General features: G+C 34.3%; 2 protein-coding genes, 2 long non-coding RNA genes and 1 other non-coding gene across 5 annotated transcripts; 1 reads left to right on the top strand and 4 right to left on the bottom strand.

Moving 5' to 3' along the window:
• Positions 1–25,627: 25,627 nt before the first annotated feature.
• LOC146922393 (acyl-acyl carrier protein thioesterase ATL3, chloroplastic-like) lies at positions 25,628–30,075 on the bottom strand. The gene is made up of 5 exons (XM_085715359.1): positions 29,608–30,075; positions 27,585–27,685; positions 26,601–26,710; positions 26,360–26,455; positions 25,628–26,277 (listed from the first exon to the last, which is right to left on the bottom strand). Exons 1-5 carry the CDS (start codon positions 29,820–29,822, stop codon positions 26,161–26,163), a joined length of 639 nt encoding a protein of 212 aa, XP_085571485.1. The 5' UTR covers positions 29,823–30,075; the 3' UTR covers positions 25,628–26,160.
• A 7,199-nt stretch (positions 30,076–37,274) lies between these two features.
• Positions 37,275–40,512, top strand: LOC146922392 (uncharacterized). Its single transcript, XR_015012452.1, has 3 exons — positions 37,275–37,406; positions 37,510–39,540; positions 40,041–40,512. It is a non-coding gene; the product is annotated as an uncharacterized LOC146922392 (long non-coding RNA).
• Positions 40,513–50,476: 9,964 nt separating this feature from the next.
• On the bottom strand, positions 50,477–50,582 carry LOC146922391 (small nucleolar RNA R71). The gene has a single exon (XR_015013058.1). It is a non-coding gene; the product is annotated as a small nucleolar RNA R71 (small nucleolar RNA).
• An 11,063-nt stretch (positions 50,583–61,645) lies between these two features.
• LOC146922390 (uncharacterized) lies at positions 61,646–64,302 on the bottom strand. The gene is made up of 5 exons (XR_015012451.1): positions 64,012–64,302; positions 63,491–63,823; positions 62,997–63,268; positions 62,275–62,368; positions 61,646–61,893 (listed from the first exon to the last, which is right to left on the bottom strand). It is a non-coding gene; the product is annotated as an uncharacterized LOC146922390 (long non-coding RNA).
• A 4,214-nt stretch (positions 64,303–68,516) lies between these two features.
• LOC146922389 (acyl-acyl carrier protein thioesterase ATL3, chloroplastic-like) lies at positions 68,517–70,513 on the bottom strand. Its single transcript, XM_085715358.1, has 3 exons — positions 70,054–70,513; positions 68,879–68,979; positions 68,517–68,707 (listed from the first exon to the last, which is right to left on the bottom strand). Exons 1-3 carry the CDS (start codon positions 70,266–70,268, stop codon positions 68,559–68,561), a joined length of 465 nt encoding a protein of 154 aa, XP_085571484.1. The 5' UTR covers positions 70,269–70,513; the 3' UTR covers positions 68,517–68,558.
• Between the last annotated feature and the right edge of the window lie 1,576 nt (positions 70,514–72,089).

Below are 72,089 nucleotides of genomic sequence, written 5' to 3'. Positions count from 1 at the left end.
TTCTTGCAAGTTTTTGTTACGTTTTGGCATGATCTTGTGTCCAATTGATGCATGTGCTTGTTGTGTAATATTGTGATGTGCTTGTCACTAATTTGCATCTTTGTATTTACTGTTTGTGAATGGGATTTGTCAATACCTTGTTTTGCAAGTAGTGATAGTATTCTTGTGAAAATGAAGTGTAAAATATGCCTAAAGTGTGCTACAAGGCTTGGCTTGATATTTCCTCATAATTCTTGTGTTGAAAACTGAACTAAAATACTTTGTAAAGTGGTCAAGATGTGAGGATGATAGGTCATGTGTTTGCCTTGTTATTGTGGTGAATTTTTAGGCATATTTTACTACTTGTTTTGCTAGGTTTTGCCACTTTGTTAGTGCCATCTACTTACCTATATCTCTATCTCTTTATGCCTTATATTACTAACAATTTCCTCTATTATATTTCATACATCATGAGCATTTCATCTTCCATCTCACATCTTCATCCTTTTATTTTATTTTTTTTTACACTTTAAAGTTCATGCAAAAAAGTAGAATGTAAAACTTAGGAATTTTGTAATATTTTTCTTATGCCTTTAAATTCTTGCAAGACCATAGAATGTAAACTAGGGCATGATGTAATAAGGACAATGGACTCTAATGATGTACACCGACACAAGCACCGACACATGCACACACCTCACTTTAGATGTATGGCTAGGATATGCATGTTTAGATGTATGTTTAGGATTGTATGTTTAGATGAATGTTTAGGTTTTACACTTAGAAAAAAATCAATTTTCCAAAAAATGTGAACAACTTCACTCAAATATTCTTCTTAATAAACCTTGGGATCAAAATCCCATTGAATTTTCCTTTTATTTTCTTAATCAAAATTTCAATGAACTTTAATCAAACTTTGACTTCCTTTCTCAAAATAACTAATCAAACCCCACTTTTTCTTAAATCTCATGCCTTTGAGGCCTCTCAATCTCCATTCTTCAAACTCTAATTTTCAAACTTAAATCAACCAACAAAAACAAAAACATTTTTGGAAGAGAACTACGGTGGATTTGATCCCTTAAAAGGGTACGTAGGCAAGGAATCAAAATTCCTTCAATTCAAATAAAATAAAAATTCAAACACATTCTTCTCCCTCCAATTCTTCACTTAGAAACTCTTAGGTTTAAATAAACACTTTCAAATAGCATTTAAAAATAAAGCGCGCGCGTAGAAATTAAAGACGGTTCCTATATGATACTATAGTCGTTATGGGTGCCTAACACCTTCCCGTAGCGAAAACAACTCCCGGACCTCGATTCTCAAGGGTTTTGCTTATTTTTTCCCTTCCCAAGAAAAATGAGATATCACCGGTTAAAAAGGTTCAAACGTAATCAATGTTTGACACCCGAAAACAAAGATAAAACAACCGTCGTAACTGTAAAGCCGCAAAGAAACACTACGGAGTAATATGATACACTACCTTAACATCTTCTCCTCCCAAACCCACAACTGTCTCCGCCACCTCCACGCCGCTCTACCCTCCTCCCACCCGAGAGTCGACATAAGCAAAACAGTGCAAGACCTGTCATCCGCTAACTCAAACAAACGACTAAACCGCACGCTCAAAGAAACTCCTCCTAACCATGGATCATGCCGTAAAGCAGGTATCGACACCGTCGCCCACCTTCCTCGTGACATTTTCTTGAAACCATTCTCCAGAAATAGTTATATGCTTGAGACACGTGGTTCAGTCTCTATTGATATCATTTTCTCCTCCTCTAATAAATAAAGACTCCTCCTTAAAAAAAACTATCATTCGTTAATAAAAAAAAAGGTAACTATTTGGAAAACATTGTTTTATCCACGTTTTATTTTTCTGATCGAAGTTTTTTTTTTTTTTTTTTTTTATCGAAGTTGTGTCAACATATTTGGTAGACTTTCAACAGAAAATTATTTTAGTCTAAATTGGCTAGGAGACTACAATAAGCGCATTAATGTATGTCATGGACCATTTGTTTTTACTAGAACGACTATCTTATTTGAGAAATCAAAAGTACTTGATGATTAAACTAAAGTACTTGATGATTAAACTATGTTTGCTGGTCACGATAAAAAAAATGTTTGTCGGAGTAGAAATCATATAGAATGACTAACCGATATAGATTAGGTTGATATATTTATCTAAATATAAATATTATTAAAAAATATTAATCATTGCTATCTTAATATTTGCAAGTTGCATATCATTTTAAATGAGTCAATGTTTAAGAAGTTACATTTGTATCTGTACCGTTGGTGGTGTGAATATATTTATTTATTCTTTTTTCGTAAGCTAAAATTTTATATAAAAAAATAAAAATAAAACAGGGAGACATATAGACCGAAACCAGAAGAGAAAATATAAATAAAAAAATAATAATAAAATAAAAAACTTCTTATATTACGTGAGTTTTCTAATCTTTTAGTGAGTATTATTATGTAACCGAGTTTCCCTCGATAATTTTTGTTGTCTTAGAGATTACTTTACTAACATAAAAGACTATTCACTTGTGGTAGAACGATTCTTTGAATATTTAGTTGTCTATTTCTCTACCTCATTTGTATATATCATCTGCTTGGTTTCTCCCTCATTTTAATCTTTCAAATTCTTCATTATCATATAGTCATGAGCAACATTGAAATTCATAAAAATGAGAGCAACATTGAAATTCTTTAATAAATTTAAAAAATGACTTGTAATACTTTTTAAATGGTAAAACCTAAGAGAGGTGATAGCTAGAGAGAGACGACGGCCATAGGTTCCACCTACGGCAACCGCGTCGGACTTCATTTTCGCCGGTTGTGAGATCCAATGGGAGAGGGGTCTCCAGCCAATAGTTAGCCTACATTTTTTAATGTTTGTTTTCGGCAGGAAGTTTGTTAAGTCAAAAGGAAGTTTCTTCGAATATGTTAAATGCAATTGAATTTGCCAAGACTCTTGGGAAGATTTCGACCAGTTTTAAGTTCGATTGGAAAGGATTCAAATCCTCTCTGAAGAGACAAGATCAAAGGTCCAAAATACGTGGAGGCAGAAGCCAAGTCTGTTGAAAGGATATAGTTTAGGAATGTTGGTCTGTTGGTTATTTTTCTCATGTATATTTAGTAATTTTTCATAGGAAAAATGGGTCACAAATCATTAAGCAAAAGTTGTTCAAACTCTAAGTACCAAACATAGAGAGAAACGAGTAACAAAATTTATGTAATAATGATTTGCTGAACAATTTACTTAAATGCAAAAGTTCTTCAAACTCTTAAGTACCCAACATAGAGAGAAATGAGTAACACTACAGACCTCAAACAATAAGTGGAGCTTTAAATTTGAAAATGCTTGGTGTGTTGAACCATGTATTCAGGAGGTAGTATATAAAAGTTGCTTTTCCAGTGTAGGTCAACCCGTTGTTGATAAGCTTGAGATGTACACTTCTGATCTTTGCTCATGGAACAAGGCAAACTGTAACGATATAAAGAAATATATTGAGGAGTGCAGGCAAGACCTGATTAGTAGTCGTAACCAAGGTTCAACAACAAATCCAACCCATCGGACAAGTCTCAGGAAAAGAATGACACAAATGATGATGATACAAGGGGATATGTGCTTCAGACAGAGAGCCAAGACACATTGGTATCGCGATGGTGACCTCAATACAAAAAAATTCCATGCTTCTGCCACTTCTCCAATAAAAGGTAAATTGTATGGTTGCTTTAGAAAATGATGCCAACATTAGGATTTCTGATGAGAACGGTATGTGTCAAGTTGCGAAAGGGAGCTTTGAAGAATTATTTTTAGAGAAAGATAGTACACGAGTGCGTTGTTGTTGATGCACTGACAGCAATAGTAACATATAATGATAATAATTTTCTTACTGCTCTCTTTCAGTTATATGAATTTATGGAGGCTGATAATGGAATAACCGTTTACCTGTGATTTTGGTAAACAGAATGCTAGTTTGAAAAGGTTACTTGTAGGATCAAACTAGAAATCATAGGACATGGTGTGCAATATTTTTTTAGAAATTGTTTGAGTGTTCATAACGTTCATGAGTTTTAATGTAAAAAGATGAAGATCACGATCTTGTTTGACAGAAATCAAAGAAGTTTTCAGAATTTAAGGTGAACAAAACTTTAAAGATAAAAGTACAGAATATTTAAGAGAAAGTAAATGCATTGCATTAAGTAAATGGTTCATCAAATCATGTTACATTCATTATGTTACTCTTTTCTCTCTACGCCGGATAGTTCAAGTATGAGAATTCTTGCTAATGATTTATGACCATTTTTTTCCTATGAAAAACTACTATATATACAAAAGACAATAACTGAAAATACAACGGCCCTAAGCTATACGACTTCAACAAGCTTGACTTCTCGCTTCCACGTGTCTTAGACCTTTGATCTTGCCTCTTCAAAGATGATTTGAATTTCCATTTAAACAAATTCAAAAGACTTGGAACTACTCACATATTGAATCTCGTCGAATGCAATTGTTCCTTAACTTGTACTTGAATAACTTCTTCTTCGACTACAACTTTACCTGCCGAAAATAAACACTTGAAAATACGGACTAACAATAACATGTGATTTTTTTTAGCTTTGTTTTAAAGTTATTTTCTTTGCATTTGAAGGAAAATTAGAAGTCAATTAGAGGAGCTGTCAATGGTTTGAAGAACTTTGTGTATTGTATTCATTCGAGTCATTATAATTCACTTATATATTAAATTATGCAACTCCATAAATATTTTGAGTCTTTTAGTGAGAAATCAAGTAAATCGGCAAAACAAGACATTAAATGAATGATCAAGGATATGAAAATTGAAGTTCAATGGTTCTTATAAGGTATTTGAAGACAATACAAAGTGAAAAAAAAATCATTTGAAGTTTCAAGGTATCGCAAGACAAGAACGCATGAAAAAGGGTCGAAAACTTCGAATTCGTCCAGAGGAGATTCCTCACGCACCCCTACACATGAAGCCATGCGCCCCTGCTCATGGGACATCAACCATCACTGCCCCATGAGCCCCTATGCACCAAACCATGCGCCCCGCGCATGGACATGGGCATGAGGTGTTGCTTTCTTGTTTTCCAAGTCGTTTTTGGTAGAAAAACCTTGTTTTCACTCACTTAACCACTAAGTAATCATGCACTATAAATAGAGACCCTTGGACACTCTTTTATTAATTCGTAAAGCTAGCAAGTACAAGGCAAGGGTTAAGCATCGGGAGCTTCAAGGCGGAGGATATCCATCCTTCTCTTGTTCTCTTTATGGTATGTTTTTCTATTGTTTTGTAATGATGTTGGTTGTCATGAGTAATTAAACCTCTTTTATTGGGGTTCCACAATGAACCCCTTCTTATTTGTTGGATTCTATTAATAAATTTTTTATTCAGTTTAAAATCTAAAGTCCGATTTAATTTGTATATGCCCGTGTTTACACCGTATCTTAGATGAAGCAATATGATTGACGACCCTTATTCCATTTGAACAATGCATTTCGAACCGCTTAGTTTCTAAAATAATTGAATCTAAGAATGAATTTAGGGCTATAACTCATCTTAAGGGACTCCCACAATTGTAAATGGTTGAATAACGGGGATATTAAAATAAACATCAACTGATTCATCACGGGGTTATGTTATACTTTCTTAAATCCAAATATAGGACAAGTTATAAACTAATGATTTCTCGATTTAATTTCCAACAAAGACGAATGGGGAATTCAAGGATTCCTTAATCGCCGTTAAACTTCTAAATCAACAAAACATAATCTTTCATTGGACATGACAATTAAAACCATGCAACCACCTTCGAATCTCTTTTCTTTTATTTTATTTTTAAATAGATTCTGCTAATTACCTAGTTGATACGATGTGGTGCACTTGCCAATCCATCGAATACACCATTAGAGGCCATGTTCTCCATGCACCCGGATAAGTGTCCTGGACCAAACGGGTTCAATCCTGAATTTTTACAGCATTTTTAGTCTGTTTGTAGCCTTGATATTTTTCAGGAATGTTTCTTGTGGCTCAATAACAATCAATTCCCTCCCTATTTAAATTATACAAATATTCCTTTGATACCTAAGGGGTCGGAACTGAAGTCAATGAAGGACTGGCAGAAAATTGCATTGTGTAATGTCCTTTATAAATTACTTGCCAGAGTTCTTGTGAATCAGCTTAAGCATGATCTCCACAAATGCAAATCTGACAACCAATCAAATTTCGTACGAGGACATTTAATCCTTGATAATGCCATGGTTGATATGGAGGTAGTTCATCACATGAAGGTTAGTAAACGTATTAAAGATATGAACGTCGCTCTTAAGTTGGATATAAGAAAGGCCTATGATCGCATTGACTGGTTGTACCTCAAAGATTTAATGTTAAAATGGGGTTTTCTTCTCAATGGGTGTGATGGATCCTAATGTGTATAGAATTTGTTGATTACATTGTTATAGTGAAGAATAAGTTGGTGGGGCTCATCATACCTGGTAGGGGATGAGGCAGGGAGATCCTCTATGGCCATATTTATTTATCTTATGTGCAAAAGGTTTATCTGTGCTTATTCCGCAAGCTGAGCGGCGAGGGAAACTTCATGAAATCAGTATATGATATGTAATGATGCTTCCGTGATTTGTCACATGTTATTTGCAGATGATTGTTTTCTTATCTTCAAGGCAGAGGAGTGTGAAGCAAAGGTGATGAAGAATATCTTAACTACTTACGAAGTCTATTCTGGTCAAGCAATAAGTTGACCAAAAACCGAGGTGTATTATAGCTCCAACGTTCAAATACCTTTGCAAAATGCCATTACTAATATTCTAGGGGTCAAAGCTGTCATGGGAATCAAAAAGTAACTTGGACTTTCGTCGATGGTTGGTCGAAGAAAAGTAGCAAATTATAGCTTTATTAAGGATTGAATCTGGCATAAAAGCAACACATAAAGTAGTAAATGTCTCTCAAAATAAGGGGTCAGATGACACATTGTAACTGGCGCAAACATACCTCTATTTGGTGAACCATGGCTCAAACAGGATTTGTTCCAATCAACTGACAGTCCTGTATATGCACCTTTGGCTCATGCGAAAAGGATGGATATTATAGACTAAGCTAACACGGTATTGAAGACTCCTTTAATTTATAATTTATTTGATCAACATACTCCCCAATTAATCATGAATACCCCTTTCACCCCTCAATCACAGAGGATAGATTGGTTTGGAAGGCTAAGAAAAATGGTAGATATTTTGTGCATAGTACTTACATAATTTGTATGAATAACATTGTTGTCAATTCTCATCTTCTCAAAATGTCCAAGAGATGAAGAAGGTGATTTTGTAATTGCAAAAATTGTATGGTTCTCCTCACTTTGTGACATTGAAGTGGGTGGAGCGATCGATTTCTATACGACACTTGACTATGTGGCAAACCTTCAGTTCGATAATGTTGACTTTATTTTAGATTCTAAAAAGTTTGCCGGTTATTTTTAGGACATGTATAGATGACAACACTGAGTCTGGTTGTATAATGTATGCTTGTAAGTAATTGTTTCAAAACAGTTTTCAAAACTTTCATGTAAAGCTTAGTTGGAGGTAAGTTAACGGGGTCACTCATGAATCGGCAAAGACAGCCCCATGTAATGCTAGCTCCCACCTTTGTATTGATGTACTGTCATGTATTTGGTTCATGATTGATAATAAAATGAATTGAGTTTGTTTCCTTAAAAAAAAATCTTTAAGACATTTATTAACATTTTTTTTGAAATGTATTTGATTTAAAATTTAGAAAAAGTAAATTTGATATGTTAGATCTATTTTGTTTATGGTTTGTTATAGAGAGTACATTTATGTTTGTTATAGAGATTACATTTATTTATGTTTGAGTATTAGTAAGTTATGTTTTATATATAGTTGTGTTTTTTTTTTTTTTTATCAAGTGTTGATGTGTTTTTTAAACCGCAAACAATTTACTAAGAAATTAATAAGGGTGTGGTATGACGGGTGTTGTGTTCCTTCGACTAATGTTAGTAATACTACTTCTTTAACTTTTTTCATAAAGCCACATCTTATGATACATGATTTATTCTGTGAAGGCACTAAAAGTTGGGATGAGTATGCAATGCAATCAATAGCAATTATGTCATTAATATGGTTAAAAAAAATAAAAAATTTCTGTTAGATTCGGTCAAAAAAGATAACTTATTTTGGTGGTCAAATGCAAGAGGTATGTTTACAGTCAAATCCACTTATAAGTTAGCCATTAATAACTTAACTGATTGTTCTAAGTTACATGGAATTGGTGATTGATATTTAGTATGGAATTTGGAGGCACCATTCGCGGTAGGAAATTTCATTTGGAGATTATTACAAGAGACTATTTTTTTTTGACAAAATTACAAGAGACTACTTGAGAATCATAGCAAAGTTTGTCACCAAAAAGTTACTTTGTCCCCAAAATTGTACTCGTGGTTCTTATGGTGATAACTTTTGGCATCTTTTTGTTACATGTCATGTTGGTATAGTAACTTAAAAATCTCTTCAAATATTTGATATGATAGAACCACATATTTTACATTCCGATTGAATTGTTGACTTATTTTTTAAGGTTGCCCAAGATATTTTTAAGGTAAGACGTAACCTATCGTGCACAACTATGTGAAGTTTATGGAAAAGCCGAAATCTAAAAATTGTGAGATGAAGTGGACGAAAATTTAATAACAATATATCATCACCATGTCGCTTCCTTCCTCGGTCAATGGCATTTGGAAGATTTACAACAAAGTCCAAACTCAAGTGCAACCTATACGATTCATTGGAAGAAGCCTCTCTTAGGTATGTTGAAATGTAACGTGGATGTGGTTTTTTGCATAACAAAGTTTGTATTGGTATGTGCATTAGAGATTATGAAGGGAATTTTATCAAGGATAAAACTATTTATTTTCCTTGATCTCTTCAAACCAAAGAGCAAGAGGCCTTTGGTCTAGTGATGGATAGGTGAGTTGGGGCTAAACAATGTTATATTTGAGCTTGATTCTAAAGCAATGGTGGATAGTATTAACAATTTATGTTCAGATTTGTCTCTATATGGTTTCATCATCAGAGATTGTTTTTTTTTTCATTTCTCAAATTTATGTTCAAACCCTTTGGTTGAGTTATCTAGGAGGCAAACCAATATGGTAGCCCAAAAATTAGCTAGGGCGGCTTTATATACGGCTAATCCTCAAGCTTTTGATTTGTTTACACATTTTATTGCTACTGTTTTGATTAAAGAAATGAGTTTAATTTGTTACCATAAAAAAATAAGAAAAAAGTACAAACAAAAATATTAATAGAATAACATAACAAGTATTGACCACAACTTAAATGAGTTGTGATTTCATGACACCACAACCACTAATTAATCACAAAATCACGTCAATGCAACTTAATTAGGCTTTGTTTGGTAAAAATAATAAATAGTTAATATGTTGAAAACTTGTAGTAAGATGATATAATATGATATTCTTAATTCATAATGAAATGTATATCAATTAATATTTAAATATTTAAAGTATTGTAACTTCAATTTATTTTATATTTATTTTCATTTTAGTATTTATATTGTATAAAAAAAAATTAAAGTTACATAAAATATACTCAATATGGAATAAATTATAAAGGATAAAATTGTGATATTTCATATCTCATTTTTATTACAAATTCATATCTCTGCATTTTTATTTTTATTTTTGAGTAAATCTCTGCATTTCTTACGAGCTTATTTTATTATAAATTATAATAATTTAAATCATATGATTGGAATCAAGTGATTAAAAACTCCACTATATGATGAATTGTTTGAAGGTGAGAAAAACACAAGAAATATGGGGTTTGACGTTTTTGTAACTTTTTTTAAAACAACAGATAACAATGGAAAGTAAAGAGAAAAGAGGAAGAGACAACATATGGATTTTATCCTGGTTCACCCCACAAACCGGGATTACTTTGAGTCCCCTTGCACTTCCAAGAGAGTTTATCATTATAATCAAATTTTTATTACAACAATAACACTAAGACAACCTTCCAGAGATACGACAACAAGTTGTTTTACAAAAAAGACATTGTTTACACAAATTATAGGAGTAGTAAACATATATGAAGCTCAGTACACTTAAAGTGGAGCCTTATAGATGTTTCTTTTCTTTTTCTAAACAATGTGTATACCATGAACAAGTATGTATATAATTACAAGTATATATGAACAAGTTAGCCTTAGGTATGTAAGCTTGAATGCAGTATTGCATCATAACCTTCTTCAATCAAACTTGGTCCTTTATATAACATAGAAGTAGATGATTATTGATAAAAAGATCCTTGTCTTTGAATGCATGAATGAATGTTGAGATACCTTGAAGATTTGGAGGCTAGCACTTCAATCATTCAATTCCATCAATGATGAACACAAAGGAGTTTTATTCTTTTGCGTGAGTCAGAATAAACTTTCCTTCTCTAAGATAATGCGCATCAATGATGATTCTCATAAGTCATATGTTTGGTACAGAGGATCCTACTCAAGAGGATTGTACATCAGCATTACCTTCCACAGTTAACCTTATTCTCGGTGCAGAGCTTTGCCTTTATCTACAACTCTAAGCTCAACAAGGTCCAGATCTTCTAAAATACTTGGTGCTTGAAGCAGCACTTTAATCTAGAGCTTTGACCGGGTGCAGAGATTTGATTTCACGTCCAGACTTTTGACTTGGTCCAGAGCTTTGACTTGGTGCAGGGGAAGTACTTCACTTGTACTTAGAATTTCCTGCACACTTCAAGCACATACTAGAGAATCCTAATTGTTCTCAATTATGCTTCGTAACCTTAAGGACTTTGTTCTATTAACCAAATTTGGTCTAACATCGTTCAATAGAACCCGAGTTTGATTCCTTAATGCAACCATTCTTAGGCAGTACAATATTTACCTCATGGCCAAACTCGGGATTACCAATGCCTCCTTCCTTGAGAACTAGAGGGTTAAGACACAAAAATATTATAATAATTTATTAATGGGAATAATGGCATTTACATAAAATTATAAGGGTAAAGATGACAAAAAGAATGGTAAGTTATAAACTCAAACACTATTTAAAATAACTTCTAAAAAGTAAGTTATAAACTAGTGAAATAAATTATAAGCTCGTGATGAAAAGATAATTATCAAAAAAAAAAAAATTATTCATCAAAAGATTGCAATGATTACTTTTTTTTTCTAATACATTTATAAAAATATATCAACCTAAGATAATTTATTCGCCTATTCAAAGAGACCCTCATAAACGGACAGGGAATATCTCCCATGAGAAATCCACTGCAGATCGTACGTTGTTAATCCATACCGTTCATTAATTTTTAATAATGTGACCTACATGGTTTAAATATAAATTGAGTGGGGGATATTCTACTAGATGGAAATTTCATTGGAGACAATCTCATCCTCTCATAATCCCCTAAACATTCGATTGACTGAGGATTTCATCAATTAAACACATAAGCAAAACTTTTTACCTTACATTCATGTTAAAATTGAGTTTTATGTTGTCAATGATGCGACTAATGGCATGCTTCTAAAAAATATGTATTTTTGAAGACATGATTGAGCCTCCACCAAACACATAATTCAAGATCACATTTGGGTTTGGATCCTCTCCATTTCTAATTTTTGTGTTGCTTAAATGCAATTTTGATCCCCCTATTTTTAAAATTAACTTTTTGGTCCCTCTATTAGGAAAGAAAATGAAATATTTTATTCCCTCACCAATTTAAGTAATGTGGCGTCCTCATTAATGACGTAACACCGAGTTGGCGATAGCAAGTTGGATGTAATGATTTCCATGTCATTATTATGATTATTTATTTTATTATCAATTTTATTAATATATTAAACTACTAAAAATCAATTAAACTACTTCTACATCGTCATCAACACTCATCATCAACATTCACCCACGACAACCCCCCTAATTTCACTATTCCTCCTATCCCATTTTCTGTTTTCCCTACACAACTTGTAAATCACCACCATCCATATCCTCCTTCATTTCTTAATCTTCACCATCTCATCCTAATTCATGTGCTCACAATCAAGAAATCAAAATCAATCTTGATACAAAACCTAAAAATTTTAACATCAATATCATAATTCTCATGATAATGATAGGTGAAGGATACAAACTAAGAGAAAAGAAAATACAAAATAGACAGAGAAAAAGAAAATGGTGAGGTTTTATGGATCTGGAGCTACACCCTTGAAGCTGTTAATTACGAATCTGGAATGTGGGGTGTTATGTCAACAATATTTTTGTATTGGACACCTTCATGTTCTCCATCCATAACGAATAAAAATAGGAATCCATCCAAAATCCAAATTAGAAAAAGAAAACGATTTCTTAAGTGATTTTGTGGAATTTTGTGTCAATCAGGTGGAATTGGGTAAAAAAAAACTATAAGCTTTATCTTATATAGTGCCAAGGTGTAAACCCTTATATATGGGTTTTGACGATGGTAGAACATAAGATGACGAAGAAACACGTAAATCTGGGTTTTGACCATGCCATAATGTTTATGATGATGAAGTTCATAATTTTGATTTGTTAATTAATTGAATTAATTTTGTTTTATGGTGACTATCTTGATTTGGGGAAAAGGAAAGACTTTCAGATAGTGGAATTTACCCATTTCAGATTTTTTTTTTATCAAGGGAAAAACAATAAAAAAAAGCTAAGCGATTCACTGTCTAAATACCCCAAAGGTATCCACTCGGCCGAGTTGAGGAGGAGGAGACATCCACATCTTTGAGCAATCTTCATTTTTAGCATCAAACTTGGCCAACCAACAAGACATTCATTGCTTTCTCTCGAGTATGTTAAAAGAGACCTCCCAAGGAAAATAATAGAGCTTCCTAATGAGAGAAAGCAAGTTTCCATGAGGATGAAAGTCATTCGATTAGTATCCGAATAAGATCCAAAGCTGTCCGAGAGTCGCATTCCATGATGATAGATCGATACCCAAGGTCCCATGCGATTTGAAGTCCTTTCTAAATAGCTAAAAGTTCAACTAGTAAATTAGAAGCTCGCCACAAGAACCGAGAAAATCCTTGAATCCAAATTCCCATATCGTTTCTCAAGAGACTTCCAAAACTTGCATTACCGTGATTTCCAAAAGAATAACCATCTACATTGATCTTAATATAGCCTTCGGGAGGGAGATTTCAAAGAACCCGACGGACCACATGATGTTTACTAGTGGTACCAAGAGCATAAACCATAGAGGCATGATAAGAGATTATGTTGTTGACGAATTCCAAGTGTCTTTCTCGCACATTTTGGAAAATCTGTTCATTTATATTTCTCCAAATTTCAAAACAAGTTACTATGAACTTAGTACGTACCGCCTCCATTGTAGCATTTTAAACCAAAGCCGACAATCCCGCATGTAATAATTGTTAGGATAGGTAGGATAAACATACATCCAAATAGACATTGCTCTAGGGTAGTCCCGTAGAGTATGCAAATCGTTGTCAACAACAACACCACATCTATGACAAGAAGTATTGAAGGTGAGGTGACGTGATACTCTAAATGAATTGGTATGAAGATTACTATGCATCACTAACCAACAAAAATGTTGTAAATTTTTTATAATTGGTAGCCGCTAAATCCAACTCCGTGTAGTATTCGGCACCACTTGTTGATTTAAATTTTGATCCAACCATCTATAACCCCGACCGGCCGAATATATACCCATTTCGTATTTTGATAATTGTGTTTTTATTTTGATGATTTTTTTACGGTGTAGATGAACTTATTTTTTATTTACAAAAAATTATTGTTTTAAGTTAAACAAAATAAATTATTTAAATAAAAAATAAAATAAATCACTACATTAATGACATGGCTGAAATATTTTTCAGGTCGTTTTTTTCAACTTAGCGTTTCGTCATTAATGAGGACGCCATATCATTTTGTGGCTTTCGCACCGGTTTCCGACCCATCAAAGGTGGACGACTAATCCGGATCATGCATGGAGGCATGCACACCGGCCAAGCGTTGTTCCCCCGTGAATCGAACCCGATATTCCCCGAATACGTCCTTGGTAGGAGCTCCTTGCCACCGGACACCATATCATTTAAATGAGTGGGGGAGCAAACAATTTTGTTGACTTCCTTAATGGAGGGATTAAAATATTGGTTTTAAAATAAGGGGGATTAAAAGTTCAAAAATATGTAAATAACGGGATCAAAATTGCATTTAAGCCTTTGTTTTCTTTCATTTCTTCCATTTGGACATAGATACACACAAAAAATTTGAAAAAATAAAATAAAATAATTAATCATGATGAAATCTACTAAATGATAGATTCACCACATACTTTTTGTGTCTAAATCTTTTTTTTTGGGTTAAATATGTTTTTGATCTCTATAAATATGTCAACTTTTCATTTTAGTCCCTCTAAAAAATTCTTCAACTTTTAGTCCCTCAAAAAATTTCGTCTTCATTTTTGTTCCTCCTTTAAAGTAAACTTATATGTAGAATTCATATTTTAAAATAAAATTTTGCAGAAAAATTAATAATATTATAAGAATCTATCCAAAAAAAAGAAGAATTTTTTAACAAAACATGAATTTAATATGAATTTTTATATTTGTGACGGTTAAAAATTCATATTTAATTTATGTTTTGTTGAAAAATTCTAATTTTTTTTGGGAATTTTTTTTACAATATTCTACACATTTCAGCACAATTTAATTAAAAAATACAAAAATTAACTTAAAAATAAGGATCAAAAGTAGTGATTGAAAATTTTATAGGGACTAAAAGTTGATGAAAAATTTTAGAGGGACTAAAACGAAAAATTGGTATATATATAGAGACCAAAAACATATTTAACCCTATTTTTTTAAAGAACAAAGCATCGGGGATTTGTACAAATTTTGTATTTAGGGACAATGATTATTTTTTCTTCGAAATATACTTATATCTAGTTAGGTATTCTAGTGTGTCCTGGAAGATTTTATTAAAAAAATAATGTCCCAAAATGAGTAGTATAGGAGTTTGGGTCATGACAAAGAAATAGTTGTATGCATGAGATATGTGGTTCAGTCTCTATTGTCTTATTATGTGTTGTTCCTTGATGACTTCACCCATTTTTTATGGACTTTTCCAATCTCAAACAAATCACAACTACATTTCATTTTCTCACAATTTTGTGTTCACATTAAAACGTAATTCGAACATGAAACAAAATGTTTTCAACGTGACAACAATAAAGAATACGATAATTCTCTCTTTCGAAAATTTTGTGAACTAAAATCGAACTTTAATTTTATTGATCTATTAGTTGGTAGTCTATTTAAACTTAAATCACATTTCTCGTGAAGTTTAGGCTCGGTTGGTATAGACAACGCATAAAATATGCAGTTCGGGGTTCGAACCCCGCCACTATCAAAAAAACCTTAAATCACATTACTTATTTAAAAATGTCTATATGAGTTAATCTTTTTTGTTTTTGTTTTGAAGAAGCATATGAATTGGATTCTTAAACAGTAGGCTTTATCAAACTTTCAAAATGTCGATTCATACCTAAAAAGTAAGCCAATGACATGTTGCAGGCCAACTTGAACCTTAATATTTTGAAAATTGTTGTTCACACTTATAAGATGGCTAAAAAACACAAGTAAAAGACCGAAATGCCCCTCGGCTAGCTAATCGCCGCCGACATTACATCCCTCGGCGGTTTGATGTCGCAGCTTTCTTCGAGCTTGATGCCGCCGGATCCATCGGCAGCTAACCGATGATGCATTCGCTTATGCGTACAACAGTGCTACGCATAATAGTTTTCAAGCCATTTTTGGCCTATTTATTATTTGTAATTCAACCACACCAATTCTAGAGGCAATACAACTCATACACCATTTTGGAACAGTCATAAACAAGAACAATACATAATCTTTTACAATTGACCAAAATTAAATCAATCCGACATTTCGTTAAAATTACACGAACGGTTGAAATTCATCAAAACATTAAAGAGTGTTTGAAATTAAACAACACATTACATATCATTAAATAAAATCTCTATTGACATTCTACGCACATGCGAGATGGAACGAACACAAAAATATAATATATTATCTTCAACCATATTCCTAAACATAAATTCTATGTCTTTATCGTCACGAATAAGTCAAAACACATAGATCGCCGTTTTCCACATGTCTTCATCTTTATCCGCTCTCGAGTCCATGCAAGGCATCTGAGCAAATATGTGACATGTATACTAATTTTCACCAAGATACTCAAATTATTTGTTAAGTTGTGCCTTCAAATCATCAATAGTGTTGGTTGGAGTTATGATAACCTTAATCTGTCTTTTTCAAACACCGCTTTCAATTTGTGAAACCTCAAAAATAAACAGATTAAGATTGTGGAAAAAAATTGGATTTGAGGGTATAGATTGAAGAGGTATGAAAAGTTGATGATGAAATAGTGAGTACGAAGAGTAGCTTGTCGTTATCGCCCGATCTAACAACGTATCGGCGCTAAGTGCCGAGGATTTCAAAACCGACGACAATTACCGCCGATGAATAGGAAACCATCGACAGTTAACTACCGAGGAGCATTTTAGTCATTTTGTAGTGTGTTTTAGTCTTATGACAAATGTGAACAACAATTTTCTAATATTTTTGACATGTCAAGCCCAGACCCTACGAACCTCTTTTTGCGCCAAGTCTCATCAGGATGGTGTGTCATTTCAATTTCAACAAATCGTTGTAGATATTTTCTATTCCTAATTAGTTTTTTAATAAATTCAATTTATTTACCTTTTTACAAATACGCATGCAATGTATGGCAAAGATGATAAATTTCTGGCTGTTTTTGCACCGTAAACTCGGCACATAAAAGGGCAGCAGGATCATAAACAATTAGGAAGACATTCACGCATAGCCATTTAGTATTACAGAAACCAAACCATAGCTAATATTTCACATACATACATACATACATACATACATACATATATATAGGGGGCTGCTAACTTACTCCCACCCAAAAACATGAAGGAGTAAGTTAGCAAGCCTACTCCCACTTAGTTTTTACTAAAAAACCATCTTTTTGTTCCAAAACAACTTTAAGTAATGGGTAAAATTGTAATTGACATTGAATTTCATTTATTTTATTTTTAAATAAATCATCTTTCTCGCTGTTTGCCAAAGTTATACCTTTTTTTAACCAAGAAAATTGACATTAATTCAATAGATCAGTAACATACAAATTGTTGATGGAATTAGGAACATTTTCCATCCAGACCATGGTTCGACACACTATAGCATAGCAATTTTCTTAAGGTTTTATATCACTAATTTTTATTCTTGTTTTTTAGAGATTCAACAAGGAAAAATTCATTCCACCAAAAAAATTAAAACAAGGACAAAATCGTTAGGATATATGAAGGAGGATGCACGGTGACAATGTGCCTCGTTATAAAATGCTTCAGTTCTTGTGATTTATTAGCACGTCATGGTTAACGATGGAACAAAGCTACAAATTGGCTATGAAGTTTCACAAAACTTAGAAAACAAAACAGTTAGAGATGTTTTTAAAGCAAATTTACATAATTAACCTTTAGTTAATATTATTTCAAAATAGTAGATAATGGGTTTTTAGTAAAAATCAAGTGGGAGTAGGCTTGCTAACTTACTCCTTCATGTTTTTGGGTGGTATATATATATATATATATATATATATATATATATATATATATATATATATATATATAACGTGTATTGATTAATTTATAAGCATTTTTTCTCGTAAAAAAACTAAAAAACAAAAAATTGATATATCTTTCTAAATCATAAGTCTAAGTCTAAACTATGGTGGTAGTCGGGGTTTGAACCCCGGACGTTAAATATATTATGCATTATCCATACCAATGGAGTTAAGCTACAATCATAAGTCTAAACTAAAAACCAACCAAATTGTGCGAATAACATAAAATCAACCCAATAATACGAATAAAATAAAATCAACCAAATAATTATTTTTATCATACTACAATAACTTTATTTGAATTAATTAAATCGACATATAGCATAATAAATTAAAACTTTAACTTAACCAAAGGGAAAACAACCTTACAACATCTAGAGCTTAAGTGATAAATCCAATGTATTAACATCTGGGTTATCATCATCATTATTGACCAAATCAATGAAATCAATTTTCTTGATAGGTTTCTCAAGTTGCTTGATATATGCCTTAGTACCATCATTTGAAGATTCTCCTTCTAGGTGCTTCGATTGGTAAGCATTTGGTGGAAGTTGCATTTGCCGATAACCAACATGGCCGAAAAAAGGGTTTCTGCTTGGCTGAGGCCGAATCACCGTTGGTTTTGGTTGAAAAATCTGGCCATCATGTGGTGGCAAACATTGAGGAGGAAATTGTCTTTTAGGGTTGATACGCTCCGTTGAATAAAGCTTTCGATTGTGGCCTCTTCGTACTCCATGTGAGACTCGATGTGAATTACGAGTGTTTGAGTGTTTGTGAAAAAGCGGTTGCAATATTTACACCCTACCAAGTTTGACACATCATGCCTAATATTACTAAACTCACCAGCCATGGTGATGATGTTGCATACAAAAAGAAAAGGAAAAATAGAACAAATGAGGAGGAACAAGAATTCCTAGAACCCTAGGTGAAACCAATTAGTGAGCACTTTGGAAATTCCATATGTTGGCTTTTATTTATAGATGAAAAATGTATATTTTGCATTTACTTGCATGCAAATATATATGGTATGTCGCGTATATGGTTATTTTGCCAGCGAATTATAGTACTTTTGGAAAATATTTATGGCATTCTAAAACGAAAAAAGAGCCTGATTCATTTAATCACGCTATATTAATCATTGAGGCTATTAATGGAAAGTGGGGAAAATAAAGCATTCATTGTATATTAATTCTAGAGGCCACTAATGGAAAGTAGTAAAATAAAGCATTTATGATATATCAAGGGTCATAAACTTTTGACCAAAATTATTTTACCGGATCATGTAGAGAACTTTTATGGAAAGTTCATAATAGGTTATATCATAAACTTCCCAAAATGTACCGAACTTTTATGGAGTATAATTTTAAGTTTGGAAATAAGTCCCTTATTACAAGCACACGCGGTAACACACACAATTTGCGTATTCAATTATAGAAATAATTTAAATTTTTTATTATAAAGGGTTACTTTCTTTCTTTTTTTTTTTTTTTTTTAAGGAAGAGGGCTACATTTTGGAAATAATTATTTTAGGAAAATGCTAATAAGTGCCCCAACTTGTTTAGAAGTCCAAAGAATTTTTCTTTTTTTATGAGTTGTGTATTCAACACATTGACACTTCAAAAAAAACTTTTATATTATTTTGAGGCAAATTTGAAAATTAAAATTAAGGGTCAATTTGCAAAATCTGGAAAAAATTTAAGAGGTCAAATTATAATTTTGGTAATTTTAGGGGTAAATTTGTAATTTCCAAAAAGTTTAGGGGTCAAAATGCAATTTTTTGGAAATTTTTAGGTGTCATTTGAAATTCTCTAAATTTAACTTGAACAAAATACTTTATAAATTTTCATCATTTTGGAAATTCTCTAAATTATTATCCAAACAATGAAATTCACCTAAACGTATTTGAATTCCCTCAAAACATTACATTACCTCAAAAGATTTCCCCATCAAAACACACTCTTATACCGCATACGTACCCCTCCGTTAATTTCATGTCCCTTGTTAGCATAACCTTGGTTTTGATTAAAATTAATTTCATATCAATTAGAGTTATTGGTATGGACGTTTGTGACTCTTAAATTTTATAAATTACGATAAAAAAAATTGGTTTGAAGTAAGGAAAATATAAATTTTTATCTTTTTCAATAACACAACAACATAACATTATTGCATGCAAATTATTCTAAGAGGGGTGGTGTTACCCCGGCAAGCTTGGGCACATGCCCGAGCTCAACCCATACTTTCTTTGTATCACTAAAAGAAACTTGACTTGTAATAGCAGCCAAAATCCATCACTATAAGGTTAATTTCCGTAGCTAAATGTCCAGAGACATTGGTTGTGCATTATTCTCAACGACCGGCAACAGAAATGTGCCCGTCTGTCATTGCCCAATGGTTGTCATTGCATGTTTCCACTTTTACCTACGGATAAAACCGTAGAACCGTAGGTAATTCTAAGGATACCATTTTTAAAACATTAAAGACCTCTATCTACGGTTGCGGCTGTCACTAAAACTTATCATTTTTTTATATATTTTCTACTCTACTATAAATTCTAAAAATTAGTAATTCATAAAATTATCAACAAAAGCCGGAAGTGCACCAGCTTGTCAAGCCCCGTCAATAAGCTAGTAAAATAATCTTATAAGCCCGTGAGAAAGAATTGTTACCAACAAGATCAACGATGTGCGGTTCAATGACTTGATGATATGTTATGTCGAGCGAGAGATATTCAAGTGACTTGATGATGTTGATATTATTTGAACATTAACCACAAAGAGGTCTCGGAATGGACATTTACCACATAATCTTATTTAGCAACTATTGGAAGGTTATGTTTCATCTCACTTATTTCAAATTGTTCTTTTGTTGACAAAATGATGAGTCTCTTTTATTTTGATTTATGACTATTTATATATTATGTCATATGTGAATTTGCGGTTAAATTTTTTTCCATGCTCTATAAAATTTCTCTCTCGCCACTATGTGTGTGTGTCTATATATATAAATATTAAAAAACACATTATTTTCCCTCAAAATATATCGATCAATGATAATACTAATTAGTATAAACCAAGAATGTAATTTTTTGAGTAAATTACATTTTTCTCCTCTGGTTAATGTTTAAAGGGTTAATTATTTAAATTGACCATGTAATATACACTATGTAAAATAAAACACATATATTCTACCCTTGTAATTTGAGACTCTTCTTATTTTTGACCCTATAATATACGCATAGTCCAAAATAGTGACCAAGAAGTTTAATTTTTTCATGAATTTTTTCAGGCATGTTTAGGACGTTAAAATATGACATTGCACAAAAAATTAGATTTTTTTTCGACTAGGACATATTAATTATGAATTTTTATTCCCCATAATTAATAAATTCTTAAACAATTTATAATTAATTAATTTGTCTCAAACTGTAAAATTTTGTTGTGAAGGTTCTTGTTATGTTCTAACCATGCCTACAAAATTAGAAAACAACGTTTGACCCGTGAGTATACGCTTACTAGGAATAAAATTTCAATTTTGCACGTTTTGGTTGAAAAATAAAAATAAATTAAAACGTTTTTGAAATGCTATGAAACTTTGTAGATCCCTTAAAAAAATGAAACTTTGTAGATCTTTTTTATGTATTTTTATAGATGTCTCTACAAACAATGAGCTCAAAATTCGATTTATAGGTCGAGATTTCGTTGTTTTGTTTTTTGACTTTTTTACGCTTTAAAAATTCATAATTAATTTGTTGCTTGTCGAAAATTTCTAATTTTTTTTTGTAAATCCATATTTTAACCTTCTTAACGTGCCTATAAAAAATCATGAAAAAAAATTCAATCTATAGGTCTCTTAAGTTCCCGAACAACGCAACGAACGAGGGCCGCCGAACTAAGTCGTCGACGAGCGCCTTTGATCGAACACCTCCTTTCTCTCGCTAAGCCAATTAGCCATAAAGGCATTAACGGCTTGGGGGGCAATTGTTCCGGATCGGTCACAAAGAACACTCACACGTTCACATGTGGTATAACTTGCACCGCCTTACAATTTCACACTCAAATGAGCACGCCAGCCTTTCCCGCACCGTGCCGCACAAGAAGCACGCTCCTCGTTGGGATCACACTACACGTGTCCTTCCCCACTCTTAATCATACGCCGCATAACTCGGAGACGATTATGCCTCGAGCGCGCCTATATAAGGGTGAACTTGCTTCACCCTCAAGGCACACAACACTTTTTCACAACACTTTTTACGCTTTCTCGCTCCATTCCTAACTTGAGCGTCGGGGTGCTAACGTGCTTGCAGTACCTTTCGTTCCACCGCGAAGACTTATCGTCGCCGCATCGGGAACCGTTACGGATCATCGAGCATTCTCTACCACCGTTGCGACTCAACCGTTCTCACCGGACGGATCGGATATGGGGACCCTAAAATCGAAACAAGGGGTTCAATGCCTCAAGTATATGACGGATCTCCCGCCTTATTGCTCGCTTAATGGCGATGACTGTCCGTTGCTTCCAAGATCAAGCCGTGTTTGATGGATATGAGCATGTGCACACGGCGTACCATCCATATTTGATGGCGTGTGCCGACCGTTATCCGGAGCTTTCGACTAGGCTGCCCCCCACCATTGATACATTTTATCAAGCAATTCTTTGATGGGCAACATAGCTTAGATAATTTTGTGTATGGGGTGAAAGAGGGTACCCTCGGATAGAGACGACGAGTTGGGGGCAACGTTTTATTTTTTTCTCTTTCTTTCTTTCTTTCTTTTGTTTTTTTTTTTTTTTTTGTAAATTTATGTTTGATTGTGTTATTCTTATTATTGCTTCATTTAGATGTATTATACCCCAATAATAATGAACTAGTGTTTTTAATTTGTCATTGGTTTGAGAAGTATTGAATTCATTAATTCGAGTGAATTCATTGTGTTGCTTAATTTACAGGATGAAGTTTCCAAATGAATGGAGAAATGTAATACATCAATCTTCAATCGGAAAATTTTGGAGAGTTTGTAAGAAGTGTATGCGTATCGATATAACACGAGATTTGACCATTTAAGAGTTTTAGAAACCCTTAAAATTAGTGACTAGAACTAAAAGATTAAAATCATAAGATAAGATAAGATACCTTAATGAGACATGAACAATTCAACATCCTAGAATGCTTGAGTGATATGCAATAAACGTCTCATCTAATTTTAATCAAAGATCTCGAATTGAATTCAAGAAATGCAGCAACGTAAAAAATTTGAAGTAGAATTTTGCAGTACACATGAATAATCCAAGTCTCGATACGTCTTACATATGCTATTGTAATGAATGATAAGTGCACACTGAAATAAAAATGTTTATAGGTTCCAACGATTATTTACTTTGTATTGAATTGAAGTTACAATTTGGTCACACATTGCTCAAATTCCAAGACTTTTGTATATAGTAAATATGTTTGTGCACCCTCATCCTTCAAGCTAGTTTTAAGGATGAAATTCAAAGTCATTTAACACTTTGAACTTGAAGAACAACAACTTTTCTTCCTAAGATACTTGTGCCAAATTGCAAACAACAAAATAAACCCCAGGACCCCAACAGCGACACCAATACCGATACCAAATGTTGATGTCGATGAAGAAGAAGAAGAATCATCGGATGCTAACCCATTTGATGATATGGGTGGTGGCCATGTTGGCATAGGTGGACTCCATGACCAAGGCACCGGCACAGTCCCGTCAGGAGGCGAAGGTGTATCCAGTAATGGTGGTGGATAAATTGCTGACATTACACGTAAAAAAGCTTAGTTTCAATGACTTTTATTGAAACTTTGTAGTTTCTTTTGGTGAAGTGTTTCTCTTGAGTAAAGCAAATAAATTTATAGACGCAATACAAGTATGATTGCATATTTTTTATTATAATTTTTTTGACGAAGACTATTTTTAATTCTTGAGTCACTTGAATAATACAACTTGAAGGTTGTTATGTAAATAAAAGGAAGAAAATTTCTTCACGAGAGATGCTCCAAGTCATTGGCTTTGTTTGTTATCTTGATTAGGTAATAAATAATTGTGTAAGTTTCAATCAACATATAATTTCTTTTTGAGGCAATCAATTAACAGATAATTATTTAGGTATAAAAATAACCAAGCCTATAATTGCATTGACCTATTGATTCTTAAATTTAATAAATCCCAGTTTCTCCTGTCCGAAGAGTTATTATCAATTGTCTTCTTTTAACTGTGTTTATTTATCAATGCATTTTAAAGCTAATGTTAATTTTGAAGTATACTAATGTGTATCAAGTAAATTGTGCACATACATGGATATTAGTGCACCAAAAACTAACGATAAAAATAACAAAGAATGAGTAGGAACAAATTAGAAATAAGTTTAAATTATCATTTTCTATTAGTGCACCAAACAATAAATTGAATCGGGATATGATAATTTTATCATATCATGTCTTTCTATATATCATGTGCCCCAAACGGATCCCTAAATGTTTAAAAAAATGTTTATGAAAAATACGTATCTGGATTTTAATGTCAGGGTGAACCCATCTTGATATAGAAATATCTTTTTAGGATTAAGGATAAATATATTAAAAGTTAAAAAATAAAAAGGGTAATATTGGAATTTTTATAATTTGTAGGGATGACCGTACATATGTAAGAGGTATAAGGTAAAATTTCCATGTTTTGATTCACTATATTTTATTTTATTTTTTCCATATTAGATTTGTGATTATAGTACTCACGCTACGAAGGATGGAGGATGGAAATTTGGAGTGTGCTAGGGTTTCATTGACAGGGACAAATCTTATGGAACCAAAATCAACTTGGAACAATTCTCGTCTCACACACACTCAAGTTGTAGTCATGTAGATAAAATTTCCATGGACAACAACCATATGAATGGCATTTTGACCATTTGACTCACAAAACATCATCACCATATCTTTCAATTGGTCTGTTTGTCTTCTATTCAATGTTCATTGGTTGAGGGCCAATCCTTATAATCTCTTGGAAGCTCCTTAACAATATCTTGTTTGTGTCCACATTATGCATTGTTCCCACGTGTCAAATCATTGTGAAGATATGTTATACAATAATAATACAATGATGAATATTGAAAACTTGTTATTACTACTATAAACTTGTATCAGATCCTTAATTTTTTATGTTTTTGAAGTTAAACAATTTTCACTTACAAGTTACATGTAAAATAGACCTGCAACATGTAAAAAAATAAAACTTATTTTAAATATGTTGTTGTTATGAACCACACCATCCACAGGCCTGCCTACAAATGTTTTGCACAAGACACAAACTATAAAAGTATAATAAACTCTTATTCAGTATGGTACCACATAATATATTTTTTGTACATTTTATTATGAAATTCAACTCCTTACATGTAAAATAGACCTACAATTGTTTTGCAAAAGACAGCTTTAATGACCAGTATAATAAACTATACCACTTCAAGACAATATTCAACTATTGCATTTGATTATACAGTACAATCATAATATTTCTTCTACATTTTAATTTTATATTCAACACCTACCATGTATCATAATGTATTCTAAAACTACTTAAAAACACATCTTACCGAATACTACCAATATAATAAAATTGTCAAATAAAACAGAAATCATATGGGGCTGGTGATGATTACTTGACTCATTTAAAAAACAATTACACAATATATTAGTCTCTCTTTGTTTATAAATAATTAAATCATTTTTCCAACAACTGGACTTCAAGTACCAAACTTTAAAAGCCGCCATATTGGAAGCTAAAGCACCTTCTTTAGTATATAAAATTTAAATTTTGAACTTAATTCACATTGTCAAATATTTTTCAACCACTTCACATCAACACCTCTGAGCAATTTCTCAACAGAATAAGAAACTAAGCATGCGGGTTCAGACTAACAAGATCCAAAAGTCCCTATGACGCTTTGACTAAATTGTTTAGTATTGCTAGAATTTGGTTTACTAAAATTGTTCTTCTCCCTTTCAAAATTGCTCATTCCCTTATATCAGCGGCAGTTTCAACATTTTTCAACGGCAATTAACTGCAGCCGACACTTTTAAGATCAGTTCAATCACTTTTTAAGTCGGTTCAACTGCTGCTGATATAAGGGAATGAGCAATTTCATAAGTGAGAAGGGTAATTTTCTTGGTTTACAATAGGTCTTTGATTCTTTACTATTAGTGGACTCTCCATTATAGAATTGTGCTACAGCACTGCTACCTCCCTGCCTATCCACATGACAAGTTTAAGGCAAATACAAAAACAGTTTACTTTTGCAATGATCAATCAATCAAATGTTCATCTGAAATATGCATCATGAGTCTTCACTGCGAATAAATTTAACAAATTTAGACTTGATATCTGCCGGAATTCGAATAGGACGATAGTTTTTGTCAAGCCACACTGCTGTGGCCTTGGCTTCCAAAATAGGCTGTCATTCAAATACACCAAATATCAAGCAATAATTTTTATGATAAAAAAGAAAGAGTAAACTGTAAGGGATGGAAGTAGACCTCTTGGTTTGGTAGCTTATAGATGAAGTGATCAAAGTATATGCGTGCAGCTGAAGAGCCTGAAACTCTAACCTTCACAACAAATCTGTCTCCACTCTGGTTGCAAGTTTTTAAAATCAGAACAAACATTGGCAAAACAGATCTATGCTATACAATATGTCATATCCTTTAACAGTACCACATTGTATCAGGAGATTATACCTAACAGACACAAATGACCGATAAATTAGGTGTGACTTACTCTTAGAGGTGCAAGGAATTTGAAGGATAGTTCTGACAATGCCAATGCATCACCACCGCGAGCCACGGCATCACAATTAATGCCAATGCTTTCCAAGAATTCATGACGACCTTATGAAGGTATTTACATATGAACAATCAGTTTATGCGTGGAAAAAAAGAAATTATAGCTTTTAATTGGTACAAAATTTAGGAAGATACGTTAATTTTTTTACAAATAATCAATTTAACATATTTCAATTAAGGATCCTTTATGGGTTACCCTCCCCCTCCCTCCCCCCAGATCAAAAACAAAAAAGAAGGATCAAATATACCAGGAAATATAAAACCAAGTTAAAGGGGCAACATTTAAATGCATAACCAAGATATGAGAAATACCATAAGTACAACACCTACAGAGCAAAAGATGCTAGCTGTGTCAATAACTGTTAGATTGCATTAAAGTTTGCACAGAAAAGTTTTGATATTTTGATATGACCCTCCAAAACCCAAAGCACAAAACCATAATAAGCCATGCATTGTCAATAATTCCCTTTAATCAAGGATTTGACCAATCACGTTTTCTTCTTGATATGATCATTGAGTCTATAAGTTTGTTTAATCATGATAAAATGAAGGTTATACAAATCGTATCTTATGATTGTGCTGTTCTGGTTTTGTTGCTTATTAAATGGATTCTCTTTTTTTGAACAAGACTAAATGGATTCTCTTAATACAGGTAATTTGTAATATGGACTACAACTCTAAACTCAAGTCATTTACTCAAGAGTATAAAACAAACTATACATTTTTTACATACAGAAAGAGATTAAGACACTGACTCAACAATATTTTGATCCTAAAGTCATCAAATTACCACAGCACTTCTGTCCTAATCATGTCATATCAAACATTGGTTTTCATTTAGATTCCTAAAGTGATATGAAGATTAAAGTAACAATCCATGGTGCTTAAAATCTACATGTAATAGTTCATAATGTCTCACCATGTTGGCAATAACCTGCATACACAGAATTGTTGACAACACCAAACTGATCCAACTCATAATCGCGAACTTTTAGTTCGACGTCACAGAACCCACTCATACTGCAAAATAACAGGCAAATGAGTATAACCCGCCATTAGAAAGAAGTATCATCTGGGAAGAAGAATATTATATATGATCTCACGAATGCACAAATTTACATCTCCATTTCCATGATTTCATGAAAAATATAATACCGATTAAATTAAATTCCATGATTTCATTAAAAATATAACACCGATTGAATTTATAAAATACAACGCTGTCTAGCCAGAAATAAATAACCCTGCCCAAACTGCTCAGACTATTTTATGCAGAGAATCAAATTGACTTTTAATTGTTTGTTTTCTTTCATACCCTTAGCCATGTTTAACATCTCTTCGATACTCTTGCAAATGACAATTTAGAAAAGTATATAATATTTGTTCTCTAGTTCATGATATTAATTACATTTCTTAATTCATGTGTTAAAACTATAAACGACTTGTAACATGAGATGGAGAGGAGAGGATAACAAAGATTAATCAATATATGCTTATATAAATTGCCGGTCCCCCTATTTTATCTCATCTTCAATTTTGGTCCCCATATTTTAGATACACAATGTTGATCCCTCAATTTTCACAACAATTAACATCTTCACCTATGAATTTGAGACTGAATTCGATGATGTGGCAAGAGAGATGCATAGGTGAGAAAAATGGTCATAATGTTCTTAAAAAAAGCAAATGAACATCTCGTGTGCCACATGATTAAAATTCAGACCAAAGTACTTTGACAACTTGGTTACCAAAATACTGAATTTAAAAAACGAGGGAGGAAAATTGTAAATGAGGTAAAATAGGGGGACGAAACTGTATTTAGCCCATCACATTTTATGTTATTATTTTGCAAAGGAAAAGTTATATTAACTGGTAAATTAGATTACATCTAACAGCATAAGATGTGCCAAACCAGTCCATACAGCAATCTGATACAAAGCTACTTCTTTCCTCAATCCATCTCATGTCTATTGTTACAATACCAAAACATGAGTTCTACTGGTCCTATTTTGTTATGTTCAAGATAACATATACTACCGGCCATCAAATATTATGAAACACGGACTCTCATCAGATTAGGTATGTCCCGGTGCTGGACACACATCGGTGTCCGACGCCGACACATATGATTACACTAAATTATATGATTTTCTCAAATTAGTAGCGGTGTGAGCGTGTCGTTGTCTATGTTGTGTCCAATGTCCACGTCCGTATCCGTGCTCCATGGATCAAGTATATTGTAGGTTGAGATATCAAATAATAGGAACAAAATTGTATTGATCGGCCCAATAATCTTCAATAGTAAGTGAGGCATAAAACAAGTTTAGACATATGTGACTATATTGTCTATATAGAATGCCTTTTTACTATTAGAATTTTATTTAAAATAAATGTTTATTGGTAGGCCTAAAGCGAAGGCTTTAGTGGCCTTAACCTTAGGCCGACCCTGTTCTCGGGAAAGGGCCCGGTCATGTCCGACCAAATTTGAGTAGAGTTCATTAACTACTCGAGCTTTGAACATACGGTTCAAACCGCATACATCATTAAATGAATGAACCTAAAAATCAATTTCGCTTATATTTAGAAACGTAGGTGAAGTATTTTATTTAAGACCACTTGAGTGGTCCACCAAAGAATATGTCCCAATTTCAAGTTCCCAGCTTCAACATCAGTAAAAAGGGCAACCCACAGATCAGCTCCCGCATACGCAGGCCCGGGAAGGCCCCACCATTTGGTGTATTGTACGCAGCTTTACCCTCGCTTTTTACACAAGAGCATTTCGGGACTTCAACCCGTGACCTTTCGGCCACACGACAACAACTTTACCAGTTGCGCCAAGGTTACCCCTCCCCAGCTTCAACATCAGTGAAAGAAAAATATCAACAACAAAATTAACAATGAAGAGTAAACAAGGGTTTTGAGGAGAAATTACATGTACATACCCTTTGCCTCCGCTGATATCAAAGAGTGGTAAAGATGCGACAGCTCTCACATGGTGAACTGACCGGAGTGCCGGTTGATTGAACGGCCGGCGGAGAAACGGGAAAGTGGGAGATTTACCGGCGAGGTGAAACGACGTAGTATTGAGGAATAATAAAGAAGGAAACGGTGTGATAGAAGCGTGGTTGGAGCAACGAAATGAAAATGGGTGCAACATTTTGTTTCTTTCTTTTTCTTTTGAGGGTGAAATTTAGAGTGTGGGCGTTATAACCTATGGTTCAAATGCAGCATTTTGAAAATTAAGTTATGCTCCTAGATTTTACCACCCAACTAACTAAGTTCGCTGTGCCATCCAAACTGTGTATTTTCAATGCACGAAATAAAGAACCATGGAAGTAGGTCATCTTCCTTCTCAGATTTTACTTATGTGACTTAACTAGATAGATAGATTTTTTTTTTTTTGAGGGAGATAGATAGATATTATGTCAATAAATATTTATAATTATACAAATATTTTGCGACAATTTAAACAACTTTTTTGTATACTCTTTCTCTCTTGTTTTTCGACAATAAAAAGAGAAAAAAATTGTATAAATATCATCTATCAAAAAAGAAAAAAGAAAAAAATTGTCTTAAAATTGTCACAAAATAATTGTATAAATATTTCTAAATATACAAATAAAACTTGTTTTCTATACATGTCACATTTTACTATTCACTCTTAATAAATCTCTGGATTTTCCTCTTTTCATTTTCGAAATTGTTCATTTACACCTAAAGCAGCTTAATCTATGGATTTTCCTCTTTTCATTTTCGAAATTGTTCATTTTCCTCTTTACATGTTACATTTTACTATTCGCTCGCTAAATATACCAAAAGCGCTTAATTGCCGCCGACTCAAGTTTATTCCGTAATAACAACGACAGTTCTCGCCATACTTCCAAAAGGCAAGAAAATTTGAATTTCTCCCTCCCCTTGCAGAAATCGAATTTCAACTTCAACCTCGCAAATCAACTACAAACTCAACTACAAGTAAATATCATTTTGCATTGGTCTTTTTTTTAAAAAAATGATATATATATATATATATATATATATATATATATATATATATATATATATATATATATATAAGATGTTAAATGTTAGTATTTTAGGGTATGTGAAATGTAGGTTTTTTTTGCATGTTAATGATCAAATAAGTTGGAATTGGACTTAGGATGTTGATTCGAGTAAGTTTCACTCCAATGTGGTAGTTTAGAGATTGAAATAAGACAATGAACTCATAATGTAGAGATTGAACTCCAAGTGTTTGATAAAATGTCTCAATGAAAAATTGATTGATTTCTTCATTGTTTTATGTCATGTAGACATGTACGACAACCTAAATAGGCACCAACTTGACGAAGAGACAATAACAAGAAATGCATGTAGAGAGGGTGGCGGCAAATCCTATTACTAAAAGGAGACGCGAGACGTATGAGTGGCACGAAGGGACGTCTCGGACGGGTGTGTCCCATATAGTGCACCCTAGCTAGCACTACGAGGAGGACTAGTATCGCTACGTCGCTCAGAGCACTACATGCACCGACAAGCACTACGAGCAACCTCACTAGTTTAAAGAGACACACTACGCGGAGGAGATTGAGCACGAGTAGCATGGGGCATTGAAAGCTCTACCCGCACCTGCATTCTTTTCCCGGGGGCCATGCCGACTTATCAATTCGACCATCTTTTGCTACACTTGTCGCCCGCAAGCTTTAGAGCAACGTCAAAGTAAGTCTAATTGTTTGTTTTTAATGATTAAAATGTTTAATTTAATTATTATATTTTTAACGGTTCAAATGCCGTATTGAATCATTTATTTTTTTAATTATTCAAATGTTTGTATTTTTAACGGTTTGTTGTTTTTTTTTTTGTATTTCGCTTCGAAGACACGTACGTTATGTAAAGGCTATATCACACAGAGGAAAATTAAGACCGTCCGGTTGGAGCTCCACGCGTAAACTCCTGCATCGGTTCTAGACTAGACTTAATGCTTCCGCCTACCCCACTACTTTAGACCGGGTTTACTAGCATCAATAGTGCCCTTATGACCACATTGTCCGAGAGGTAGCATAAGGAGATAAGCAAACCTTCCATTTACATGTGGGGGAGATGATCGTAACAATCGATGATGTGGCGTGTCTTTGACACATCACCATCGAAGGGAAGCCGATGAGACACATTGACTAGATTAATTATGAGTATGGTATTTAGCGTATGACAAAATTGTTGGGTGTAACCGAGGAGGAGGCGATTTATCTAACAAGCGGACAATGGGGTGGCTATGTTTGTATTCCTTGGTTGAAGAAGTTATACGAGAAGTACCTTAGTCGGGCCAATGAGTTGGAGGGGCCGACCGATTATGAATAGGAGGCGGAGAGAGACCTCACATGAGATTATTGCTTAAGGGTTTTCATGCCGCTCGTGGTCGGATGCACCATTCTCTCTCGGTAAGAGCAACAACCACATTAAGGTGGTATGACTTGAAGGAATGCGGAAATTTGAGTAGGGTGCGGGAGTGGTCATGAGGTGGGCCAGATAGGCTAATCTCTACAACCGGCTTTTTCGAGGTTACCGACCCCGAGAAGGGCTCCATTGGCGATTACTTGTCTCGCCGAGGTACACTATTCACTCCGCATAATTTCATTTTTGTGTTAAACTAAAAAAAAAAAAAATTTAGTCATGTTTCGTTGTTTGATAAGATCCAAGATTTGTAGCGCAACACCAAAGTAGACCTTTCCTTCCTTCAAATCCTTCTCAAATTTATAGATCATATTTCTTCATACAATAGCATGAATTTTGTTACCCCGAAAATGCAAATAGTTAATTAGAAGAAGAAAAAAAGGAACTGGATAAAAAAAATGAAGGAAAACTAAATACGAAATTTTCACACCTACATGCTATAACAAAAAACACATAAATACAACCACAATGAAAAACAATCATAAAAAGTATACTCGAAACCTAAATTATGGACACAAAATGTCTTTTATTTTATGAGAGGAAGATGGTAGATGAAGATAATGAAAAACAAATTGTCTATATATAGGAAAAAAATCATGCCAAGATCAATTTTGATTGGCTCATAAAAAATAAATGAGTCATGATCTATTTTGATTGGTTAAGAAAAAAAATTATGAGTCATGATCCATTCTAATTGGTTGATAAAAATATTAAATGCAATGGATACATAATACATAATACATAATTAAGTCAACTTTCTTGATCAAAGGTCTAATGCATTGCAAAAAATTTGTTTGAGGAGCATTAAATGCTAGAAGCAAAATGAGGCGCCACGTGTACTTATGCTCATAGAAGTATCCTTTTGTATTATATAAAGATGATATAATTAATTTTGTTTGATGACAAATTTAATTGAAAATTACAAAGAGTTACATAGAATGCTTGAATTTCACCGTAGGAAGATTATGGAATGGTTATTAATCTCTATGTTACAGTAGATCAATTAGGTGAATTTCCTTGACAGAGAGAGAATGACCTTGAGATGATGCAGAGAAGATGAAAGGTTCACATATTGAATATTGATTGAGTGTGGAAAGACACATGTGTTAATTAAATTAGAGCTTTTAATCGAACCATCTATTTAGATCCGATGGATTATATTCATTCTCATCATTCTCATATAGAAATGGCATTCTCATAGGATATATATATATATATATATATATATATATATATATATATATATATATATATATATATATATATGAGGATGTATATTATGAGAATGACTATCTTATATGAGAATGATCATCAACCATTAGATCAAAAATAAATGGGTGAGTTTAATTGATTTATCCCAATATAGCTTAAAACTCTATAAATTAATAATGTCGGTGACCGGAGAAATTTATTAATTTAGAGAGTTATTAATTTATAGATAAATTAATAATTATTAATTTAAAGAGTTTTTAAGTAATTATATTGTACATACCAAACAAAAAGGCAGATTAGTCTATGATTTAAAGAGTTTTTAAGAGTTTTCAGCTTAATTGATTTATCCCTATATACAAATTGATTTATCTCTATCTACAAATTAATTTTCAGTAACGTTTGCAATCAAATTCATTTGGTTATTAAGCCACGATACATCAACCATGCCGTGATTTCATAAAGTTTTTTTTTTTTTGCGTATATTGCAAATCGGTGTTCAAGAGTTTGCTACCGCGATCGTATAAAAAAAGGATTAGATCGGTTTCCTCTCGTTTTTTTCATGGTTCCTTTGTTTCGCTGGTTCAACTCTCAACCTTGTTTAATGTGTTTTCACTCAATTCTATTAACGGCCTATCGATCCTACTTATGAATCGCGTTACAACCTTCGTGATTACAACCTTTCACCAAATTCTTACCGATCCTACTTAAAATCTCGTGTTTCGACTTCATTGGTTGCACACAAACGGAAAACCAAAGCAAATACCAATAAAGAGGAAGATAAGAACCAAAAATTTAGTGAGACCATTCCAAAACATCTGCCCAATAACGTTTAGCAACTTTAGATTCATTGATCATGATGTGTGCCATTTTTGGCAAATACCCATTTTTCCTTTTTGCAACCCCATTTTGTTTTGAAATTCTAGGAGAAGAAAAATCATGGATAATTTCATATGTTTCATAGAAATTTTCAAAACGATCACGTTGATCACTTCGATCTTTAAAATAGTTGTTTCCTTTGAACTTTGAATTTGTTTGCGTAAGACGTAATCAATTTATTAGACCCGCCTTTGCTTCTTAGAAATTTTATCCAAGTCCATCCTCTAAAGTCATCAATAATGACTAATCCACATTTCTTTCCATCAATCGAGGTAGTATCTAGTGGCCGAAAGAGATCAATGTGCAAAAGCTCCAATGGTCTAGCGATAGAAATGATGTTTTTGATTTTGAAAGGTGTTTTTAACCATTTTCCTTTTTGTCATACATCACAAAGAGCATATGACTTATAATTCAGCCTAGGGAAACCTCTAACAAGTTTTAGCTTATTAAGTTTAGAGATTAACCTCCAGTTAGCATGGCCTAACCATATGTGTCATACCCATTTCTCTTCGTTCATAAACAAAAGGCATTTCACCTTCTCCGTTTACCCGATGAGAGAAATTGATTTTATAAACAATATTTTTCCTCTTACCACCGGAGAATATGGATCCATCAGTTTGATTGATCAATTTACATAGTCTCTTATTAAACACAACATCATAACCATTTTCACAAAAAAAAAAACCCATTGTGCCTCCATAATTAAGTGTTAGACTTTGGAACATATGTCTTTCTCCCGTCATGTGTCGTTAGCGACCACTTGTTCAGAACCGTTCTTGGTGTCTTGCTTTTGTTGCTAATAAAATTAGCAACATAGAAAATTTCTTTCTTAGGTACCCATATCTTGATGGGTCATCTAGTGGTTAGTTTGTTAGGACTTGTCCTTTTTCACTGTCTTAAGCTTGAAAGCTTTTAACATTGAACAAGCTCTCTTTTCATGTCCTCTCTTTATGCGTAGGAGAAAACAACATGTTTTAGTTTATATAGAGTATGAACCTTTGGTTTGTGTTCATCATCTGTATATCCAATACCTTTTATTTTGTTCCTTCTTACACCATAAATCATAGATGTCATTTTACTTTTTATTATGCTATTAGAGAGAAATTCCCGAAAAGCATGTTCATACCTTTTTCAATTACAATTGCTATGTACAACATCATTTCCTTTTTTAAATTCTAAATCTCCTAGTTCAAGGTAACTACCTTGTCATGATGTTCTTTATAAAGTTTGTGTAAAACATTGTATTTTCAAGTTTTACCTTGAACATTATTTAGCAAGTCTTTAATAGTAGAAATAATTCAGCATGAGAAATTTTAGAAAATACCTCATCATCATCACCACCGTGTGACTCTAAATCGGTGCAGAGGATGTTACCATGAGTGTCAAGACTGCCTCTTCATCATTCTCTTACTCTTCATCAAGATTTTCCCATGTAGCCATGAGACTCTTCTTCGCTTTGTTTTTGAACCTTTCCTTATTGGATTTGTAATTATGAAGAACTAGACAATTAGCTTTGAAGTGGCCGGACATCTTGTAGTGAAAGTAGTTCTTTGGTTCTTCCTTATTCTCTCTGAAGATTCAACCTCTAGAGGGAAAATCACCTTTTCCGAGAGCTCGACGTCTCTTCTTCCATAGTTGTTGAACTCTTCTTGTTAGGAAATCCAGTTCGTCATCATTGAAGACCTCAACATCTTCAATAGCTTCCTTTGCAGCTTCATCTTCACTGCGTACCTTTCACCATTTTGCCTTTACATTTTAGCATTATAGACTTGGATTTACGTTTAGCCTCATCATGATTCATTTCCAACTCGTGATTCATCTAGTTTCTAATGAGGGATTGCAATCCCAACTTGTTCAAATCTTTAGCTTCCCGAATGGTTATAAGCTTCCGTCTCCACTTGACCGATAAACTTTTCGAATCTTGTTAACACGATCCTAAGTGGTGTAGCTTTTGTCAAGTACCCGCATGCTAGATACTAGAACTTGAAACCTCGGAGAACATGGTTTCAATATATTTATCTTCCTTCATCTAGAAGGTTTCATACCGATGTACCATCATATTGGCTTTTGCCTATTTGATTTGCCGATTTCCATCATAAGTAGCACAAAAAAGCACCGTAGATACTATTGGGAGTAGATTTGTCGGCAATCTTGTTGAATTCCTTGAATTCCAAAGAACGTTGTAGAATGGTTTTGGCCTTATGATGCTTTTTATATTCCTTCTTACCAACATTTAATCATTTCTTGTTTATTTCTTTACCATCTTTATTCACAACAACAAATTGTGCAAACACAATAAGTTTTACTATTATTATATTGCTTACTACTATTCCGTTTGTGTAAACACAATAATTTTTTGTAAATCTTTGTAATCTTCTAGTTTTAGCCAAGAAAATCTAGGACTATATTGTCTTAGCGTTGTTTTTTGCAATTTGTTGATTATAGTGAAAAATCTCTTGGAAGTTTGAGGGTTCTTGAGTTGCTTTGAATTGTGGAGTGAACTAGGATAATTGTATGTGTTGTTTCTCTTTTCCCTTATCTCTTTAATTCAAGATTTCAATCATCACTATCTAAAGGGAATCCAAATACATAAAAATAAACCAACACAATTCAAACCCTCTCTTTCTTGTGTATTTCTCACCGCCGGTGTGGTCTTAGAAATCATAATCTATTTGGAATATCAATGTCAATCAAATAATTTATGTCATGGACAATGGTGAAGAAATCATTAAATTATCTTCATGCTTATTATCAGTGATAACATGATTTTATATATAAAAAATCCTAAATTATGTTCAACTTGTGTGTAATTATCTTGTGACTATAATTAATGATGAATGACATTTTTTGAAATTTCGCCATCATATTATCAAAAATTTAATTAAAAGATGATTTAAAATGATTACCAAGTTTTTATTTTTTATATTGCCCATCTATTAGGTGTGGTGAAGTGACAAACACAACACCTTGATCTACTTAAGAGACATTTATTATATTATAAATGTAAGGATGTTTTCAACAACTCATTATGTTATTAAAACTTTTAATTGTTTTTAGCACAACACGCGCTTTATTCACTATAAAATTAGTAAATCATATTCAACTTTTTATTTGGAAAGAGATTAAAATATGTCTAATACTCTCACATTTCTTTTTGTTATTATTTTATTGGTTACTCTATTTCTTATTCCAAAGAATGTTGAGGGTGAGCTACTTCTTCTACCTTTTCAATTTTCCTTCTTATGTTTGTAGTTAGTGCATAATTTTATTTTATTTAGTAACACTATTTTACTCAATTTTCATTACAGCGTTTGTAAAATGTGAAACTACCGATGATTGTCCAAAGAGTGATTATGTTCGCCAATATGAGTGTGTTAATAACCGGTGTAGGTTAGCTCGATTACATGAGTTCCAACCTAAAAAGAGTACACCTACACCATGAATGGAAGAATGTGCTCTTAGAGTAGCAATAAATATATGAAATACACCTTATATTAGAATATTTTATAGTTTCTATTTAGTTAATCTCCAGGAACCCAATAATTGTCTTTTTATATTTCTCTTCTTATAATTTCACAATCCTTGCAATTATGACTTTGTACTCAAACATATTGGTAATGAAATGAAACAAAATACTAAATAATATAATAATTAGATTGTTTTCTTCTTTCTTAATTTTGCATTTATTGAATTTGCCCTCCATTTTAGGCATATCGAGATTTTTGTCCAACTCCACCTATCAAGATTGTAACACTTTTAATTTTCCGAACAATTCAAATTATATTTCTAATGATTAGAGAATCCATCGTTAAATTCCTTCTTCTAAGAAGAAATTATTAATTTTAATTATTATAAAATGCTTGCTTAGAAGATATGCAAGATGGAACTCTATTCGTACAACTTATGACACCTTTTAGGGAACGGATTTTTACTTTGGTTGTGGTACGCGATGGGATACTAGAATTGATCGTCAAGTTTTTGGCTGCATTAAAGATCGGGTGGTCTTGAGGGTGGGCGGCAGCCCAGGCACCATTATTTTAAAGGCACCAAGATTATTATTTTTACTTAGTAGTTAGTACTATATAGATATATCTCTTTTTAATTCGGTTTGATTAATTATTTGAAAATATATTTTTAGAAAACATTGATTATAAATGAATCTTTAGCAACAAAAAATGCAAAAAGAAAACTATTGGAATCATTAGAAGGGCACACTTTTATTGTTTTTCCTAGGACGGCAAAATCTTAAGACCAAATTTCGTTGAAGATGTTGTAACACGCCAATTATTGGAGTGTTAAGGGTGAAAATATAATATTTAAGCGAAAAACACCGATAACTTTCCTCAACAAAAATGCGAGAAAAACCAAGTAAAATTTGATTCTTCTTAAGTTTAAAAGGTAATGATAAACGACTATAAAATAAAATATGTAATAAGACTTGAAAAAGCCCTAAAATTTATGAAATACAAAACCACATAAACATATAAAGGGTATAGATAGATAACCTAATACTAAAACAAAAATGCACCATCTAGAAATTCGACTCCCAATACTCCATTCACGGGCCCTATGTCATAAAGAACCCGGGTGAAATCTATGTCGTCTTTCCCCGGTCAATGTCTTTCATTCCGTCTAAGAAGTATCATTTTAGTTAATGATGTACCGATGTCGATTGATTTGTATTTACGGTTTGATTAGACATATTAGCTATCATATAATATAAAGTAGCAAACCGAGTACGTTGTAAGACTTCCCATAGTAGAATATATTTAAGGGCGAGAGTTTTGGTCGGAGCCGCCAAAGCATTATTCCTTTGCAAAGAGTGACCGTAGATGGTTCTATGAGTATATTTATGTTTGATTTATGCAATTATATATTATGAACTCGACCGATTTTTTTTCTTGGTGTTGTTGTAAGTTTGTTTATATTATTTTTTTTAAATCCAATCTATTTCTAAGATACAATTTTCTCATTTATGATTTTTGGCATTTTACATTTTTTTTTTGTGAAGAGATACTAGCATGCAATTCATGGAGAAATGGTAGAACTTGAAGTATGGTTTTGAGAATTTTAGTTGAAACTAATGTTGAAAAAGTTATAGAAAAAGAAGACGAATGCACCGACACTAAATGAATGCAAGAAGTGGAGGCTTTTTTGTTGCAAAAGATGATTTGTGTCCCGCTTATATTGATCATTTATGGACCGATACGGTTCCACAAACATATTCTAGCATTTCAATGTGTCAAATGGGCAAATGAAACCTCGATGATTATATGGTCTTTTGAAAGGCATTTACCGAACCGAGTATTTTTCTACTGCCTTTTATCTCTATTCCAAGGGTAATTTTCACTCTTAAAGTAACTTTTTTGTTGTCACTAATTCTTTTAATTTGTTGTGCATTATTTTTCTACCAAGTGAAGTATTGATTTTGTTTGATTGCGATGTGTTACGATGAGTTAAGTATTGATTGTTTTATGTCATTTTTTTCTATCCCATTACAAATTTTTTAGTAACAATGAGATTGAAAAATTTAAGTTGATTTATTCACAATCGGTACTAATACTTTTAATTTTGTGGGATTGGAATTGATTGAAATTATTGTCTACTTCTTCCGGTCCTACTTATCGAAAAGTTTGATCAACATAGTTAACAAAATTTGATGTATTTGGACAAAATTTAGTACCAAATAGGACTAGAGGTAGTGTTAGTTTTTCGGAAAATTGTTCCATTTGTCTTTTGATTATGGTTTGTTTATACGATGTTTAAGAATTGAATTAGGATGCTTATATGTCCGTACCGTAGTATAATCAAAATCTTTCTTTTTGTCAAACTTTGTTAGGTATCAAATGTCATTTTATACTCTATGAAGTTTGGTAATTTGTTTATGCCACCTATCACCATCTCTGCAAGGATATTGGCACTCAGGAAAATTTGCGAGTTTGATGTTGAATTGTAGCAATTTGCTAATAATGCCTCTTGTATGTAATGTCTATAATCGAGTGTAGTTGCCGATATAGAAGTGGGGTAATGTTTTGATAACATGGATATATCTACTTGAAGAATTAATTAAATTTTCCATTTGTAAGGATAATTAAGAGTTGTATTATAAAGGTTGGGACAAAGATTGTGACATGTTTTAATATGGACATGTCTCTACATTTTCCTTTGTTTATCCGAAGTCAAATTGTGTGATGGTGTTATCTAATCATGTAATAACAACATTTGACATTCAGGCAAAATAGAACTTCAAAAGTATGTACATATCTAACTTACTATCTTTAATTACTTTCCTCTTTGCTTGCTATCTTTAATTACCGTGCTTTACATTGCAAGCTTACTTCGTATACAATTGTGATTGTGTACATTTGTGTTGTTTGAGGTTCTTAATCACATCATGTCTTGATTTAATTTATACACACTATCACACATGTGTTTTAAATTAATCTAAATTTGTTGCATGTATCAAAGTAATTATTGCACACTCATTTGATATTGAGTCTTGAATCACTTTTCAAAATGGATGTATTAAAAATTTAATATTTTTTCATTTTTACTAGTTTGAATTGATTCAAATGGATTCAGTGAAGCATTTGAATGGAATCACTTGAATCAATTCATTTAAATTGTGATACGTATCAAATTGGTCGGATTTAAAACCGACCTTTACATCGTGACCATCCATTCACACACAAAGCTTGCCACTTCCCCTCTATTCAGCTTTGGAAACTAACACCCCTTAATCCCATCATAACACATTCATTCCATAACCTCATTGATTCAAATGGATTCGGTGAAGCATTTGAATGGAATCACTTGAATCGATTCATTTAAATTGTGATACATATCAAATTGGTCGATTTAAAACCGACCTTTACATCGTGACCATCCATTCACACACAAAGCTTGCCACTTCCCCTCTATTCAGTTTTGGAAACTAACACCCCTTAATCCCATCATAACACATTCATTCCATAACCTCTTTATACCACTCAAATCCTTATAGTACTAACATTTCTCATTGATTCGTATCAATGTTCTTTGAATCATATCAATCTTTATCTAGAAACCATAATTCAATTCAAGTCCCTGCTTATGCGAGATTTGAATTGATTCAATTTTCATTTGGAATATGGTTGATTCGATTCATAGTTCTTGATATTCATATCTATCTTCATAGCTTTCAGATTTCCTCTTTTCACATTATTTGAATTGATTCATACTTCATGTGATTCAATTCAAGCTTGTAATTTTGTGGCTAAATTAACTCTTTTCACAAACACACACAAATAATTTTTCTAAGAACTTTGGTAGGTTATGAGGTCTAGATTTTTAGGGTGTTATAGGATATTGTAAGTTAGTTTTACGTAAAGGATTTTGGTGGAGCATCAAGGATTTAAAGGAAAAGAGAGTATTTTTCTTCTCCAAAGATGATTACGGGGAATTCAAGGTTCAAGAGGGATCAAAGTTGAGGCATAGAAAAGATGATTTAACGGAGTAAAAGATCGAAAGGATTGTATGCAAGTTGAGGTTCGAAGATCTTATGGATGTCCCATTTTAAGAGGTCATGCAGATTGGATCTTGTATTATTGCTTATCATAGAACATTAAGAATCCAAGGAATCTTCTTAATCATACAATTGCAAACATTTTTCATCACGGTGCAAGCCCATAAAAGAGACGTATTCTTCTACAAATAGAGGACGTACCTTGGTGAGGACAAAAATGAGAAGCCTCTATAAATCTCAATGTCCTTCTCTCCCTTATCATTTTACTTTCATCAATTTAATTGTGATATATAAATCTATTATATGAATTAATTACTATTTGATTGTGAGTGTTAATTTTATATTAACCTAATCTCAACCTTTTTGATTGAGGTTTATAAACATTCAACACATTCACAATTAAAATTGGAAATTAACTTCTAAGTAATTCATTCATATATCAAGTGTTCAAATTCTTAGATAGTGTATTTTGTTATCAATTGTTTTGGTTTGAGATAGTTTCGTTTTGTGATTTGGATTGTGTATTGATTATTGAATTTCTTATTCGTAGTTGAATTGTTGTTATTACACATTGAGTCTTACCATTTGATTCGTTGGCATAAACCCAATAGTCATAAATTTTTTCAAAAGGTTTTCAAAATTACTTCGCAAACGCCTTAGTCGAAAATAAGCTATTCACCCCCCTCTAGCTTCTTTTTTTTAATCGTAATATAGACTAACAACTACTATGTATTATCCAAAAGGCGCTGCTCAACAGTCCATAGTCCAACACAATGCTAATCCAATAAGGCCCAAATGTTATTATTCACACCCTACTTATGCAAGAGAGGTGTTCTCGCAATAGACATAATTTTAAAATTCCCTTACAATTGTAACGATTTCGTCCCTCTTAACACCTCAAAAGAGCCACCTTTCATAACCGTTTTCGACCAATGACTATCCACCTTCAATGGATATAGGCTTCTTGGGAAACACGTTGTTTCTTTTCTCTAGATGTGTATTGTAATGTGTTTAGTGACATTACTCTTTTTTGAAGTTTGGTATATTGGAGATGATCTTTTGATGAAGTGTTGGCATAATGTGTAGAAGGATGGGAAGACAAGATTGACATATTATTTATTTAATGATAGAAAAGTTAAAGTAAAGATGTTGTGGAGAGAAGATAGAGAAGTCGTAGAGAGAAGTGGTAGTGTAAGAATAATTGAAAGAAGAATAAATGATATATATATGCGGGAGAGGTGTTCTCGCAACGGACATAATTTTAAAATTCCCTTACAATTGTAACGATTTCGTCCCTCTTAACTCCTCAAAAGAGCCACCTTTCATAACTGTTGACCAATGACTATCCACCTTCAATGGATATAGGCTTCTTGGGAAACACGTTGTTTCTTTTCTCTAGATGTGTATTGTAATGTGTTTAGTGACATTAATCTTTTTTGAAGTTTGGTCTATTGGAGATGATCTTTTGATGAAGTGTTGGCATCATGTGTAGAAGGATGGGAAGACAAGGTTGACATATTTATTTAATGATAGAAAAGTTAAAGTAAAGATGTTGTGGAGAGAAGATAGAGAAGTCGTAGAGAGAAGTGGTAGTGTAAGAATAAATGAAAGAAGAATAAGTGATATATATATATATATATATATATATATATATATATATATATATATATATGGGGTTTGCTACAATAGACCCACCCTTTTTATGAAGGTATATTTTAGCAAGATGCACCTTTTCCTTTAAACATAAATACCCATATGTTTGCTTTTTGAGAAAGAGAAAAGGAAAGGACAAAGGTGTAATTCGGTTTTAATCATTAATGTTTTTTTTGTCTATCTTTCATTCTCTCTCTTTCGGTTCCCTTTTGTTCTTCCTCCCTTTTTTGCATTCTCTCACTCTTAATCCTTAGATAATAAAGAATCAAGCATTGAAACATGAAAATGGAGAAGAACCTATGCTCTCAATATTGCTTCATAGCTTCTTTGTTAGAGGCACATACCTTTGTTTAGCTTCAAAGAATTTGGTAAAATTAAGTAGTTTCTTGATCTCATTATTCATTATTCAACAACAATCATCATCACAACACTTACATCCATGGATAACGCTCTCCTAGCAATAACCTAAAACTGTCATTACAACCAAAATCAACAACAACATAGAACTTCCAAGGTCAAAAATGAAGTCCGGTTGAAACCCACCATTGATTATATTTCCTAGAACCACCTTAAAAGCCGTGTGGGATCCTGAAAATCATATTCAAATAAGCACAAAAATTATATTTTGTATTCCTTTCTTACTGTTCTCCTTATTTTCTATTTGAGAGTTTCATTCGGTTTTGAAATTTTTGTTATGGATTCAATTGGGTTTCAATGAATTTTGTTTCTACTTGTGAATTTTGTGATTAGGGACAAAATTGTGTTAAAGGGGAGATGGTGATTAATTTTAAAAAATTCTGAATGGAAGTCCATGAAACTTAGAAGAAGAATAGAAAAAGGGAACTTGAGAGAGAGAGAGAGAGAGAGAGAGAGAGAGAGAGAGAAATAAAAAACATTAATGATTTCACTCAAAAATATCAAAAACATTAATGATTAAAACTGAATTACACTTTTGTCATTTCCTTTTCCTCTTTCTCAAAATGCTAAACTACGGGTATTTATGTCTAAAGAAAAAGGTGCACCGATGACGGGTCATCTTACATTATTCTTAGCATGTTTTTCGGTCATTTTCAATAGATTTTACCTGACAAAGAAAACGAAGGAGTATTAGAGAAATTGCCTATGATTTCGGGATATTTGTAATGTTTTCTAAATTTGAGTCTCGTAATTCTATTATTCCCGAAACATAGCAATTTTAGGGTGTTTTTGATGTAATTCATGAAGAAATCATGCAAATCGGTAAAGCAAGAACATCCGAAGATTAGTGAAGACCTTGGGAAGATCAAGAATAAAGATTCAAGAGGCCTTAAAAGACTTTACGAGAGGGAGGAATTTTGTTCCCAGTGTCCCATGACAACTTATATTTAAACAAACACCCAAAACAACGGGAAAACAGAGAAAAAGGGTCGTAATGCACTCACATGCGTCTAGGGCACATTCCATGCGTGAGTTTCACACTTACATGCGTCTAGGGAATGAAGTGTGCGCCCCGAGCACCGAAAAAGTGTGGGGCAAAAACGTCTTTTCCTGCTTTTTTGTGGGTAAAACCCGCGTTTTTAGCCCAAACCCAGGTGGAAACTCTCCTTATAAATACCGCCTTCCTCATTCACAATTTCTCATTCAAAACTAGAGCGATTCAAGAGGAAGGCGATTCTAGGAGCTTCGGGAGCAGTTTTCATATCTTCTCCTTGTTTTTTTGGTGTATGTTTTTATCTTTTAGTAATTTGTCTTTAGTTACCATACGTAGCTAAATCTTATTAGGTCATGGTTCTATGATAAACCTCGGTTTATCTTGTTGAACAATTATTTTATTTAAAGTCGTTTATTTAGTTATTTTATGTTTGTTGTTTAGTATTTTAGGTTAGATTTATTTGTATTCTACTGAATCTTTAGTTTAGTCACTTAGGTTGTGACATGGCCTAATATTGATGCTTATATCTTGATATTTATATTTATCTTTCTAGGAAATAGTTAATTAGTAACTAGACGAAAGATACCGAAAGCAAGTTGACCAAAGTAATAGGTACTTAGGAGGTGACATTACTAATATTGAGTAAAAGTTGTTGAACCTAGGATTTAACTAGATGCTAATTAAGAAAACAAGTATTGCATGATTTAAACTGAACCTAGTAGAACCATTCTTCTTGACCGTTGCCAAGGTAGACGTTGATAGGGCTTCCCGTTTATAGAACTACCAAGAGGAAGAGTGTGTTATGGGATACCTAAGATTCATAGATGGGAAGACCCTTTAGGAATACCGACCTTCATTGCCTTTGAAAATTTAGGAAAGCCAAGTTAAGTTTGTGTTTCAGTTACCTTTGAGGGAGTAAGACCCAACACATAAGGAACACCGTGTGACCGGTAGGTGAAACTCAACATTGAAGGGATAAACCGAAATCAACCGAGAGAGTAAGACCCCACACGTAAAGATCACCATGCGATCGGGAGATGCAACCCGACGAACCGATTAGGGTAGAACGTGTCAACGGTCTCATCACTTAGATAGTCTACTTAAAATAACTAAACACGACATGAATGTTATTTGATTCCAACAAATGAATAGGGGGATTTGAAGAATCTTACTTTTACGCAACCAAAATAGGTAACTTGCTCTGTTGCAAAAAGATAAAAATTGCAATCTCTTTTCCCTCAACTCTTTTATTTAATTTTGTTAAACCAAATAAGTAACGCGAATTGTTTGGACGAAACTACAATCCCTGTGGATACGATATTCTACTTACACTTCCTTACTTGGTAAACGATTAGGTACACTTGCTTAATTCGACCATAATGCACCTTGCTAAAATAGACGTTCATGAAAATGACTCGGATATATTGTAGCATACCCCTATATATATAAGAAGAAGAAAAAATGAACGTTAGTGAATTAGCGGCAGATCTAAAATTGAAATCTTGCACCTAGGATTTGTTTGGGCTTTGATCCGTTGCAAATGGCCTTCTTTTTTACCGGTGTTGTTTGTGTCGATAAAATCCGCCGCATAATATAAATATCAAATTTTTCTAGCCTACAATTAGCTTCGGCTGGTGTCTACCGAAAATGTCAAAATTCAAATGCGGCGCCCCGTAATTTCCATGGGTCCCGCTCCTCTCGCAAATGACCTTTTTTATTTTTTGTTGGTGTTGTTTGCATCCGTAACATCTCGGACGACTTTAAGCATTGTCGACCGACCCTACAAACCAACACGAGTCTTTTCGGCGTGTTTTGTCCTCACTTGCACGCTTACCGGAAACTTCCCGGCAGGTCACCCATCCCAAAATTGCTCCAACTCAAGCACGCTTAACTATGGAGTTCTTATGGAATGAGCTACCAAAAAGAAGATGCATCTTGTTGATATAGGCGGTACCAAACAATTTTTATAAGCATTCCTTCAACCATGTAGTCCCATACCTACACGGCCTTAGGATCCCTCTCATTCCGATGTGATTTGGTTCCTCTAGAAACTGTCGGGAGCCACTCATTGTCGTGCCTTGTGCACCGGCGCCCACTCCCCGTCCTCATTAGCCGTGGGTGTTACATGCCCACCGGCTTCGCTCGTTCGTCCCCGAACCACACCGTACCGGGGAGAGGTCTGCTCTGATACCATTTGTAACATCTCGGACGACTTTAAGCATTGTCGACCGACCCTACAAACCAACACGAGTCTTTTCGGCGTGTTTTGTCCTCACTTGCACGCTTACGGAAACTTCCCGGCAGGTCACCCATCCCAAAATTGCTCCAACTCAAGCACGCTTAACTATGGAGTTCTTATGGAATGAGCTACCAAAAAGAAGATGCATCTTGTTGATATAGGCAGTACCAAACAATTTTTATAAGCATTCCTTCAACCATGTAGTCCCATACCTACACGGCCTTAGGATCCCTCTCATTCCGATGTGATTCGGTTCCTCTAGAAACCGCTGTCGGGAGCCGCTCATTGTTGTGCCTTGTGCACCGTCGACCACTCCCCCGTCCTCGTCGGTCGTGGGTGTTACATGATATATATGTCGATAAGTTGTGGCTCGGGCAAGCTTCGGACTATGTCCGGATAGGTCAGCCGTCGGGGAACCTTCATGACGATTCGTACATATGTATATATGCGAGATAATATAATAATAAATAATCCGTGGAGTTATGGTGATTAGCCTTAGATTGGAGTTTCACCGGATAGCAAGTGGGATGGTGACCGGGGTTACTCCACTCGGGATCCATTCCGTAAAATGAACCAAGATAATAATTGTTTGTTCCACGCTAACCTTCTAACATTAATATGAAAACCAAATACGAACATGCTTATGTTTAAGATCGGTACTTATGATAGAGCACATATAACGATCCTAGTTTTCCCCTCGATCGTTCAATTATGTAGAACATAACAGTATAAACCCAAACAAGCCGAGTATAGACGGATGGCGATCATAGGTTTCCCCGAGATTGCCTACACCTAGGATAGGTGGAACTCACCGAGACATCCTGTCTCATCCCAATCCATTTTATTTATTTTCGGATCGGCAGATTGGTCGTATCAAGAGGAGGCAAATATGCGCAGTTGAATGGATTATCGTCAAAAGCTTGTTTCATACCGTAAGAAAATATTTTATGTATTCGGATACTTATCGAAATATGTATTTGGCGAGTTGATATTTTTATCGGATGTACGAACTTGTATTGATGTATATATTCATTTGGCCGAAATTATGTTGTAATTTTAATGTATCCAAGGTACTAAGTTAATGCACATGCTAAATATTCTAGATAAATTTAGTATGGGTGTTACGAACGTCGAGACCATAATCCGTCGCAAAATTAAAAATTCAAATTCTGTTCCGCCTACATTTAGCGTCGGTTTATTTTCCGCCGTAAATGCCACTTTTCCGCCACAAATGTTTGTTTTTGTTTTTTAAACATAAATGCATTTGTGTGGGGTTTATTCCGCCGTAAATGCATATATTACCACACCAAATTTGAGTGTGGCTCAAATCCGCCGCAAATGCTTCCCGCTAAAACAATGAATGCTTATAGTGACATTGGTGTGCTCATGAACTTGTGAGTGGTAATGGTGATAGGAGATTGGGTGAGGATTTCGGAATTTGAGATTTTGGCTAGGCAAGCGTTGGGGTAATTTCTTTATCTGGGTGCTTATAATTTGTTGTGTGGCTTTTCTTTAATAGCCACTGATAAAATTTGGTCCATGGTGTGGAAGTTGGAAGTTTCGAGAGAGTGTTTCTGTTTTGTTTAGCAAATTATGCATTGGAGGCTGCCAACAAGATGATTAATGATGACATTCGTCATTACGTAATATTAGGGACTTATTGTGACATTTTGATAGAGTTCTTATGCAATTTCTACCGTTCGAGTGCAAAAAGCTTAAATGTTGAAGTTCGTTCGAAGGAAATCGCGCCACGCCAATTTCAAGCCGTGCCGCGATTTTTGAAGCAAAAATACACACTTCTGTAAAGAGGAAATCGCGGCACGCCAATTAACAAGGCGCGGCGCGATTTTGATGGGTCGTGCCCATGACTTCTATAAATACCGCACTCAATCCGAAGAACAAGGGTTACGATTTTGGAGAGAAAAGTGCGATTTTGAGACATCGTAGACGGCTAGAAGGGCGATTTCTTCAACCTTTTACCAATTCATGTATGTTTTAATTATTTCATTGATTATGCTATTTGTAAACTCAATTATGAGTAGCTAAATCTCTTAGAGATTAGATCCGAGATGAATCTTTGTAACCCTAATTGACACATGTTGTTGTGAAACTCTATTTTGTTTATGAATTCAATTCTAGTTTATTCAATTCAATTGTTCTTAATGCTTTTTATATCTTGATCACATATAACTTGATTTTGTGAGAACGAATGACCACCGACCATGGCTTTCGACTTAGACCTAATTGAATTGTTCTAATAAACGGGGTTAGTCTAGGAATAGATAATCGTTTGTTAGTGATAATAGGTTAACGTTCGGTAAAACCTTCAAGAATTATTAGACCACCTAAGGAATTAGGGGCTGTAGTTTAAGAAGAGGGTCCTAACTCAAGGGATTGATTAGGGCTAATTTGTTAATCATCGTAAACTAGAAGAGGGTTCATAACAAATAGGTGCGGTAGACCAATTAGGGGAACTTAGAGGATTCGACGGATCGATCTCATCTTTCTCTCATATTTTCTTAATCAAATCTTTATTCTCTTTTATTTGATTTCATAAAATCAAACCAAATCTTCGCCTAGTGGCAAACTAAAAATAAACTTTACACATCCTAATTATATAACGAAATTGAATTATTGAAGTTAAAAACAAATTCTCGTGGGATCGATATTTTTACTACTTCGATAGTATTTGGTGCACTTGCCCGAGAGATCTATCAAGTTTTTGGCGCCGTTGCCGGACTCGTTGAATTATTTCAACAAGGCAATTACGTTATAATTTAGGGTTTTTGCAATTTACTTTTCTCGTTTTTTTATTTTTATTTTTCGTTTTCATATTCACTTGATTATTTTGCGTTGTGCGGTGCTACTAAGGTATTTTGCGCTGTTTATGCGAGGTAAACGAGCTCGACGACCTAGAGTACGATCCGGAAATTGAAAGAACTGCTAGAGCACTTCGGAAAGCTGTCCGGTCGCAAAGGTTAGCTCGGTCCGTTCCACCGGGTGTTCGAGAACAAATACGGAACAACTCTCAAGTGAATCCGAAACAGTCTCTTCTCCTAAATCCGCAACTATGGAAGGAGAAGGAGTTGTACCACCGAGACCTAAGCTAGGAGACTACGGGTTAGCCACTCATCGCGGTCAATCGACCCACACTTTTCAACCAAACCTAACCCCGTAGCCTTCGACATCAAGACAAGCGTCCTCAACGGCTTTGAGGGACGAAGCAATTCGATGGGACCGAAGCTATGAGTCCTCATGAACACTTGAGCCGCTTTGCCGAAACCTCGCGAGTTTTGTGTGCAACCCGCCACCGTGACCGAAGCACAAAAGAAGCTAAGGCTATTTCCTTTCACCTTGACGGGAAGAGCAAAAGATTGGTTGCTAACAATACCGAACGGACCGTCCAAACATGGGAAGAGTTAGAGCTGAAGTTTTTGGAGAAATATTTTCCTATGTCTAAATATTGGGAAAAGAAGATGGAGATCTCTAACTTCAAGCAAGGAGAAGGTGAATCATTGTATGATGCTTGGGAGCGATTCAATTTGCTTCTCAAGAGATGCCCTAATCATGAGTTCACCGAGAAGCAATACCTCCAAATCTTCACTCGAGGGGTAACACCAAACACTCGAATGTTCTTAGATGCTTCCGCGGGAGGTAGTCTCAAGAGCAAAACTGATCATGAAGTTCAAGCTCTAATTGAAAACATGGCTGGCAATGAGTATCGTGATCAAGCTAAAAAGAAAGAAAGAGGAGTGTTTGGGGTGAGTGAACAACCGCTATCCTTGCTAACCAAGCAGCTATGAATAAACAAATCGAAGCTCTAACTAAGGAGTTTCAAGGCTTCACTTTGGCTCATAAGCAACAACAAGTAGCTGCAATCCATCAAGTGTGACTTATGTGGTGAAGAACATCCCAACGGTGAATGTGTTCCGGAAGGATCAAATGAAGAAGCTAACTTCATGGGAGGTTATCAAAGGCAGTAATCAATACTACAATTCAGGCATCAACAAGCATCCCAATCTAAGCTACTCAAATAACAATGCTTTGAACTCTCGGATGCTCACTCCTCCTCAACAACAACAAAGGAAGCCATCAGCTCTTGAGGAAACTATGATGAACTTCATGAAGATGACTCAAGGCAACTTTGAAGAGATGAAGAAGAGTCAAGAAGCTGAAAGAAAGAACAATGAAGCTTCTAGGAAGATGCTTGAAACTCAACTCGGGGCAATTGGCTAAGCGGTTGGCTGAACAAAACAAAGGCGGATTCTCGAGTAACACTAAAGATAACCCTAAGAATGAGTCTTGTAATGCTATTGAATTGAGGAGCAAAAAGGTTTTGACACCTTTAGTTCCAAAAGCTCCAAAGAAAGTTGATGAAGTAGTTGAGGTAGAGGAGAATGATGTAGTTGAAAAAAATGATGAGGGTGTAGTTGAAAAAGAAAAAAATGATGAGGGTGTAGTTGAAAACGAAAGGAAGAAAAAAATAGAGGGAGAAAAAAGTGAGAAGTTAATTGATGAAGATTCAATCTTGAGGAAGTCGAAGAGTCAAATTTTGAAAGATGGAGATAAACCACAAATTGTTCCATCATATGTGAAGCTTCCATACCCTCACCTTTCAAAGAAGAAAGAAAAGGATGAAGGCCAATTCAAGAAGTTCATGCAACTTTTCTCACAACTTCAGGTGAATATTCCTTTCGGTGAAGCCCTTGATCAAATGCCGTTATATGCTAAGTTCATGAAAGACTTGTTGACTAAACGAAGGAAGCCTAAGGATGATGAGAACATTGCACTTTACGAGAATTGTAGTGCTATTCTTCAAAAGAAGCTACCACCTAAGCCGAAGGATCCTGGTGCTTTTACTATCCCTTGTTCAATTGGACCGGTAGACATTGGTAGAGCTTTATGTGATTTGGGAGCAAGTATAAATGCGATGCCACTCTCAATGATGAAGAAGCTTAAGTGTGGGGAACCAAAACCAACAAGAATGACCATTACTTTAGTGATCGGTCGATCTCTTATCCCTTCGGTATACTTGAAGATGTACTAGTCAAGGTTAATGACTTGGTGTTTCCAAGCGGATTTTGTGATCTTAGATATGGCTGAAGATGAGGATATGCCACTCATTCTAGGAAGACCTTTCCTTGCAACTGGCCGTGCTTTGATTGACATTGAGAAAGGAGAGCTAATGTTGAGATTTCATAAGGAGCAAGTAGTGTTTAATATATTTGAGGCCATGAAGCACAAAGATGAAAATCCCAAGTGTTACCGGATTGACATTGTTGAAGAAATAGTTAAAGATGACTCTTGTGAACATCAACCAACACACCCTCTTGAACGTGCAATTGTGAATTCTATAGCAAAAGGTGAAGATGATGAAGATCTTGAAGTAAGTGATTGTGTGAAGCAACTAGCAGCAAGCAAGCAAGAGTTGGGTCCGGTAAAAATAGAAGAATTAATGGGTAAGCACTCTATGGATGCTCCTATTTTGAGTGGAGAAGGAGAGAAAAATCCAGAATTAAAAGAACTCCCTTCTCACTTGAAATATGTTTTTCTCACTAAGGATGCCTCTAAACCGGTAATCATCAAGAATACCTTGACACCTTTGGAAGAAGAAAAATTAATGAGGGTGTTAAGAGACAATCAAGGAGCTTTGGGGTGGAACATTTACGATTTGAAGGGTATTAGTCCGGCTTATTGCATGCATAAAATACACATGGAGGCTGAATACAAACCGGTAGTTCAACCTCAAAGGAGACTTAACCCAACAATGAAGGAAGTGGTGAAGAAAGAGGTGCTGAAGTTACTAGATGCAGTGTATGATCTACCCTATCTCGGATAGCTCATGGGTGAGTCCAGTTCATGTGGTACCCAAGAAAGGAGGAATGACGGTGGTAGCAAATGAAAAAAATGAATTGATACCTACCCGCACCGTCCTTGGTTGGAGAATGTGTATAGACTACGGAGGTTGAATACCGCAACAAGAAAGGACCACTTTCCATTACCATTCATGGATCAAATGATTGAGAGATTAGCCGGCCAAGCCTTTTATTGCTTCTTGGATGGGTATTCGGGGTATAATCAAATTGCGGTGGCTCAGGAAGATCAAGAAAAGACTGCCTTCACTTGTCCATTTGGAGTGTTTGCTTATCGAAGGATGCCCTTTGGGCTGTGTAATGCGCCGGCAACCTTTCAAAGGTGCATGCTTTCCATCTTCTCTCGATATGATAGAGAAGAACATTGAGGTATTTATGGACGACTTTTCCGTTTTTGGTAAGTCTTTTGATCAATGCTTGTTCCATTTAAATGCCGTACTTAAAAGATGCACCGAAACTAACCTTGTTTTGAATTGGGAAAAATGTCATTTTATGGTAAGCCTGAAGGTATAGTTTTGGGGCATAAAATAAGTGCTAAAGGCATTGAGGTAGACCAAGCCAAGATAGAGGTTATAGAGAAACTTCCTCCACCCATCAATGTTAAAGGAGTGAGGAGTTTCTTGGGGCATGCCGGTTTCTATCGGCGGTTCATAAAAGACTTTTCTAAAATTTCCAAACCCCTCTGTAACCTCTTAGTCAAAGAAAATGAGTTTAATTTTGATTCTGAATGTCTAAATGCTTTTTCTTTGATTAAAAACAAGTTGGTGACTGCACCAATAATCATTGCACCCGATTGGAATTTACCTTTTGAACTTATGTGTGATGCAAGTGATTATGATGTTGGTGCGTCCTAGCCAACGCAAGAACAAATTTTTTCATGCAATTTACTATGCAAGCAAGGTTTTAAATGAAAATCAAGTTAACTATTCCACAACCGAAAAGGAGTTGCTTGCGGTAATCTTTGCATTGGAAAAATTTCGTTCTTATCTAATAGGCTCCAAAGTCATTGTTTTTACGGATCATGCAGCTCTCAAATATCTCTTAACTAAAGGGGATTCAAAGCCTCGGCTGTTGAGGTGGATCCTATTATTGCAAGAATTTGATCTTGAAATTCGTGACAAGAAGGGAGTCGAGAACGTGGTAGCCGACCACCTCTCAAGGCTGGAGAATGATGAGGTAACAAATAAGGAGAAGGCCATCAAGGCCGAGTTCCCCGATGAACAATTGTTTGCTATTGGAGAAAGACCTTGGTTTGCCGACATGGCAAACTTTAAGGCCGGCAACATAGTTCCCGATGATTTGACCTACCCTCGGAGGAAAAAGTTCTTCAAAGATGCAAACCACTACTTGTGGGATGACCCATATCTGTTTAAGGTAGGTACCGACGGTTTGATTAGACGTTGTGTTGCGGGTGAGGAAGCACATAGTATCATGTGGCACCGCCATAGCTCGGCTTATGGAGGCCACCACGGTGGAGAAAGAACAGTACCGCAAAAATTTTGCAAAGTGGATTCTCAGTGGCCCACCCTTTTCAAAGATTGCCACGACTTTGTCACAAGATGTGACGGATGCCAAAGGACGGGTAACATATCAAAGAGGAATGAAATGCCCCTAAAAGGAATCATTGAAGTTGAACCATTTGATTGTTGGGGTATTGATTTTATGGGACCATTCCCTTCCTCTTACTCTTATCTCCATATTCTAGTCTGTGTTGATTATGTCACAAAGTGGGTTGAAGCGATACCATGTGTTGCTAATGATGCCAAAACGGTTGTCAACTTCCTTCAAAAGAATATTTTCACTAGGTTTGGAACCCCTAGAGTATTGATCGGTGATGGGGGGAAGCATTTTTGCAATAATTTTCTTGAAAATGTGCTCAAAAAGTATAACATTAAGCACAAAGTTGCAACTCCCTATCACCCACAAACTAGTGGTCAAGGAGGTTTCAAACCGACAACAAAGCAGTTACGGAGAAGACGGTTGCGTCAAATAGGAAAGATTGGTCTAGGAAATTAGATGACGCCTTGTGGGCATATAGGACAGCCTTTAAGACCCATCTTGGGTTCTCACCCTATCGGTTAGTATATGGGAAGGCATGTCATCTTCCGGTCGAGCTAGAACATAAAGCTTATTGGGCCATTAAGGCCTTAAATTTTGATCAAGTAGCCGCCGGTAAGAAAAGAATTTTGAAACTTAATGAACTTGAGGAGATGAGGCTTAGAGCGTATGAAAATGCGCTCATCTATAAAGCCGGGACAAAAAGGTATCATGACAAAAACTTAGTGCCTAGGGATATTAACTGTGGACAGCTAGTTTTGTTGTATAACTCCGGAGTTGAAGCCGTTTCTGGGAAGCTCAAATCAAAATGGTCCGGACCATTCTTGGTCAAAAGTGTGTCACCATATGGAGCTGTTGAACTAGTGACACCTGAAGGAGATCGAAGTTTCAAAGTAAATGGACAAAGAGTGAAACCATACCTAGGTGGTGACCTACCAAAAGGAAGGGTGGCACTCATTACGAAGGACCTCTCGAGAATCCTTAGCGATCAAGCTAGTGACGATAAAGAAGCGCCGGGTGGGAGGCAACCCACTACATGTTATTTTCGGTAATTTTTCTTTTGGTGTATTTTCTTTTTATTTTCTTTTTAATGTCGAAGTCCATTGAACTTATTTCCCTATTGTAATTGCTCCCGCACTTGTTTATTATTAATGAATTTGTTTTGTTTCATGTGACCTATTCCGGTTTAGTAACGGTTGTTTGATGAAACGGTATTCCAAAAGTTCTAAAGGAGGGGTGACTTGATTCAAAGGCGAAGTGTACGGCGTTGCTAGGTAGTCACATACTCCCGTAAATCTCACCATAAGGTTCATTGCCAAATCTTGTTTTTCAATTTACTTATATTTAGATTAGTTTTCCATGCGACTACATTTCTAGAACTTGCATTGTTTCTCTATTATTGATTGGTCTCTCGTCAATTACACACCGAGGCAAAAGTGCTTGGTCTGTGAGCCTTTTTGAAGCCTACCCCGTTTTAATTTGTTGAATTTATCCTTTCTTAACCAATTGTGAGCCGGTAGGATTAGAACTTTTTGTTCGGTGACAAACTACATTACAAGCCTAGAGACTTTAGGACTTGTCCCTTAATGAATTTCTGAGTTAAGGCATTGTAGAATGTTGCTAAAGATTAAGTTTGGGGTTGCTATTGGAATTTGCAACCAACTAAGTTTGGGGTGGGGGTACTAGAGAATAAGAGAACAAAAATATGAAATTGACATGCAAAATACACACAAAAATGGTGTATCAAAAAAAAAAAAAAAGAGAAATTGAATGATGAAAAAGGGACAAAACATTGAAAATCCGAGTAACTTCAAACTCGATTGTCCACTAAATGTTAAAAATGTTCTCTAGTACCTTTGCATTGATTGTATTTCCACAAGGTGAATGAATGAAGGATTGAATTTTGTGCTTTAACTTCCGTAGGAATGCCTAACTCAAATTTTGTGTAGCCTACTTATCCAAATATATCCCACCTTTCACCTAAGCCCCGTTATAACCCTAAAGACCTCAAAAGTGTGTAATGATATTGACTTTGATTGATGTTTAGAAACTTTTCAAGCGTATGGTAATATGTAGACTGCATGTCGGACCGAGTAGAACCCTATTTCATATTGATGCGTGGAGTTGTGAACCGGTGGATGCGAACAAGTCAAACTAGCTCATCTTTAGCTAGAAGGAGAATGAACTTTTGGGTACTATCGTTTTGTCGAGTAACCTGTTATTTTCTTGTCGTTTGTCACTGTTGCAAGCAAATTCCTTGAGGACAAGGAATGGTTTAAGTTTGGGGTTGTGATGACATTCGTTTGTCATTACGTAATATTAGGGACTTATTGTGACATTTTGATAGAGTTCTTATGCAATTTCTACTGTTCGGAGTGCAAAAAGCTTAAATGTTGAAGTCTGTTCGAAGGAAATCGCGCCACGCCAATTTCAAGCCGTGCTGCGATTTTTGAAGCAAAAATACACACTTCCTGTAAAGAGGAAATCGCGGCACGCCAATTAACAAGGCGCGGCGCGATTTTGATGGGTCGGAGCCCATGACTTCTATAAATACCGCACTCAATCCGAAGAACAAGTGGTTACGATTTTGGAGAGAAAAGTGCGATTTTGAGACATCGAGAGACGGCTAGAAGGGCGATTTCTTCAACCTTTTACCAATTCATGTATGTTTTAATTATTTCATTGATTATGCTATTTGTAAACTCAATTATGAGTAGCTAAATCTCTTAGAGATTAGATCCGAGATGAATCTTTGTAACCCTAATTGACACATGTTCTTTGTGAAACTCTATTTTGTTTATGAATTCAATTCTAGTTTATTCAATTCAATTGTTCTTAATGCTTTTTATATCTTGATCACATATAACTTGATTTTGTGAGAACGAATGACCACCGACCATGGCTTTCGACTTAGACCTAATTGAATTGTTCTAATAAACGGGGTTAGTCTAGGAATAGATAATCGTTTGTTAGTGATAATAGGTTAACGTTCGGTAAAACCTTCAAGAATTATTAGACCACCTAAGGAATTAGGGGCTGTAGTTTAAGAAGAGGGTCCTAACTCAAGGGATTGATTAGGGCTAATTTGTTAATCATCGTAAACTAGAAGAGGGTTCATAACAAATAGGTGCGGTAGACCAATTAGGGGAACTTAGAGGATTCGACGGATCCGATCTCATCTTTCTCTCATATTTTCTTAATCAAATCTTTATTCTCTTTTATTTGATTTCATAAAATCAAACCAAATCTTCTCGCCTAGTGGCAAACTAAAAATAAACTTTACACATCCTAATTATATAACGAAATTGAATTATTGAAGTTAAAAACAGTCCTCGTGGGATCGATATTTTTACTACTTCGATAGTATTTGGTGCACTTACTTGCCGAGATCTATCAATTAACATGTGAGGGAATGGTGATTCGTAAAGGAGGAATTATTGTTTGATTCATAAAGGATCTAAGGGACAGCAAGATCATTTGGATATGTGGTTTTGTTAAACCTTTGTGATCATCTAGTGCTTTCATGAGAAAATCATGGGGGCGAGGTATTGGAAGGATTTTATTTCCTAATGCAGTCTCGGTTGATATTTGTGTAATCTTTCTTTTAGGCTTTCAAGCCTATTTACTTTTATTTTTTTACAAGCACATTACATAATTATGATCCACATGCCGAATTGACGGAAAGTACAAAAACAATGTACTTTATCAATGATGTAGCAATCAAATATACATTAAGAGTCACCGCTACAAGAAAATTGAACAAGTTTAGAATAAAGATCTGGCGGAATTCTAATAGGACGATAGTTTTTATTAAGCATTAGAACTGTGCTCCTGGCTTCCAAGATAGGCTGTCATCAAAAAATCACCAAATATTAACAAATTTTTTCAAAGATGATATAACGAAAGTAAATAGTAAGTTATGGAAATAGACCTCATTGTTTGGTAGCTTATATATGAAATGATCGAAGCATACTCGAGCACCTGAATAGCCAGATATCCTAAGCTTAACGACAAATTTGACTCCACTCTAGTTGCAAGTTTTGAAAAACCAGAATAAATATTAGCAAATAGAGATATATTATTCAATATGTGATATTCATTTATTTGGATGGTATTTGGAAATTCTAGCAAAATTTGAATTTTAGACAATTTAATTATGCTATCCTTAATAATTTAGGATAGTTTATTTGGAGGGATAATTTTGGAATAAATAATTTTTTTTGACAAAAGGTTTGGAAATTGGAATAAATACTTGGCAATGCACCTTGTTAGCTTAGAAATATAACGACCAATATGCAAAATATTCAAAATATATATATGGACTAATGTGTACTAGTGTGAACATGGGTAAATGAACTAGTTTGCTTAATTTACTTTTTTTTTTTTGGTCAAGCTAGTTTGCTAAATTTAAAAGAATTATAAAAATCAATTTGAGATTCAAATTGTATAAAGTACAAAAGAAAGAATTTCAAATTATTTGATATCTTTGTGTAAATATTTGTTATTTTCAATTCATTTTGCTTTTTTAGGAAAAAGTATTAAATTTTGCTTTTTTACCGATAGCGCATCTGAGTGATTTTAAAAGTCTTTTTTCTCCTTCTTAAAAAAACAAAACGTAACTATCACAAATTTCAGTAAATAAAATGTTAGTTAAGCTATAAGAAAGAATTGGCTATTGTAATTTTTAGGGACATAAGACTAGGGACGGATCCAGAAATTTCGGAAAGTGGGGTCAATTAAGTTCGTTTATCATAAATATTTGTACAAAAATATATAAAACCATAATCATTAAAAATGATGAAGTCATTATCATTACGTAAAACATTGAAGATTACAAAAAGTATATAATTGTATATAAAAAAAGGGTCATGTTAACTTGTGCCCTTAGGGCACATGTTAAGCAACCTAAATAGAGCAATTTTGTATTGGAAAATACAATACAACAACTTTTAAGAAGTTGAATGCACGTCTTTTGATATGTGTATTTCTATAATGAGTATCTTAACATGTGCCTTGAGGGCACAAGTTAACATTAGCCATAAAAAAAACTAAAGACACTTTAACGTCGAAAAATTACAATTGCTCTCTTCGTGTCTTCATATTTTAAAAACGTTGTTAGATTGTTTTCATTTTTAACACTATCAAATATAGCTTAACTTTTCATCTTCTTTCTACCGGATAGTGAGTTAGTGACCACTAGTTTTCTTTTAACATTTTTTTGGAGCATTTGTTTTTTTGTTTAAAAAAAATCAAAAGGTTAGTTAAAACCCAAATTATCTAGTAGCTAATACTGACCCACTTTTTCAATGTTTAAAGTAACTACTATTTTTAACAAATACTCCTTCCGTCTCAAAATGTAAACAAAAAAACTCATTTTCTTTGTCCCAAAATGTAAGTAAAAAAGGCAAATTTTTATCTTATTTAATCTTGTTTTTTAAAAAACCATTTTTTCCAAGAAATTTTTTTGTTTATTCTCAAGAAATTAAGTAGTACAAATTACATTCAATTTTCTCTCTCTTCCATTTTGTCCGTAACCAATAGCCAATAAAAATTGATTTTACATCTTCGCATGAAACTTATTCCAAAGAAAACACAAAAAACTATACTCCAAATTCTTATGTTTTAGTTTTCTTAATAAGTGTGATTTGATTTTTTTTGTTTTTTTTTTGTTTACAATTTGAGATGGAAGGAGTATAATATAATAGTTTACATTGTTTGTCTCAAGTTTATAAATTGAGTCATGTCTGGACACTCTAACAATTAAAATGGGATCAAACATATAAAAATATGGTATTATTGGTTAAATTTTTTGGCAAAGTGTGGGGTTAGTTGACCCCAAAGGCTTGTATGTGCATCCCTCATAGGGGTGGAAATGGGCTAGGCCGGGCCGGGCTTTGTAAGGCCTAAGCCTGGCCTACTTCAAAAATGCTAGGCCTGAGCACGGCCTATTACCGTCATAGGCTCATTTTTGAGGCTGAGGCGAGCTCGGCCTTTTTAAAGGCCTAATGAAGCCCGAAATCCTATTTAAAAGCCTATTTTATGCTAAGGCGACAACACATGTAAGCCTACTCCTATATAGGGCAAAACTTATTAAGGCCTAAAGCACACAAATATGTTTGCTACTAAATAATGAATTCTTACGAAGGTCTAATCACACCAATATATCAACTACTAAATAACCAATCATATGAAGGCTCGTGTTTATGAAAAAAACTTCAAAAATATCAATAATGGAAGATATATTATATATGAAAAGCTTAAAAGGCCGGCCCGATGGGCTTAATAGGCTTTTTCGCAAGCCTTAGCCTAGCCTCGTTTAATTAAATAAGCCTTATAAAAAGCTTGAGCCTGGCCTTGTTAATAAACGAAATTTGGGCCGAGTTAGGCCTTAAATAGGCTAGGCCGTAGGCCCCTGTCGACGGCCCGGCCTATTCCCACCCCTAATCCCTCATAAGACATAGTTCAAATACCACATATGCTAACGGTTGTAAGATACTCCCTCCGTCCCAAATTGTATGTCGTTTTAGGGAAAAGTCCCAAATTGTATGTCGCTTTACAATACCAATGCAACATTAATGTTACTTTTCCTATTATAACCTTAACTATTTATTACTTTATCTTCTTTCAATTCTTTCATTTATCTTTCCCATATTATTTATTAAGGACAATTTTGTAAAACAAGTCATAATATCTTTTTTCCACGAGAATATTAATTGCATTTCTTAATATGTGTGAAATGCTCAAAACGTCATACAATTTGAGACGGAGGGAGTAGCTACTAACCCTCCTTTATTAATTATATGTCCCATTCTTTAATTTTAAACAAAAATATAAAATCACATGTAAAGTAATTTTACCTTTTTTTCGAACAAGGCAAAATGAAATATATTATTGAAACCATTCACCGCAGAAAACACTTTTTAAATCGGGTGAATATGACTTTTTAAATCGGGTGAACATCCGATTTATAGGTGGCCGATTTAAAAAGTGGATTTGATTTTAAGTCAGCCCCCTTTACCCGATTTAAAATCGTTTAATTTAAATCGATTCACCCCATTTAAAATCCTTTAATTTAAATCGGTTGATACCATTTAAAAAAGGTTAACAAGAGTCAAATTCTTTTAATTTAAATCTGTTCACCCGATTTAAAATCTCTATATTTTTTTTATACACGTTATGGTACCGAATATAATATAATAATCAAAAATTTCATGAACATAGCCACTAATATGAAATATCATATGACCAAATTTCATATCAAACCTGTCATTGTTACAATATCAAACAAATCCAAAGTTACAATATCATAAAACTAAACAAAAGCTGAACATTGTTTCAAAGCATAGTTATTGACATAATTAAATTACATCAAAGTCTTTCCAAAATCAAACTTGCACAGCGTTTTTGAACATTTGTCATTTCATCATCAGTAAACGGAGTTTTGTCTCCAAAAATCTGGAAAAAAATTAAGATAACATATTAGAATATCAAATTAACTTTAAAAAAACATAAGAATCAGGGACATGAACATGAACAACCAAGGCCAAAATTCAACTCAACGTGCCAAAAATACAAAAATTCAATGTCATCCAAAAATAACAGGGACCATATCATATATATGGTTCATTGCTTATTTCTAGTACTACTAGTAGGCTTAGCACTTTAGCCTGCCTAGACTTGAACTTAGAAGTTCTTTCATGATAACAAAAATTAATTACTATCATATAAATCGGTAACTAATGAAAGACAAATAATCAAATGAAAAGAACTTCAAAAATCAAAATATAGAAAGAAACCAATAAGGCATTTGGGGCACTAATGTAAAGAAATGTATACCTCTAGATTGAAGTTTATGAGTAGCTAACTTCTTTATTGTATTTGGAAACCCCACGGTGGAGATAGTCATCATTCTTTGCCCAATTTTTATATCCTACATTTTGCACTAAATAGCGTATCACGGAGCAATAGTGGTTGTTCAAATTCTACTACGCTATATTGTTTATAGCTGCTACTTAACAACACTGATCCGATAAATGATTTCTTTTGACAGATGACCATATGTATGCATAAATATTTTTATGCATGTGAGACGGTCCTATTCTGTTCTATCTCGTTTATGCTTTCCAAGGGAACTAATATGTATCACTTTTTACCTTGTAAGTGTGTCCTGTTCTGTTCTACTTTTAAGTTTTAACATGTACCAAACATAAAACATAACTAATTTGTTCTCTTATGTTCTGGCCTGTTTTAATTTCTATAGAACTTCTCGAAGAAAAAAAAGTGAACAAGGTGAACATAAGGTAAGCTTGAGTTTCATTTGGGAACCTAGTAATACCGCGAGCATATGTACGATATGTTGGGTTCACCGGGCAACTAAAAGTTTTATAATATCATAAGGTTAGGTACATTCAATCACACAGTTTTCAAATTGATAAAGAAAAAGCAAAAACGGAACGTACCAACATTTTTGCACTCCCAAAATCACATATCATAAAAATTATCAAGGAAACTCATAACCAAAATAACAATAATGAAAATTGACTCAATTTCTAGATTACCTGATATGTATGTAGTTGCACATAAATTATAGGCATTTGTTGGTGCATCCTATCATAGTGCTTTGAAACTCTGTAGACAATTTCAGGTACAAACTCCAAAACTAAGTTAAGGTACACCTCATCTTTTTCAGCCGTCGAGTAGAAACAGTGCTTTAGTTTAAGAACATTAGTATGTTCAAGCTAACGCATAACTTGGAGTTCCCTGTTTTTATATCCTTGTCTTGTAAGACTCTCTTTATTGCAACAGATTCACCAGTTTCAACGCACTTAGCCTACATTATATTCATGCCATTGTGGATAAGCAAAGTCAGTAGCTTGAAAATTTCATAGAACAATGAAACAAAGGATGTCAATCCTTTTACAATCAAAACCAATCTTCATGGATATACTTAGAAAAAATAACTAAACCATCACAAATCAAAACGACAATAAACAACACAGTAGAGGGAAACCCCTTTGAATATAGGCAGGAAAATCCATATCAAATAAGATACCTGCAATGAAGACCATGTGAATGAGACTACAACTGAAATTCCACCGACGGAGGAAGTAGCATGGAGGGATTAGTGGCTGGTCAGAGGAAACTGATATTGGTTGGAGCCTAAATCTCATCAGACCCATCCCAAAATCAACATCCTTGGATTGATTCCCCCAAATTCTGTTGATAGCCATCATCATCAGCACCACTGGACACAGTTTCTCTACTCCTTAAAATATTTTATATCAAAAGCCATCAAACATACGTACACCAAATTGCCGCAAAAAACACATTCGGAAAGCCAATTCAAAAAATTCAAACCACCAACGAGCAGATCTCAATCCAAACCCTAACAGAAGCAACACCAAAATAACAATAAAAAACCGCAAAAAAAAAAAACTAATCAATCTAAACAACAATAATAATAACAAGTAAACCACAAACCCATATCAAATGTCAATCTTCTTAAAAATAATCTGGAAAATAAAACATGAAAAGGTATCAGAGTAAAGAGATTCGAATTTGGGCGAATAATACCTCAATCGGGAAATTAAAGGAAGCATCAATGGGAATCTGATGATTCTGGTATGATGAATCTAACGGAGGATAAAATCTCGTCACGCTGAAGGATCGATCTCAAAATGAGGGAGGGCGGTGAGCTGAGGGGACTTAAACGATGGATCTGATGATTCATCATATGGTGGCGAAGACATGCGGTGGTCGCAAGGTTAGGGTTTGAGAGAGAGGGAGAGAGATGAACTTGGCCACAGAGGGGAGTTTAAGATCGAGAAGACAAAAAAGTATGATGATGTATGATGAAGTTACTTTTAATTACAAGATATGCCACCATCTTTCTTTTTAGTTTTATTTTAATTTATTTTAAATACTTTTTAAATCTGGTTACCCCATTTAAATTCTTTCAAGATAAAAACCTTACCACTTTTCTTGTTTTTAAATCAAGTGGATAGTAACCCATTTAAAATGTCCGAGTTAATAACTGTTTTTGTACTAGTGATTAGTGTTTCATCCGCACAAGGCGTGCGAGGATGAAACACTAGAATATATATAGAGTCATAGGTGCCTAAACAAGATGGAACCAAACAAAGAAAATGCTAAAATTACATCGGAACACCCATACAAAGGAGAGGGTGTTGCGACCGATCATGATAATAAAAAACAAATGAAGCACGATTAGCTTTCAACCATAAGAACGAAGTCGGCTTAACTCTGTCAAGAATGTTATGCGGATCGGACGCCGCATTTTTGAAGACACGGTTGTTCCTTTCCTTCCACAATTCCCAAACAAAAGCAAGCCAAATAACCTTTAATGTAGAATGTGTAAGTCGCGGTAAACCCTCCATATGAATAAAACGAGTATAATGATCGCGTATTACACCGGGAGATACGGATGAAAAGCCGAGCCACTTCCACACTAGATACCAAATGCTTCCAAAGAGATCACAAACGAGAAAGAGATGGTCTATCGTCTCGGTATGTCCGCAACCTCCAACGCACTAGATGTCATTTTGTTGAAGAGCACGTCGTCGCACCAAGTTAGTCTTTATAGGAATTCGATCTCGAAGTAAACTCCAAGCAAACGAGAGAAACCTTTAAAGGGACATGCTTATGCCACACATTATCGATGAGGCTCTGTCCATAGGCTCATCGAGTGATGTGAGATGCGATAAGTCCAACGCACGAATAGCCTTGAATAGGGTATAGCGACCCAACTCCCGTAACGAATCGTTTTGGCCATCACCGACTACCCTACAAATGTTGTCCTCAAACCAACTCCCTACTCCCATACCAGCCCCACCACGGACGTTACATAGCGTCCTCCACCACAAGGAGGAATTCCGCCCCTCCTTAATTCGGCAACCCTCCTCACCATATCCGACCTTTAGCATACGATACCACAACCCTTCCTTTTCAACAAGCATCCTCCAACACCACTTCCCTAACAATGATAAATTAAATTCACTTATCCGCCTAACACCCAAACCTCCTTCCTCCTTTGGTAAACATATGGAGTCCCATTTCGCCCATGCAATTTTACTACAAACCTCACCACCCCCGAAAAAAAAAATCTTTTAAAGATAGATTCGATAGAAGAAATTATATCGAGTGGGTGCCTTGAAGAAGGAAAGAAAGTAAACCGGAAGAGAGGACAGTACGGAGACTTCAGCGGTATCGGGCGGCCACCAAAATAGAGAAACTTATTGTTCCACAACGACAACCGAGCAACAATATGGTCAATCACGGAGTTTCCAAAATTGAGCTTCCTCACATCCGATGAGAAACCCCAAATAAACGAAAGGTATAGTCCCGGTTCTACAATTCATGACTGATACGGCTTCTAACAACCATGTTGCGGGAACTTTAACACATGTCAAGATACTTTTGTGAAAGTTAACTTTTAACCCCGAAACATCCTCGAATAAAAGCAACATCGCCCGCATCGATCGCACATTCACCAACTCTTCTCCCCAATAATTAGAGTATCATCTACAATTCATGAACTATACATCGAATGTTATTAATCTTCTTGGTTTGCGCATGCTCTTCCCCAACACCATCTCCACCGCGATCTTCCCTTCCTTCTTCCCTCCCTCCTTCATGTCACCCATTGATCCCCCACCGTCCTCCTCTCCCTCAACACTCCCACTCCCCACAGCCACCGTCCCATTCACCGCGCCTACTCCTTCCTCCGCCTTTCTACGCGACTTCTTCTTCCTATCATTCCTTCCTACCTTAACCTCCACACTCCCAACTCTCACTATCTTTTCGCCCTCCTTTTTCCCCTCGACCTTCTCCCTTCCCTCACTCTCAATAATTTTTTTTATCTTTTCCACCTTTCTCGATTTTTTCTCCCTCATTCCCCTTCCTCACCACCGGCACCACCTTCCCTTTCTCCCCTTACTTTGCGTACCATAATTAGTAACCTTAGGTTACGGATCAAATTGCGCAAACCGTCGAAACGCGCTTCGTGTGCCCAAACCCTAAACCGACCAATCCACACGTTGTTCAAAGCCCGAGCCAATTTGTCTCTATTTTTCACATTACGAAATCTCACGAAGCCATAAACTTGTCCTCGCAAATTAAGGTGTCGTGCTACGTACACATCGGACGGCATACCACACACTTCAAAGAGCGCGCAGACGAAATAATGGCATAAAGTCTGGTATATTAGTGAAATAATAGGAAACTTTACTTGCCTCTAACACTATCGATCACCGATACTTCATTCTCACCTCATCCCCGCCATACCTCTCTTCAAAAGAAAACCGGTTTCCATGGATGTTGGAAACCCAACCATCAACCCTATACTCATCAACATGTTGATACCTTTCTTGACGATGAGAAACCCTACCATCTTCAACCCGTGACCGCCGAACCTATGCACCGACTGAACCATACCTCCTTGTCGCGCCGATACCCTTGACCTATCCCGTCTTAGATCCTCCGGTTGCGTCGCTTTCCTCTTCTTTGACATGATCACACCAATCTCCCCCATCCCCCTCCAATTTCGCCACCCCGGATGGACCCCTATCCCCCCCAATGAACCTCTCTCCGGGTGAATGACTCCGGCGCGGTTACCCGACGTAATCATGCCGGCCCACGCGCATACGCTCCTCTCGCTCTCATTCTATTTTTTAATGTTCTTAAAATCTCTAACTTTGAAAAATACTTTATAAAATATTTTCATTTTAAATATGGCTTAAATATGGTATTGGTCCTTGCAAAATAGGTTAGTTTTGGTTTTAGTCCCTGCAATTTTTTTTTATAGTTTTTGGTCCACTGCAAAAATAGGTCGGTTTTGGTTTTAGTCCATGCAAATTTTTTTTATAGTTTTTGGTCCCTGCAAAAATTTTTATTTTTGGAAATAGTCCCCGACCCCATTTATGTGATGATTTGTCACTTTTATAAATTAAAAAATAATTATTGTATCTATTTTATTATTATTTTTTAATTAAAAAATAATTATTGTTATATAAATTATAAAAAATAATATTCTTTTTATTAAGTAAGCACATATGCCACATATGCACAAAAGTGACAAATCATCACGTAATTGGGGTCGGGGACTATTTTCAAAAACAAAAATTTTTGCGGAGGACCAAAAACTATAAAAAAAATATTTGTAGGGACTAAAACCAAAACTGACCTATTTTTGCGGGGACCAAAAACTATAAAAAAAATTTGCAGGGACTAAAACCAAAACTGGCCTATTTTTGCGAGGACCAAAAACCATAAAAAAAATTTGCAAGGACTAAAATCAAAACCGACCTATTTTGCGGGGACCAATACCATATTTTAGCCTTTAAATATTCTCCAAATTTATCATTCAAGCAATAAAATTTACGCTATAAAACTTAAATTACATTGTAAAATAACATTATTTTAAAAATTATTCCTTAAAAAAAACATTATTTTAAAAATTATTAATGTTATTATTGGAACATACCCTTCATGTCCTCGTGAACTTAACTCAGTTGGTAGGGATAATAAATAATATATGTAACGTATATGGTTGGAACCTCAAAAATCATCAAAAAGAAACATACTGCATTATTCCTTACAAACTAAAATGACCAACGAATTTGGAGTGACTTACTCGGGGCCGGCCTTAGGGCATAGGCCGGGAGTGGCTTGGCCTAGGGCCCATGCCGGTAGTGGGCCCAAATTTTTTTTAAGGTGGGGGGTGTATTTAGAAATATTTTGTTTTTAAGTGGTATATATAGCAAAATTCTGCGAAAAGGCCCCAAACAGACATGATGAATTCTTTGGGCTGAAATCTGTTAATGTTTTTGGCCCTTTTGGCGCGATTTGCTATATGTACCCCATATAGCACAAAAATTTCAATATACACCCTCCTATAATTTTTTTTGGTTGTTCTTAATAATCTGCTCAAAAATTTATTATCGAAAAAATTAGTGATATTTTTTAGGGCCCTTTATTCCTAATAATATTTCTCACTAATATTAAAAAGCTAAATAAAAAAACGAAATGAAGAGCTAATAGAAACACAACAATGATAGGTTAAAAAATTTATGATGTATTATGTAAGCAGTCATTTTCTCATATTATGGATAAGACCCGTAATACTCTAAGAATGGCCCTGAACTTACTCTTAAAGGACCAATGAATTTGAGGGATAGATCTGACAGGGCAAATGCATGACCACTAGCAGCATCACAAGTGATACCGATGCTTTTCATAAATTCATGACGACCTGATGAAGATATTTGTATAAAATTATCAATTTATGCAAAAAACGATAAAAAAAAAAAAATTAGATTTGTATACGGTTCAAAACTAACATATACACATCAATTACTAGAGATATACATAGAAAACCAAAGATTTTTAAAACATCATAAAGAAATAGCTCATGAGTTGTCACCTTGATGGCAATAACAAGCATAAACAGAATTGTGGACCACACCGTATTGATCCAATTCATAGTCGCGAACATGTAGTTCCATCTCAAAGAACTCATTCATTCTGTAAAATGACAAAGTCAAATGAGTATAATTGTTGACCACATCGTCTTTGCAACAAGAATAATGTTATACATGATCTGAAGGATGAAAAAGTTTACATCATCCTTTTTTATTTCACTTTACAATAGCAATCAAATGTTAATTGTTTGTTTTTTTCTCAACTCTTGTATCAAATATTTTCTTTTAAATCTAGGCTGTGATGTTCTTCATTCCTTCTCTATTTTCCATCTTTTCTTCAGCAAATTAAAAGACAAACTCGTCAACCTTCAAAAAATCAATTTATGGGTTTGATTGTTTTTGCCGGATTGATGGGCTGGCCTGTCTAACATCTTTTTTTCTTCAAAATCCTTTATTTTTGTCACAAATGTTATTAAAAATATATTCTATCTTTATAAAAACTCATTTTTATTTTCTCATACTCATTTTATTTTCTCATACTCATTTTATTTCCATTATAAAAAACACATAACAAACATGTATATATAAGGAGTAATGAAACACATATTTCGCTTATATATAAATCGAAATAAGCCAAAGTTATATGTGATCAATCAGTTGTGAAAAAAGAAACCACGACTTAGGCTTTGTTTGGGAGTTTGGAGGGGAGGGGAGGGGAGGGGAGGGTTTTGGAAAAAAGGAAGGAGCAAGTGGAAGAAATAGAAGACATTGGGAGGAGAGGGCTTTGGAGGTTAATTTTTTACTCATAATAAAAAATCCCCTCATTTGCGGGAACTCAAAAATTGTATTGGGGGAGGGTTTTGGAGGTTATGGAGGGTTTATATGAATTTTTCAAATCCAATCTATGTTGTTATTATATTCTTAAAATTAAAAGTATATTAATCATAAGTATTAGTTTATCATTCTCTAAAAAATCTGTTCTTTCAAAAAATGTGAATTTTTTGTCCATTTTTCTATATATTTTCAACCCCCAAAGCCCTCCCCTCCCTTCCCTTCCCCTCCAAACTCCCAAACAAAGCCTTAAAGTTTTCAACTTCACCATAAGAGGAAAAATAAAAATAACAAGTAATGAATAATGAAGCATAAACAATGTTTGTGAGCAAGAAATTACATGTACCTTTCTCTCTTGTTGATATCATGGATTGGTAAAGGGGCACCATTACTCGCCGGGAGAACTGTTTGGATTGCAGGTGAGTTGAATGCCTTGTAGGGAATCAGAGAAGTTGGAGATTTACTGGAGAGAGGAAACGACTTAGTATTAAGGAGTAATGGGTTAAGTAACCCCATGGTAGAAGTATGGTTAGAGCATGGAAATGAAAATAGATGCAACATTTTGTGTTTTTGGTTTTGTGAGGAAATGGAAGAGTAGTATTGTGAAATTTAGAGTTTGGGGTGGGTGTGCTATATATAGAGCAATTTTGCTTAGTCACAAGCATTTAAAACATGCACATAAAAATACATTTTATTTAAGGTGAACACAATGTTACTTCTCAATTTTGGTTGGATACATGCTCATCAACTATTATTTTATTTTTTTTGAACTCAGACCCAGCAACCAATTGCTATAACTTTTTTTTATAGAACTCACCAATCAGTTATTCAATAACATGTTATATTTTTGTATTAGTTTACCTGAAAATAAGTTTTTTAATGAGTTTTATCCGTGCTATCAATACCCAATAAAACTTGAAGGTATATAATTAAGAATTTGTGTTTTATTTAATCATTTAAAAAAATAGATATTATTTGATTACTTTTTTCTTTCAATTTTTTTTCAATTGTATATACGTGCCTAAATATAGTGTTTAGATGTTTATGATCTACCAAGCATTTGTTTTTGTTAGATATATTATATAAAGCAACAATAAGATAACAACTTACATACTAACATACTAACGTTCTCTTAAAAAAAAAATTAATATTTGTCATTAAAAATATATTAATAAGAAGAATAATAGTTTTTTTTTCTTTCTAAGTTACACTTAAAGAATTGTGAATAATTAACTCAACAATAAATAAAAAGTAGACACGCCACATAAACAAATTTGTAGACGGGATAAAAATTAATTCGGGACTTTCGTTACTTCCTATAAAAGTAGCCATGCCACGTAAACAAATTTGAAAATGGAGTAAAAATTAATTTGGGACTTTTGTTACTTCCCACAAAATTAATTTGCAAGTAAATTTCAACATAATGATTTCATTCTCCCTCAAAAAAAAAAAACATAATGATTTCATTCAAAAGTGGAATTCGGGTTTCCCCAACGAGCGAATTCATCGGATGTCTTTTTTTTTCGGTGGTGACCGAGGTTTGAACCCAGACCTTCCATATATTATGCATTATCATTACCGACTTAGCTAAGTTCACAAGGACAATTCATCGGATGTCTTAATGTGGATATAGTCACACCAAAATATTATCCAAAAGACATAATTTTTAAGCTATAATGTGTGATGTATTTAAAGTCGCATTATTAGTATATATATCCCAATTTTGAATGCTCAATTTCGAAGGTTTTCTTTGTGGAATCCTCGATTTTGATTCGAGTTTTGATTTTCCTTAAAACGTTCATTAATTATTGTTTTTGCGAGTAGCACTTACGTGACATTAATTATATTGATCAACGTAATATCACAAGTATGCAAAAAAACAAAAATACTTTATGAAAAGAGAGAGAAATGTCACTTGTGACGGACATTGTAGTTGGCCAATATCACCAACCACGATATCATTCAAGTGCTGTGTTTACAAAGTCATTGCTTTTTAACAAAAAGTTCTTTATAGGGGTGTTCCACAAAAAACCCCATTTTATAGGAATTAAATAAGGGATTTAATTGAATTGGGCCAAACTAACATAGAGTAGGCGCCCTCAAAAACTTTAAGGAGTTACATTGTAAAAAAAAAATCTCTTTTTTTTTACAATGCTTAAAAATTCATCGGAAAAAAAAAACATATTATACATTATAAAGCCTAAAAATGTGGACATGCAAGTTACAAGACCTTTGTCTTATTTGATTTCATATGGCTATAAATACAATATTTCTTGCAATACATCCTATCCTTTTGTCCATTTCCTTCCACTATGTTTACTAGCGATCTTTTTATTGTGTTAACGTTTGAAAATTATGAACAATGTTTTTTATGAAGTTTTA

This window comes from Medicago sativa, chromosome 5 (genome assembly GCF_051527215.1).
Source record: "Medicago sativa cultivar Bolivia chromosome 5, Bolivia_mono, whole genome shotgun sequence".
Classification (NCBI taxonomy): Eukaryota; Viridiplantae; Streptophyta; class Magnoliopsida; order Fabales; family Fabaceae; genus Medicago; species Medicago sativa.
The sequence above is the reverse complement of the archived record's forward strand: the minus strand, read 5'-3'. Positions and strand labels throughout refer to the sequence as shown.

What these genes read in the sequence shown, in the direction of transcription:
- LOC146922393 (XM_085715359.1), bottom strand. Translation starts at nt 29,822, where the DNA reads ATGTTGCACCCATTTTCATTTCGTTGCTCCAACCACGCTTCTATCACA. An exon ending in TGCAGGTTATTGCCAACATG is followed by an intron (nt 26,711 to 27,584) that starts GTGAGACATTAT and finishes TACCTTCATAAG; the next exon opens with GTCGTCATGAATTCTTGGAA. An exon ending in AATTCCTTGCACCTCTAAGA is followed by an intron (nt 26,456 to 26,600) that starts GTAAGTCACACC and finishes ACTTGCAACCAG; the next exon opens with AGTGGAGACAGATTTGTTGT.
- LOC146922389 (XM_085715358.1), bottom strand. Translation starts at nt 70,268, where the DNA reads ATGTTGCATCTATTTTCATTTCCATGCTCTAACCATACTTCTACCATG. An exon ending in GATATCAACAAGAGAGAAAG is followed by an intron (nt 68,980 to 70,053) that starts GTACATGTAATT and finishes GTCATTTTACAG; the next exon opens with AATGAATGAGTTCTTTGAGA. An exon ending in TGCTTGTTATTGCCATCAAG is followed by an intron (nt 68,708 to 68,878) that starts GTGACAACTCAT and finishes TATCTTCATCAG; the next exon opens with GTCGTCATGAATTTATGAAA.